General features: G+C 34.0%; 6 protein-coding genes and 1 non-coding gene across 11 annotated transcripts in view; 2 read left to right on the forward strand and 5 right to left on the reverse strand.

Annotated features, from left to right (window-relative positions):
- Positions 1–20,301: 20,301 nt before the first annotated feature.
- LOC131619342 (uncharacterized) lies at positions 20,302–22,837 on the reverse strand. Its single transcript, XM_058890450.1, has 2 exons — positions 21,217–22,837; positions 20,302–21,134 (listed from the first exon to the last, which is right to left on the reverse strand). The coding sequence occupies exons 1-2, from the start codon at positions 22,835–22,837 to the stop codon at positions 20,302–20,304; spliced, it is 2,454 nt and encodes an 817-aa protein (XP_058746433.1).
- Positions 22,838–26,210: 3,373 nt separating this feature from the next.
- Positions 26,211–28,268, forward strand: LOC131620824 (protein GRAVITROPIC IN THE LIGHT 1). Its single transcript, XM_058891998.1, has 2 exons — positions 26,211–26,484; positions 26,752–28,268. The coding sequence occupies exon 2, from the start codon at positions 26,807–26,809 to the stop codon at positions 28,091–28,093; it is 1,287 nt and encodes a 428-aa protein (XP_058747981.1). The 5' UTR covers positions 26,211–26,484; positions 26,752–26,806; the 3' UTR covers positions 28,094–28,268.
- A 12-nt stretch (positions 28,269–28,280) lies between these two features.
- Positions 28,281–29,460, reverse strand: LOC131620825 (transcription repressor OFP17). Its single transcript, XM_058891999.1, has one exon. The coding sequence runs from the start codon at positions 28,965–28,967 to the stop codon at positions 28,410–28,412; it is 558 nt and encodes a 185-aa protein (XP_058747982.1). The 5' UTR covers positions 28,968–29,460; the 3' UTR covers positions 28,281–28,409.
- A 12,819-nt stretch (positions 29,461–42,279) lies between these two features.
- LOC131617458 (transcription repressor OFP2-like) lies at positions 42,280–43,661 on the forward strand. The gene has a single exon (XM_058888744.1). It carries the CDS (start codon positions 42,431–42,433, stop codon positions 43,541–43,543), a length of 1,113 nt encoding a protein of 370 aa, XP_058744727.1. The 5' UTR covers positions 42,280–42,430; the 3' UTR covers positions 43,544–43,661.
- A 3,682-nt stretch (positions 43,662–47,343) lies between these two features.
- LOC131620826 (probable serine/threonine-protein kinase WNK4) lies at positions 47,344–50,816 on the reverse strand. Its single transcript, XM_058892000.1, has 7 exons — positions 50,431–50,816; positions 49,947–50,212; positions 49,490–49,713; positions 49,229–49,386; positions 48,846–49,149; positions 48,434–48,763; positions 47,344–48,111 (listed from the first exon to the last, which is right to left on the reverse strand). Exons 1-7 carry the CDS (start codon positions 50,515–50,517, stop codon positions 47,708–47,710), a joined length of 1,773 nt encoding a protein of 590 aa, XP_058747983.1. The 5' UTR covers positions 50,518–50,816; the 3' UTR covers positions 47,344–47,707.
- Positions 50,817–61,546: 10,730 nt separating this feature from the next.
- On the reverse strand, positions 61,547–61,617 carry TRNAG-GCC (transfer RNA glycine (anticodon GCC)). The gene has a single exon. It is a non-coding gene; the product is annotated as a tRNA-Gly (tRNA).
- A 5,297-nt stretch (positions 61,618–66,914) lies between these two features.
- The window catches only part of LOC131620827 (uncharacterized), a 13,428-nt gene continuing 8,253 nt past the window's right edge, over positions 66,915–72,089 (reverse strand). The window contains exons 7-10 of one of the 5 annotated variants that reach the window (XR_009289303.1): positions 68,965–69,908; positions 68,425–68,861; positions 68,080–68,266; positions 66,918–67,420 (exon numbers count right to left, since the gene is read on the reverse strand). Coding sequence is in view for 3 of the 5 variants with exons in the window: in XM_058892001.1 (XP_058747984.1) it covers positions 68,206–68,266; positions 68,425–68,861; positions 68,965–69,908 (1,442 nt within the window). In the remaining 2 variants the exon portion in view is untranslated. Of the gene's footprint in view, positions 67,424–67,676; positions 68,267–68,424; positions 68,862–68,964; positions 69,909–72,089 lie in introns of those variants that run through there. The other 4 variants (XR_009289304.1, XM_058892002.1, XM_058892003.1 and 1 more) reach the window with 4 other exon arrangements.

Below are 72,089 nucleotides of genomic sequence, written 5' to 3' on the forward strand. Positions count from 1 at the left end.
TGTATTTTTTTAAAATTTAATTAGACATATGTGTAAATGTATTTTAATATGCATACAAATTAAAATTAATATGACTTGGCTTATCATATAGACAAAAGGCCCTTGGACTCAATTTTCAAACTTTTCTTTTTATATGAGATCAATTTGTATGAAACTTCCGACAATGCATTAACTATCCTTCTTAATTTGCCTTTCTTTTCTTCTTTAGGAAACATAATTTTGTAACTCTTATTTGAACTATAGATTTAACTTGATAAACTTGAACTGAATTTTTATGCTTATAACATCATTTCTAATTTTAGGACAATAACACGTGAGTGTTAAGAAATAAAATAGGTGAAGACAGGTTTGAAAATAACAAGTGTCCACATCAAAATAGTGAGGCCAATTGGTCCACAAGTGTGAAATCTCATAATGTTATATCTTTGTTCTCATGTTAAATAATATTTGGTCTTGGTCGGGTTAGAGGTTACTATATACCATAACTTATGACACAGCTATGCTTTTATCACATGTAGCTATGCTCCATTCTATTTATTTGGTGGAGGTTTGAATTTTGAATTTGAGAGTGGTGGTTTTTACCTTCCACTAGAAATATTCATCTCCAGTTATATCCCATATGTGTCATGTGTCACAAAATTCAAAATTCACAATCCAAGTGGATTAAGTAGAAAATTCCTTATGGGCTTATTTCACACTTCTATAAAGAGATTTTTACCTTCCACCCCATGCTTAAATTTGACACACCTCAGTTTTTTGTATAATAGTTAAAATACTTTTGTAAAAATTTAATTAGAAAGAGCACACGAAAAAATTTGATAGTTTATTTTAAAAATTCAGTAAGTATTTTTATCGGTTTTTTTAAAAAAATTAATGGGTGAAAAAACTTACCGTTTTTTAAAAAATATATAGTAGTTCATCAGGGCCGATCCTGTGCATGTGCAGAAAGTGCTACAGCACAGGGCCTCAAATTTTAGGGGCCCAAAATTTTAAAAGGTCCAATTCTTTTTTCTATAAATATTAATTGAAATAAATAAAATGTTATGATAAAAATTCAATAAATCAAAAAATGCTATAATAAAAACTAAATACATAAAAAATTGAGATAAATCAAAATTCAAAATAATTTTAATTAAATATATTATTAATTAATACATAAATATAATTTTTATGTGTCTTTTTTAATTATTATACTTGTATTTATATTTTAAATTTGGAGCCCATTTTCAAAATTAGAACGGGGCCTCTACGTTGATTGGGTCGGCCCTGTAGTTCATATCGAGTAGACCTATAAAAAATAAAATGAACACTACACGATTTTTGATAAATTTGATATATTTTGTAATTTTTCTTTTTTTTTTAAAAAAAAATTCGGTAGTTCATTTTGGATAAGTAAAAAAACGAAATTAACATTATCAGATTTTTTTTGAAAAATCCGATAAAAACTCAGATATTTTGAAAAATCATATATACATTTGAAAAAACTCATAGATTTTTTGTAAAATTCGATACAAACTCATAGATTCTTTGAAAAAATCGACAAAAACTCATATTTTTTGAAAATTTTGATAAAAACTCATAGATTTTTTAAAATTCCGATAGTGTATTTGAAATATCCAGTAGAAACTCATAAATTTTTAAAATTTTGATCGTTCAAATTCAATTTTTTTTTGAAAAATCCAATAAAATCTCATGAGATTTTCAAAATTCGGTGAAAACTTAGAACTTTTCCAAAATCCAGGAAACACACACCTTATTTTTTATAAAAAACGTAAAAATCACAAATGGGGGTGTCATGTATAAGTGTGAGAGTGGTGGATAAAAATCTCCTCAATAAGTGTATCTTCACTCCTATAAAACTTAAAAATATAAAATTTATCTTTTTAAATTTAGAGTTTTTCATTTTTACAGAGCTCTTTCGATTTGTTTAAGTGGTCCGATGATAATAACTTATCGAAACATTTTATTGCAACTAATTTGTGGGTTGTTAATCAATCGCCGCAAAGATGAATGGTACAAATGGCATTCCGAATTTTCTTCTGATAATTGACGGTAAAAATTGGAACCGATGGAGGAATCAAATGAAGTGCATGTTCGATTTTCTTGAAACCCCTAAAGTGGTCAACAATGGCGTCCCTGAGCTTGCTGACAATGTAAATGATGCTTAGAGAGTCAGTCACAAGGATGCGAAGGAGAAAGATTGCAAGGCTGCGTATTTCATTTAATTGGCAGTAGATTCAGAGAATTTCGACAAAATTTCTCATGATGAATCGACGAATGAGAAATGGGATAATCTTATCAAGTACTATGAAGGAGGTGAGAAAGTAAAATTCGTCAAATTACATACTTTGTGACGACAATGTGAGTTCCTGCACATGGGATAAGATGGAAAGATTGTAGGCTATGCGTCGAAGGATCAGAATCTCGTCCATCTCATGAAGGTTTATGGTGAAACACTAACGGATAAGATGATAGTTAAGAAATTAATGTGTACGTTGACCTCTCATTTTGGTCATGTTATCGTAGCTATTCAAGAATCTAACAATATTGAAACCCTAAAACTGGAAGATTTGGTTGGTTTGTTGGAGGCGCATGAGATTAGGATTGTCGAAAGGAAAGGGGTTCAAGATATGCATTCTTGGTGGAGGATGATGAGTTAGTCACATTTAAACAAACTATCAAAGAGATAATAGAGAGAGTTATTTGACTTATATGGAGGAAGAGATACAATCTCTCCATAAAAACAAGACATGATAGGTGGTCTCATTGCATGTGGGAAAGATTGTTATTGGTTATAAATGGATATATATAATAGAAAAGAGGATCCTATTAGGTCTTATGATATAGTATAAATCTAGGATAATGGTCAAGGGTTTTTCACAAAAAGTGGGTGTTTATTAAAATAAGATATTCTCTCTGGTGGTATAACATACTGCTATTCGAGTACTATTAAGTTTGTTGCTCATGGTGACCTTAAGTTAGAACAACTTAGTGTGATTATACAATGATTAACATGAGGAAATCAATATGTATCAGTTGAGGGATACAAGGTTAAGGGAAAAAAGAGTTAGGTATGTCACTTGAATAAATCACTTTAAGGATTGAAGCAATCTCATCGCTTGTGGTACATGTGATTTGAATCATTTATGTTAAAGCAAGGGTTTTTCTGAAATGCTTATGTATGTTGTGATGAAGGTGATTATATTTATCTCTTATTGTATGTGGATGGAATGCTTATTACTTTAAAGAGTAAGATGGAGATATATAGGATAAAAAATTAATTTAGTAAAGATTTTGAAACAAAAGACATGGGTGTTACCAAGAAAATATTGAGTATGGATATAAGAAGAGAAAAATCAAACCAAAAATTGTTATTGAGGTAGAATGGCTACATTAAATGGGTTACTGAATTTTTTTGTACGAAAGGTGCTAATTCACTAGTAAATCCATTGGCTCCACATTTTTGTCTCTCTGGTAAACAATCTCTCACTACAGCAAAAGAAAATGCATATATGAAATGTGTTCCTTATGCTAGTACAGTTGATATTTGAATGTAAATCATGGTGTCTACACGTTCAGATATTTCATAAGTGGTTAGTGTTGTTAGTAGATTCATGGTGCATCCAATAAAGACACATTAGAAAATTGTGAAATGGGTTTTGAGGTACCTAAAAGGTACAATCGATACAAGGTTTGCTTTGATGGAGATACATGTCAATTAAATGGTATTGTTGAGTCTGTGTATGTTGGTGATCTAGATAGACAAAAAGTTACTACTAGTTATGTGTTTAATATCTATGGTACTCCATTTAGTTGGAAATCAGTGTTACATGCTACAGTGACACTATCTACTACAAAGTCAAGTACATGGTCTTGTGAAGAGCTGAATGAGCATAATGGTCGTGGGGTCTTCTACATGATTTGGCCATCAAGCAAGAACGTGTGAATATGAGTTATGATAACCAAAGTGTGTGTTACTTGCCTAAGAATCAGGTTCACCATGCACGCACCAAACATATTGATGTCAAATATCATTTTATATAGGACCCCATAGAGGAAGGTAATATTTCTCTAATAAAGGTAGATACTAACGAGAATCATGTGAACATGTTAACAAAGGTTTTGTCCGAAAGCAAGTTCTGACATTTCTTGGAATTCCTAAATGTTATTCAATTTTAGGTATTACAGGGATAAATAAATGGAACTATGACTAGTTTGATCCTGATCACAAGGCACGTAGGCAATCACTATCATAATGGTGCGACTGGATAATCAAATGTGTTCTTCCAAAATTTAAACTCTTTCAAATTATGAACAAGGTGGAAATTTTTGAGTAATTCTTTATTATGTTTCTTATGTAGAGAAGGGAAAAAATAAAATGGAAATAGAGGAATACATTGATGCAAGAATGAACGAGAACTAGTATGAATCATTGGTTTTTGTTTAGGGGTAATATTTTGGCATTCTATTTTCTTTTTTTTTTTGAAGTTGTTGTTTTTAAAGGAATTCTATATTTAGTATATAATTAGAGTCTTAAAATGGGCTACTTTATATCGGCCAGTCCGTCAAGCCCGATAAAATATAGGGTTTGAACCTTTAGGGTGTGTTTGGTTCAAATGAGGGGAGGGGAGGGGAGGAATTTTAATGGAGGGGAGAGAAGGGGAGGGGAGGTGAGGGGATCTTTTTAATCAGATGGATGTTTGGTTCAAACGAGGGGAGGGAAGGGAGGGATTTTAATTAAAAATATGTTTGGTTCAGGAGGAGAGGGGAGGAGTTTTATTAATAATTTACATTTTTATCCTTATTATCTTATATAAAGTGATCCAATATGATATTCAAATGTGAAAAATCTATACATATTTTTTTGTTAGTAAAATGTCTAATATTGAGTGACTAAAAAGTTATAATTTATTCCATAACGTTAAAAAATTGAGTTCACTTAATTTGAATAAAATGTTCAAAAAAAAAACTATACGTTGATAACAATTTTGAAATCGTAATGAATTATTTAACACATCAAATACATAAAATAATTTATTATTAAATGTAAATGGTTTAAATATTTTAATAAAATAAATTAAAAAATTAAAATGAAAGATTTGAAATTTGATATAAAAGAAAATATGATAGGATATAGAAAAAAATTAGAAAAAACATAAATAAACATAAAAGAGTTATAAAAAAATCAAAAAAGTGAAATGATTATGATTTATATAAACGACAAAAATTTCAAAATAATTTGTAGATGGAGAATAATTATAATAAGTTGATAGAAGCAATCGAGAAAAATCACACAGAAGAGAGCAGTAATACAAGAGAAAATCAATAATTTTGAAATATTAAAATAAAACTGAGGATATTATAGTAATTATAATAATTTTAAAATATTAAAATTCAGATTACCTTCCCTCCTCTCCAAATCCCCCCGATTTGGAGGGACGCAAAAAAGTGTGTTTTGGAGGGGTTTTGCTCCCCTCTCCTTCCCTCTCATTCCCTCATAAAATTTGAACCAAACACATTTAATTAAAAATATTCTCTCACCTCCCCTCCCCTCCCCTCCATCTACCCCAAACCAAATACACCCTTAAATTTGAGTCTAAATTTTGTAAGGGGATTTCCACTATCCGTTAGAGCTAGTCTATTTAGCCTATGACTAGCCTATTTGAACCGTATAACAAAACTTTTTAAAAACTATGCTAATATTTTTGTAATATTTTTGTTGTTTCATTCAAAAATATTATTATATTGAGTTGTCCAACCTCATAAACTTATCTCTTCTATTATATTGAATATTTCTATATTAAATATTATACATAATATAATCAAATAAGTATTATATTATTCTACGTTTCACTCTACAACTTTGTTGTATTATATAAATTTGTGTTATGTGAAACATTTGTGTATTATTTTGAATAAATTTGAATTGATTTTAAATTTAAAATATGTTATAGTATTTTTAAAATAATATAATAATTAAAATATATTATATTTAAAATAATATAATTTATAAATTATTTTATTTTATAATAAAAAATAATAAATAAGTGCTCTGTTATGGAATGGATAGTCCGCAATCCGTCTATCCGAGTTTAAGATGGAATAAGACCCAGACGTAGAGTCCCGCCGGCCGGTAAGGGATTTTTTATATTTTTTTTTATTCCCTTCAGTCCTTACCTTTAAAAAAGGGATTCTTATCTTTCCCCACGAGGTCTTAAAGCCAGATGGAGTAGTGCATCTCTGTCTTGAACTCACATCCTATAATTCAAATCCATGTTATAACAAAGATATTTTGGCACTCGTTTATAAGTTATAAGCATTATAAAATGATCTAAATTAGGGGTGACAAAACGGACGGTGGCCTGTCGAACCGGCCCGTTCACCCGCTAAAAAATAACGAGTTGAGTTGGAATTTTGGGTCACCCGCTCACCAAAGCCTGTCCCGCTGAAATTCGTGGTCTGCCTAAGCTCGCCCGCCGCCGTATGCTAAAACTCGCCTCACCTATTCGTTAAGTTTGTGCCGCCTTAAGTCCGCTGTTTTTTAGTTTATTCTAGTAATTTAAATTTTTGATGGTTTTATTTTTATACATTTATATGTAAACATGTGCAATATTTTTTTAGGTAAAATTTGTTTAAAAGATGCTTTGTAAAAAATTGTTTTAAAAAATAAGTGAACAATTTAATTGAAAGTTAAAAAAAGTCTATTAATCTATTAAAAAAATAAAAGAAAAATAAATAAATAAATAAATAAATAAATAAATAGGCAAGTCTGCCGCCCGCCAACCCATCACATTGGCGGGATGAACATGATTTTTATACCCACTTTATTTGATGGACTTGTCTATCCCACTGACTTTTTGACGGGCTTAAGCAGGATTGGCGGCCCGTTTTACCACCCCTAATCTAGATACAGAATATTGTTTATAAATAGAAATATTATTAAATACTATTTATACTTTATATATTTAGACCGATTTATAGATTTAAAAGTAGGGATGTCAACTTGCCTCCGTTAGCGGGGATCCCCGTGGGAATTCTCCGTTTGGGGCCCCAAAGACGGGGAATTTTATCCCCATGGGGACGGGGATGGGGAGCAAAGTCTCCCCGAATGCACTTCGGGGATGAGAGTGGCGTAAATACCCCCGCCCAGTGGAGTCCCCGCCCCGCCTAAAATAGCATAATGTCATTAATTTATACATAATTTTAAATTATTATGTAAGTTTATTTGTCATTTCATATAATTAATCTTATACACAAATTTAAAATATATATATATATATATATTGTTAGTAAAAGAGTGAAAACTAAAAGATTATTTTAATTTTTTTTTGTTTGAAATTTTTGTAGTCATGACACTCAATATTTTAGTTTAAATATTACTAAAACAATATATTTATCACAAAGGAATAATTTTTAAATTTCTTGTGGTTAGTTTTTGAAGTTTTTACTATTAATTTGGTTCAAAATAAAAAATAAAAAATCATGTTTATGAATCTCCGCATGAACCTTGGGGATCCGTGGGGATCCTTGGGGATCCGTGGGGACCCGTGGGAATCCGCGGGGACGGGGATGGGGGACCAAATTTTTCCGTAGCGAGGATCCGAAGCGGGGATGGGGAATAGATTCGAGGGCGGGGATTGTGATGGGAATGTATCCCCCGGTCCCGCCCCGCCCCATTGACATCCCTATTTAAAAGGGTTAATTAGACTTTGAAAAGAATTATAAATCTTCTATATTAACAAAAGTATGGTTTGAGTTTGTTGTAAATTAGATGTTCGGCCCGTTTAATTTAATGCATGTTTGATTTGACTTTTGAAAAAATCAAAAGTAATCCTAAAAGTGTAGAATTGATTCTAGGTAATTTTAAGATGTTTAGTTAAATAAAAGTAGAATCAATTCAGTCTCCAGAATTGATTCTATTTGAATAGAATTTGTAGTTTCTACTTTTAGAATTGACTCGCGATGATTTTTACACTTAAATTTATTATTCAAATCACTTTTACATAAACATATTCAAACATAAATCAATTATACTAAACTCAATTCTGATAAAATAAATTATACCAAACTCAATTTTGTTAGAATCAATTTTGTCCACCGCAAATTCAAACACACTAACACTTTTAATCTATATCTAGAGATGCAAAATTAGTTTTAATATATTTAGTTGTCCTCGAATAAAACTAATTTTGATTTTAATCAAATATTCAGGAATATGAGATTGTGAGAATTTCTTGACTACCATGTGCTTATTGCAGCTTGTATATCTTCTCTTTAACCTGCTCGTGATCAATGAAACAAGTGACAGTCCGTTGACAACCATATTTGGATTCAAACTGAATTTACAGAAATTGCAATAAACTGTTTCATTTCATTTCGCAAAAGCACTGTGTAGGTTTCACAAAAATTACAGTGGCACGTACAAGATGTATATAGAGATAAAGAAAAAGCCACAAAACTTTTGTAACTTAGTTGTTCTTCTCATCCCTTTATTCACATGCAATTTAGGTCCTTCAATGCCTCTATGTACCTTTCTCTATCTTTTTAAGGCATGCTTGTTATAAGAGCAAAGATATCATTGTCTCACAAACTTTCCCTGGATTTGTATACTTTTAAAGTCCTTAAAATTGATCCTTTGTCCCACCATTATTAGAGCTTTGATAGTGATATAGGAAATGTTATGAGTGAATATGTGCAGGCAATTGTACTTTTTAGGTCCATATTTTCTCAATTATTCAACTATTTTTGAATAAAGCTGACACTTTCTTTTGAATCTCTTTTACTTGCTTTTTCTCCATCATGTGCTATTGATTTATTTGTGTTCAAATTAGATAATGTTCATATTGCTCATGAATTTTTTACTAGGTTCACGGGTAGATAAAGATTTGTTATATGCATAATTTTAGCTTTTTTTTTGTCACTAAATCTCAACATGTTTAATCAAATTTAAGGAATTATTTTCTAGAAGTTATTGTCTATTTATCCAACATAGCTTGTCTGCATATGTAAATTTAGGGGTGATTTTTTTGTCTCTTTTTTTTAAGGGCGATTGACCCATTTAGTGTTTCCTTTAGTGGGTTGGTTTTTTGTGCCATTTACTAGTTTCCTACCCCCACTTCCTTTCTACACACTTCTTTGTTTATTTAATTAATTTTTTTAATTTAGTCTTGATCTCTTTTTTATTTTAATACCTAATTTAAGTTTTTAAAAAATATAAATACAAAAACATATTTGTTTTATTATTAAGCTACTTAATTAATCAAAAAATATGTCTTTATTTCATTTAATTAAAAATAAATAAAGCTTGTGTATACTCATTAGGGTTCATTTTCGATTAAATCAAAATATTTGTGTCGCTTGTAAATAAATGTAGTGTTTTTGCATCATTCACTTGTAAATAATTTTAACATAGGTAATTAGTAATTAACACAAAGTCACTTCAAATAAAAAAATATTTTCTCAATCAAATTATCTCAACCTTTTGCAAATAACTAGATGGGGTGGATGAACATCCACACTTTTCTCGAGTAACCAATTAGTTGGAGTACACCGTATTGTTCGATCATTCAAACTTAAAACACTTAAAATCAATCTCAACACACTCAAATAATCTTTTTGTGCTCCCATACGTCGAAACTTTTTTCAAATAAATCTTTTTTCTGCCCTCGTGCATCGAAACATTTTCCTAAATTAAAAACAATCAACAGATACTCATTTTCTACCCCGACCTACGAGGCTCTGAATTTCTCATTACTGATCGCGACTTTACGTGTCTATAAATCTGATAACTGCAAGTGCACAGTCGTGTCGTGTAGTTTTAAAAGATATTGAATCCACATGGACTATGAATCGATCTACCGTTATCTAAGGTTACTATGTAAAGCTAAGACTACTAATATTTTGGTTGTATCTAAGGGAAAATTAAATTGTGAAGTCTAAGAAATATAATAATAAACGGATATCAGTATGTATTTCGTCTAACTTAGGTGATCCGAAGGTCCATTGGCTATGGTTCTTATTTAATTAAAAATCTTTATTAATTCTGTCGTTTAAAAGTCCTCCTCTCAAACTCTCGCTCTGTAGATTTAGACTACTATCCTAACTCGTAATGTACGCTATCGCCATCCCATTAGATTTAGAAAAGCTTTTTGAAAATAACATAGTTAATAAAATGCTCGCTTTATGAAGACGTTATCTACTTAAATCTCCTAGTCTCAAACTCTCGCTCTATTGACTCGGGTCGTGCTAGTATTCCCTAACGTATGCTTTCGCCATCTCGCGTCGGGTTTAAAAACACTTTTTGAAAGTAAATAAATTCTAATCAGTTTTAATACGCTTTCGCCATCCTTAAAACTAATGTCCTATGTCTACTATCCAGTTAAGAATCTCAAACTCTCTCTCTATTGATTTTAACCTTTATCGGCCCTAAAATCTCAAACTCTCGCTCTATTGATTTTAGAACTTTAGCAAATTAAATTAGACATAAAACCAAAAACAAGTGATAGTTAATAAAACATAATTAAGCCAATTTATTTCGGATCCCACGGTTAACTTACTCTACATACCGATATCTTAATTAATTAGCCAGACATATTGATACGGTTAAACATGCATAAATCGGTTCGGTTCATAATAAAAGGCATATTAAATAGCATACGATATATCATGCAAATAAATATAATAAAGGCGGTAAATTAGAAACATGAATAAAATTAATCTGAAATAAACTTGAATCTTGAAGTACTCGAACTTCCACCACAGGTTGGTTGGATCGTTCTTCAAATATTATTCGGCGTAAAAATTAAAACAAGGAAATAAAAATTAAATCTAACGTAAGGTTAGATCTATGAAAAATTCACAACAATTTTCGGTGTAGAAATTGCTGTGAGAAAAGAATGCAGAGAATAAAAATGCGAAGGAAAAATAATGCTTGGAAAGTAATTTCGGCAAAACTTCGTTATCAAAATTCGGACCCTTGATAATGAGATATCAGTGTCCTTTTATAGCTGAGTATTGGCTGCTTTCTTTCGTGAATGTAGTACCCTATTGACTCAGAAGTGGGGGATGTGCGTCTCCATTTTTTCAGCGTGACTTGGTGAACGAACTTGAGACGTGCGTCTCAAGTGGAGATTTTTAAGGGAAGGTGGGAGACGGACGTCTCCACCTGTGACGTGGCGAGGGGCCCTTGGAGACGGGCGTCTCCTGTGCTGAGGTGGCTGCTTCCAGCTCCTTCATGGGCTGCGCTTCTACCTTTGTGCGCTTTGGGTCTTCTTTGCACCCCTCATTCACTTCAGCACCTTTTCTTTTATTTTCTTTGAATAAACATGAATAATTTTGCTCTATTTCTTCTTCTTTTCACGAATAGTCTCAATACGAACATAATACCTGAAACATCGCAAATACCCGCATAATACCATAATAAAACAATATAATTAAATGAAAATGCTAATAATATATATGGATTCTAAGCTAAATATATGGTATAAATTCGTGTTATCAATTACACCCGAGAATACGTAGGCACAAGGTTTTAAAATCTTGGCGAGCACAATAATAAAAAACAAAAATTTCCCCTCTTTTATCCCTTTTATAAATATCCAATAAGTAAAATAAATAAATAAAAGCAAGCACTAGAAAGAAACAAACATTTAGGCACACATTTAAATCTAGTTAACTAAACGGTTTCCGTTAAGTACAATAGATGTGTGGGGTGGTAATCTCTTCCTCTCACATAACCAATCCACGAACCCATATTTGGTTGCGATGACCATCTTATCCTCATTTCTTATAGTCTTATCATTATTTTCATTTTTCTTAGGAATAAATAAAATTCAGGGGCGACTCTGTGTCTATTTCGAGCGTTTAGATACTCGAATATTTTTCACGTAGCGACAGGTTGAAGAGAAGAGAAATATGAATTTTGGGTAAGAAAATCAGGCTGAGAAGTTTGAGGATGAAAAGTTTGACCATAGAAGAGAGACTTCTTCACAAGATGAACTCTACTCTTCTGTAGAGCAACATCATACATAATTTTGGCATTTGACAACCCAGGCCCAAACAAATCTGTTTCCTGACACTTTTTAGCATCCTTAAACATTCAATCCCATCAAAGACTTGATGATATTCACTTTCTAAATACGGGCTTTACAAGGATTAAGCCAACAAGACCACTTCATTGCTGACTAGAAGTGGATATGGTCATGTGCCTACCTTGGAGGACTATCCCATTACTATTGAAATTGGAGGGGGCCACGAATGAATTGACCTCGTTCGTCACCTTTTTAACTTCCTTGGTTCCACGTATTGAGGACTAGGAATCTTCATCGAATCAACTGCTAGAACTTCCTCCAAAGAAGGAGAAATGGATTTGGGGGAACACACACCAATAGTTGGCACTTCTATATTGGTGATAAAATCTGCTACACGCTTTTCCCCCCTGCTCTGATCTTACCACCACAGAAGAAGAAGAATCCCTTCTATCGGTCCCATCACCATCACCAACCTCCACATTCTCCAACATATTGATTTTTGCCACAAAGGGAGAAAATTCCAACTTACTATCATCCACGTCACCGTCTTCCTCTTTGAATCAGAATCCAATGAAACCTCCATGGAATACGGCATCGGGACAATTATCCTTAGAAGCCCATAAGAATCCTCCACCAATTTCACAATAAACAAAACACCATTGATCTTGACATTAAAAACCTTGCTCAAAAAAGAAGCACACTTCGTTCTAACTAATAACCGAGCAACGACCATTTTGGATTCAGAGCGAGTTCCCTCATCAGAAACAAATGAACTTCCCCACGAGCTTAGTGATGAACTCAAAAAATTTTGAATTCTGATCATGGTAAGGAATTCCAAAAACACCACGACACTCTTTCTACCTCCACCATATCTAGACTCCTCCTCTTCGCCTCCATGAACCAACCCTTCAGCTATTCATCCTTATTGCTAACCAAAACCTCCATTTCCCCTAGAACCCTATCTTCCAACAAACAAAGACTAGCCCCTAAAGGAGTGATCTTTATAGCAAAATGGTCTTCCTTATCGAATACATATTGCATATTATACAAAGACCATGCATGCACCACCACACCTACATAAGCTTTGGAGAATCTTGATCGAATGTCATCTTCCTCAACCTCAAACTCCAATCGAGGAAAAACACATCCAAACTCCCCTTTAGGAACACCTACTACATGTGCATAAGTTTTCCCCATGTCAATACCTCTATCCAAAGACTCCTACTAACTCCATCACCTCCATCCTTTCCAAACTTCACACCCCTATCCAAACCTAGACCCTACAAGAACTTCTTCTTCTCAACTTTAATGCCTCCATTGAATTTCCGAGATGACCTCTGAAGCCTTAGGATGTTAACAAAAAAATTATGTCCAATAAAAATATTATCAAGTTTTATGGCTAGCTACTCGACGTTTTTCACATGAAGAAACCTAGAAAAATCTAACATTCTTCCTTTCTTATCCTTTCTAGCAAGAATCACCACCTCCTTAACCTTGCCATACTCTCTGAAAATGTACAACAACTCTTTAGTTCTGAGATGCTCGAGTAAAGTAGTGAAGAAGAATGAGTATAACTCAAAAGGCTTAAATCGAGAGTGAACACTAACCAACGATGTCCCTAGCTGGGAACTTTCTCCTCCTGTGAAAAATATGATATCATCCACCACCGTTTACATTTTGGGTTTGAGAAAGACGGTTATCTCTTTCCTCTCTCTCCACAACTTCCTCAACAAAACCTCACTCTCTCCTCTCATTAAGCTTTTTCTTCTAATCTATTGATTTAAATAGTTCTAAAACACATCATGGTTTTAGATGCTTTTGTTAAAAATTACATAAGATCGAAAGGGTAGACAACTTTCATGATAGGAAGATAATAAAGAATTCTTGTGTATCTATGGAAGCAACGTGTTAGTTAAGAAAATATGGAAGAATAATTTTAAAAAAATGGTAAAAAGTTAGCAAGTTACGTAGCATCATGGTGTATATATATATATATATATATATATATATATATATATATATATATATATATATATATATATATATATATATATATATATCAAATGTTGTTCCAAACATTATGAATCTTTAAAAATGAACTAAAGCAACACTTTTATTTTTGAGTTAGACACAAATTCATAAATTAATATTAGATTACAGAATATCAGTCAAGTAATCCTTTTAACAATTATATTCTCATACATACAATTTAGTTATTATTTTCAGTCAAATATATGTGCACGTGCGTAAATAGACCATCTTAATAAGAGAAAACAAATAGAGAGAATCTAGACACATATTTATATAAATATAAAACAAATGCACATGATCTCTAGAAAAAGTGCCCAAGAAAACAAAAACCTTGCAATGGAATCCAAGAGAAACGCAGTCATAATGTTGGTACTAAGATCTAGCTCTCTATTATTATTATTATTTTTTATTTACGGATGCATACAATTATCATTTTTAAGTTTTAACAACACTAAATTTGTATTGTTTTTAATGTACTCTACTTATTTGATAGAAGTGAAAAATAAAAGGAAAAAATTAAGAGGATCTAAACAATTACAAATTTCAAACGGTCTAGATGTTCACAAATTTGTTTGGTAACTAAATTATTCGCGGTTTAATTCTCACGGTTAACATATAATGTTTAATCTTGTATATAATGTGTTGTTAGGTGGTTAGTTATACCCTATAGTCTTGTAATTAGGTGGTTAGTTATATCCTAAAGTCTCTTAAAGTATATATTTCTAGAAGTTGTTACACATTTGAATTGGAATAGTTTAGTGGGTCTAAAAGAAAAATGATAAGGGAGGGATCCAACCTTAACTGAACTCGTGGGTCTCTCTATATATACCTCGGGCCTCTAAGGTTAAAGGACATACACAACTTTTGGAGAGAAAATACAAGATCTCTCACACCTGATAAAACTAACTTGTGTCATACCTAGCTTAAGATCACAAGCCTCCTAAGTCATTTCTCAAGCATAGTAACAGGGGAAGGCATTGTGACACCCACTGAAGTGGTCATGTTCATGCATACCATAGTAGGGGGATTTGCTGGAGGCGAAGAATCAAACTCCCCTCATAGGAGATACACTCGACACGTCCTGCCATTGAATGACACACATGCAAGCCCCGCACCAAGTGCGAAAACTAAGTCAGAACCTGAAATCATTTCTTTTGAAAAGGATGCCACAAGTAAACACCTTCATGATCGTCACGGTGCAGTGTGATGATTGGGATATAAAGTAGGTAGTGATTGACCTAGGGAGCTCATCAAATATTCATTTTTGGGATGCATTTAAAATTATCTAGTTGAATTCGAATGTTATCCAGGCATTTTAAGCCTCGTTGATTGGGCTTTCAGGCAAGCTCGTGCAGGTAAAGGGCCAAATAACCCTTGAGACCATATTCGAGGTGCCTTTCCCTCGATTTTTTGGGTGCCGATTTGTCAACTTTATAACTAAGTATGAAGTATGCGCTCCCTGATGGCAGGGTCGGGTAATCCAAGGTTATTAAGAGATCGCCCAAGAGTGCTAACAATGTATCCTTAAGATAAGGAGGCTAAATTAGTCGTAGCTGTCGATCTACAACTAGATGCACAAGAAGCGAATTTTGTAAACCTGAATCCCATGATAGACCCAGAGAAAGAAAGACTGACACCCACGGAAGGTCTAAAGGAGGTCTAGATCGGGCCCCAAGATTTCCATATCACCAAGCTAGGTACTTCTTTGAGTGAAATTGAAGAGGAAGAGTTGATCGATGTGCTTAGAAGGAACACTGTTTTTTCGTATGGGGACCTTCATACATGCATGGGATAGATGCTAAGGTAGTATGCCATCGTCTCGCTATAGATTCCACTGTGAAGCCTATTGCATAGAGAAAACACCAAGTTAGCAAGGAGAAGATTGCGTTAACAATGACCCAGGTTGCTTGCCACTATACAGCTTGAACAGCCTCCCAGGTGGGCTTTATGCCAAATTCAATGACCCACTTCATGTAAAGAGTGTAAAGAGCATATCAAATATAAGAATTCCCAGAGGTCAGTGCATAGTAACATGTTAGGAACCTTTCTTTCAATATATATGGAAATAATTCTAAAATTGGAAAAAAATTGAAAAAACAAGAGAACTACTATAGTAAAGATTTATCAACAATATTGAGAAATGAATAATTCTTTGAATATGAGGGCTTAAGGCTACCCGAGAGGAGCATTCTCCTTACACACCAGAGCACTCACTGGTCACTAGATTTAATTATTCAAAGCTAATTTTTCCTTTAACAATTAAGAGTTATTTAAAGCCTTTATAAGAATAAACAAAATAACAACTCTTAAAAAGCACTTAACAAAATTGTTATCGTACTAGCTTTTAATTAACTCAACTCCAATCCTAACAAATTGTCCTTTATTCCGAGTCCTAAGATATCATCAACTTTTAACTTAAGGATAAATATAGCATGCATGCATGGGCACTATCACAATGACTATTTCTCTAATTGGCAACAATTTGGTTCATTAGTAGAGTCAACCTGAAATGTTTGAAAATACATGGCAGATTGACTCCTTGTTCATGAATATCTGCCATGACCTTAAGTATGCAGGTAACGCAAGATCTTCTTCATAATTTAAAAGCCAACCATATTTCACAACTAATTGACCCTAAAACCACAAATGAGACCAAGAAAGATCAATGCTACAATACTTACTCGGTACATTCAAACTTATTTGTAACTTTTGAACTTCTTATACTAAGGAATCACATGTCATAAACAAATAGCTCCCTATAACAAGCAACATTTTAAAATACACTAGAAAATTTATCATGCCTCTAAATTGAATTTATCTTTTCTACATTGGTTTGTTTATGTGAGAATAAAATGAATAACTTTGGACTATTAAACAAAAACAAAGAAACATGTAAGCATATTAGCTTGGTGATTCAAAATATGACAAATGAAATCCTAATGTCTCTTTTCCTGAGCATAAGTATGGGGATGGATTAGAGAAATGTAGGTGTTGAGTATAAGTCCATCGATGTTGCGGAAAAAATATGCATAATGATTTTGAAAATGAGACATAAACGAGCTCAGAGGTAAATGGAAGACAAGATGGATACTGCGAGCTTGATGGTGACAGCGAGACGAGACAAAAAATTGTGATCATGACAATGGCAGCGAAATGAGACGATGACAACAAGAGGAAACAACTGCGAGATTAAGCGACTACATTATGAGGAAATTGTAGCAAGTCAAGGCAATCGAGAAATGGGTTTTTTATTTGATACAAAAAAATATTTCATTTATCATTTTGTTTAAAGAAAAAGAAAAGACACATGACAATATATGAGACGTTTGATTGATCATACGGTGGTGGTTGGGTGAAAGGCATGGTGACTTTTTTAGGTTAAAGCTTCTAAATCATGACCCATTCGAACCTATTGGATAGTCCACATCATAATAAAAAATGGAAAAAAAAAACATATGTTTGAACCACATCAAAGTCTGCTGATTAAATTTGCTTAGAGCTCAAAATACGAGAAACTTAAAATTCCCAATAGAGAATTTGTTAGAACAAGATTTGGTTCGGCATTCAATCTTTAAGTTTTGATGATAATAATAAATATATTTTTTATGTAACAATTTTGTACTCTAATAGTTTCTTGAGTGTGCAGATTCACTATTTTGATTGATTAAGGATTGTTGTCCAGAAGATCATCAAAATCAGCGTTCACACGTTAGAAGAACTATTCATCCATCTCTAAAGTGACATCACCAGTTCTGAATAATGTTGAATGCTCATCAGAAAAGAAATTTGAAAGTGTTTCTTAAGATAAGCTACTACCAAATCAGAAGTTAAGATTTAAAGGCTCAGATAAGCTTTTGCTTCCAACTCAGAAATCAAGATGGGCCAGTCATATAAGCTGTCGCGTTCAACTCTGAAGACTTCATACTAACTATGAAAACTTAACTCTTTTGGAACGTCTACGTTTCTTGATCTCTTCCATGCTCTAATTACTTCAGATCAGAAGTACATCTCAAAGAAGAATGATCAGAAACGTGTGCTAGAAGCTAAATAGTACAACAGTACACTATCTTCTCCACTACTGCAAGGACGTATCGTATGAACTCGATTTTGGTGTGATCTTTATCCCCCACAATTTTTTTAGAGTCGTTACATCAGCTGTAAGGAAATCTAGACCGGTCCTTCTCAACGGTCATCTTTATGAGACTATATATATATGAGACACTCTCCATTGAAGAATGTTGTCGATTCCCGACTGAAGTTACTCAAGGGTTTCATATATATTCAAACTCAGCATACATATCTTGAAACAGAAAAGAGAAAGAAATAATATTATAGAGATTGTTCTATCCACTCCTTTGTGAGAAATCTATTTCTAAAAATATATAGAACACAAAAGTTGTTGCTTATTAGTTGTGTTATTATTTGTTCTTAAGTTTCATTTCAATCTGCTTATTTAGAAGCAATATTTTGGAAACACTTTCATTTGTAAATCTGTTGAGATTTGTATTCCTCAAGTGACTAGGTTGTCAGTCTGTATACTGGAGAGGGCTAAAGTGTCTCTCCAGACTCTTAGAGATTGTTTGTAATCTTTCAAGATTAGCGGATTAAGTTATTTTCTAAGGCGAAATCACCTTTGCGGATGGACAAAATTAACCTTTTTAACGTGAACTTGTATAATCGAACGCGTTCTTATTCTTCACCTTCTTATCTATCTCATTGTTTGTGGGAAATAATTTTTCTAAAAAAAACATTTTTAAAAAATTCAATTCAAATCTCTCTTTATTATGTTTTTCTCTATCTCCATACTCTATATTTTTATATGGAGGCATTTTTACAATTTGCAATTTTGCGATTTTTTTACTGTACTGCCACAAAAACGAAAAAAATATACCATAATGCCCCAAAGTGAAAAAAAATGACCAATATGCCACCTTCCTTGTTTGGGTCCGGCCACCCCTTGGACGGACAGATGAAGGATTTTTTGCATAGTTTGGGTCCGGCCAGGGGTGGGCCGGACGCTAACTGGGCCATTTTTTTTTATTTTTTTTTTGTTTTTTTTATTTAAATGATTATTAAAGTTATAATTGATATTTTATTTTAATTAAAGATTAAAAAACAATAAAATTAAATAAAAAACATTAAAATTTAAATTAAATACATTAAATAAAAAATTTGATATAAGTGAAGAGATTAATTATAAAAAAATGTTTTTTTATTATAATATAATTAAATATAATTATATTCAATTAAATATAATAAAAAATATTATAATATAATTAAAATTAATTATTTGTCAATTGATTTATTATTATAAATAATTATTAAAATATAATAAAATGTAATAAAAAACATTATAATATATTTAAAAAAACATACATTTGCCAATATTTATTTTATTATTATAAATAATAATTAAAATATAATAAATAATAATTAAAATATATGTGTGGGTTCGGCCAATAGATGGACGAACATTTGTGGGTTCGGCCAATAGATGGACGAACATGTGTGGGTTCGGCCAATAGATGGACGAGGGCATATATTTTATTATTATTTTTTTGCCTATAAATAAGACTGTACAACCACATTTCCAATCACATCAGTTGCAATTGAAGGTATAGTGTTACTATTGGAGATGTCTGAGGAACCCCTTCCAACGTTTCCACCTATGAAGAGAGATGCAACATTATTTTTTTCAGCAACAAAGCCTCCGTTGAAGATCAAACTATGGAACACTCAAACTTTCGAGCATCTACAGAGGCACTTGATAGGATGGTTAGACGAAAACATTCTTGAGGGTGAAAAGATAAGGAAAATTGAAAGGCAGGTCACAGAGAAAGGCCCAAATGGAGTAGTAACTCGTTCTTGGAGAGCCATAAAAAATGACGCTGGTGTCCTTATGATGATGCTAGGACCACACGATATTGTGTTGATGGTTGTAATCTCTTAGAATATGTTTGTGTTGATGGTCGTTTTAAGTGTTTCATGTGTGGTTGTTTTATTTGTAGCGGTCTTTATTTCGATGTCATTGAATGTTGTATTGGTAATGTGAAATGTTGTTTTAGTTATGTTTAATGTGAAATGTTGTTTTAGTTATGTTTAATGTGAAATGTTGTTTTAGTCATTGATGGTTGCAAACTCAATTAAAAAAACATTATATTACATTCATAAAGCTAGTTTTAGTAAACATTAAATATAGCTAGTTGAAGTAAACATTAAATAAAGCCAGTTGAAGTAAACATTAAGGAGGCCTATTGGACGGGCCTGATACATTTGGACATTTACTTCGGATATGGCCAACTTCACGGCATATCCCACACATTCTCTTTTCCTTTTCCACGTCGTCCATTTCGGTTCGAATCCGAGTACTGTTAGGGCGGCCTCTTTTTTTCCTACGCATAGTTTCGTCATGACAAAGAGTAGGCCCTCTATATTGAGGCCAATTGTCTTGATGTGGGAGGATCTGGAAGCTTTGTTGGTAGACTTTAAAAACATGTTGTATCTTGAACACGTCGGGTATGTGAATGGTGTAGTCTTGGCGTATACTTTCACATGCTGCAATCACATGTGAGCAAGGCAAATGGAACGCTTGAAATTTTCCACAATCACATGTTCGCTTTCGTAGATCAACACCGTAAGTACCAGTTGGACGACCATCGTTGCGGTTTATTCTTTCGGCCACCATAAAATAGAACCTCTCCCGGTCAAACTGGTAAACATTATGACTGCTTGCTTTGTTGACCTCTTCAGTCATCCCCTTGATACACTTGTCTGTAAAAGTCTGGCCTGATGTCAACCTCTTTGTCCATTCATGTCCGTGTTGACCAAATAATGCTCCCATCCGAAAATATGTGGCCGAAAACAAAGACGCTATTGGAAGATTTCTGGTAGCCTTTAGCACAGAGTTCATTGCTTCTGCAAGGTTAGTCGTCATGTGTCCCCATCGTTGCCCTCTATCAAACGCCCTTGCCCACTTCTCCCTGGGGATATTTTCAATCCACTCCATAGCATCTCTATTTGTCTGACGAATTTCGGTTCTATAGTAATTGTACGTTGACTCCGTCAATGCATATCCTGTCACAAATAATAAACATGTCAAGAAACCGACAAAGTGAATTTGAAAAATTTACTTCATAAATATCAACCAGACTATTACCCATGTTGACGAGTTTTTTACGTAGTTCTTTGTCTCTAATCGCACGCATAAAATTTTGCGCGATATGCCTTATGCAATAGACATGTGATGACGGAGGATTTTGCCATCCATTTGCAGGATCATCGTAGGCACCTTTAGTCGATGGATGTCTGTCTGATATTAGGCATAGATTGGGTTGGGGTGTCACATGGATTCTTAGATTACGAAGGAAAAAACTCCAAGCATCCTTGGTTTCACCCTCGACAATAGCGAAAGCAATTGGAAAAATGTTACCATTCCCATCCTGCGCCACAGCCATCAACAATGTCCCTTTGTACCTTCCATACAACCATGTTCCGTCGACTTGAACAATTGGCTTGCAATAGGCAAAACCATGGATGCAAGGTTGAAAAGCCCAAAATAGACGATGGAATATCATCTTATCACCCAACTGACTTCCTTCGTTTGAAAATGCAGGTAAAGTTTCCAAGTCTATTATCATTCCAGGCAGATATGTTTTCATTACCAATAACCATTGTGGAAGGTCATTGTAAGATGTCTCCCAGTTTCCATACAAGGATTCTATGGCCTTTACCTTTGCAATCCACGCTTTCCTGTAAGATATATTATAACCATACTTTCCTGTTATATGAGAAATTATGAGCTTTACCTTAATCGAGGGGTCGGTGTTAACCAAATCTCTGATGCAGTGAGAGACAATATCTGATGTAAGTTGTCTATGATCTTGCGACATTGAAGTGGTTGTGCAGACATGTGGTCCACTCAACTTACCTATCATCCACTTAGAATTCTTCTTGCGAACGGATGCTCTACATTTGAATTTGCAAGTTGGATTTTTGCATTTGATGACATATCTTTTCGTGTCAGATTTGTATACCCAATAATCAAGATTATTGGTGATATGCCAATGATGAATAGCAGCAACGCACTCCTCCTTGTCTTCAAACTCCATTCCCTCATATAAATCAACATCACTATAGTTTGTTATGTGGGAACCAAAAATTGATTCAGACGGTGCCTCTTCTAAACAAATATTTCGCATGTGATCCGGTGGGGCGTACATGCTAATCGGTCGTGCAAGTGTAGGCTGCGACGGCTCAACATCATCAGGTTCATTGTCATCACCAAAAAGATCTTCATATTGCACTTCTTGTATTTCATCCTCACTGTACTCGTCCACCTGTTCGTCGGGTATAAATGGTTCGTTGTTTTGGGTTGGCTCTTCATCAGTGGGTTGGCTCAAACCGTATTGATGCGAATGAGACTCTTGCGATTGGTTAATGGGAGGACTAACAATATGAACATATAGCTCCATATCGTCAAGAGGAGCAAACGAATTGTGACATTCGAACATCACTTTAACGCCATCGTCGTCCTCTATTGGTTTCATGACGTAAAAAATGATACCGCTTTCTCCATTAAACAACGGAAGTCGATAAATAATTTCACTTACAGGAAGTTGCAATTTTGTTTCGATCCGTTCCTTCAAATGCATAAAATCGGCTCTACAATGCACTTTGAAACGTTTTGTTTCGGTATTACTAAACGAAAAACCGTTGGTTAGATCGTTACTGATAACACCATTGTAATGCACTGAACAAATAATGTTTCTCTGAGCCATTGAAATGAATCTATATTTGTTTTCTGAACAAAGAAATTTTGAATGTGTGTTTGAATCTGTGTTTGAATGTGTGTTGCTATACATTTATCAGTCAAAGTGGTATTAATACTGTGCCAACCAAAGACGGACACGTAGGGAATCCACCAGGCAAAGGACGAATCATGTTTCAGTCCAACCAGGGGTGGGACGGACGACAACTAGGCACGAGGGAGTCCGTCCAAGGGTGGGACGGACGACAACTAGGTTAGTTGGAGTTCGTCCAAGGGTGGGACGGACGACAACTAGGCTCAATTTTCGCTGCATGCATGCATGGATTTGTCCCATCAGCCATTGTGTAATCAAATCAAATAGTAAAAGCATGCAATAGAGTCTAATATATGTTGGATAATAGCATGCTTCATATATTGCATGCATTACACTTGTCTGTCCAATGGATTCTACAATGCATTTGCTTTTACTATAAATTTAACATATCATTATCACTCCAAACTCATAACATCTTCCAAATTTCATACATTGCATATTCATCTGAAATACATAATTATCACTACCACAATCACACAACATGTCTGGTTTGCTTGCTTTGGGAAATAATCATCGAGGAACGAGAGAGAACGTGGCTGCATTCGTACGTATTGTAAATTTGTTACTAGTATTCTTGTACGTATTTTTCACAGTTTATTGTTTTTATATACTAACCAAATTATATATTTTTTGTATAGGATGAGTCTAAAAGGTTTAGACTACATAATCATATGTTTGACAGGGAGCCAAGTGAGGCTATCAAGCCTTACTTAGAAAGAGCCGGGTTTGGGATTGTCTCTAAAATCAACTTTAGAAGTGTTGATTCTAAACTTGTAATTGCGATGCTTGAGAGGTGGAGGCCTGAAACACACACGTTTCATTTGCCGACCGGTGAATGTACAATCACATTAGAGGATATAAATATGTTGTTTGGCCTCCGCGTAGATGGGAGAGCTGTAGTAGGTGAGACCGAAGGTCCCGATTATGCTTGTATCGATGCTTTAGGCATACAACCTTTTAATGATAGGGTGAAGGGTTCGGTAAAATTAACATGGATACACGACGAGTTGAATGAATTAGAAACCCATTCTCAACAAACCGAGGAGGAAAATATACTGCATGCAAAATTATATATCTTAAGTATGATTGCTGTTTTATTTCCTGATAAATCTCATAGTGTATTGCATTCTTCTTGGTTCAAATTTGTCAAAGATTTTGATGAATGTGGCAAATATAGTTGGGGCTCCGCGTGTTTGGCTTACCTTTACAGGGAGATGTGCAAAGCATGTCGTGTAGGATGCATGAGTGTTGGAGGATGCTCACTCATTCTCGCTGTGTGGACATACTATCGTATTCCACAACTTGCTCCAAGGAGTGAAATTGCTCCATCCTATCCATACGCCACTAGGTAAATTCTTTACTCTATATATTTATTTTTCCAATAAGTTAACGCATAGTCCTAATTGAACTTTTTTAAATATGCAAGATTTGCACAACGAGGTATGGAGTATTACTCATCTCCAAATGCTTTTCTTGATGGATATCGTTTCATTTTGGATCACATGGTCCAAGGAGATGTAAGTTATTTTCCAAGCCATATACTAAATCTTTCATTTACTTGAATACGACTCTTATATTTATTTATGTCTTACAGTTTTTGTGGAGGCCTTACGAAGAATATCCTCATCGCACTCAACGAGAAGCTCGAGCGTGGAGTGCAACTACATATATTATCTGTTTTCATATTGTGGAAATGCATCACGCCGACAGGGTTAGGCTTCAATTTGGTTTTACGCAAAACATCCCTCAACCCCCGAGGTGTCTTGGAGATCATCACTTGGTGACGAAGAATGATGTAAAGGATTGTAATTATCGACATGTGAACATTCACGAGAACAATGAGTGGAAAGGTAGAAGAAACTTAATAATGACAGGTGAGTTGAGTACTACTTTACGACACACCGATGATTATATGCAATGGTTAAGAAATATTCCATTGTTATATTTGTCGAAAGAAACGTATTTGGCAGACCCTCGTTATTATCCTTCCTCTACATCAACCCCACAAACAACCTTTCATCAACAAATCCCACAATTCCAACAAACACCACAATTCCAACCACCACCACAATTCCAACAAACACCACAATTCCAACCACCACCACAATTTCAAACAACACCACAATTCCAACCAACAACACAATTCCAACAAACACAATTCCAACAACAAACTTCTTCCTTTCCACAAACATACCAACACACTCAAACCACACAACAACACACATTTTTTGCCACACCATCTCAAATTCCAACCCCTTACACCTCAACCCCCCAAACAAACTACTACTATCACCAAGAACAATATCAACAATCAACACTTCGACCACCGCTACATAACACCCCAATCCCTCAACCCGACTTCGACCAATCATACTCCCAATCTCAACCGCTTTCACTCTCCCAACCACAACATACCTTTGACACCACAAATGTCTACTATCCAGACATGTCATCAAATGTGCCACAAACCTTTGTAGCTTCTACTCAACCATTCATTGACATTAGTGATGATCAAGTACTCGAAAATTTACCGACAATATCTCCACAACAACTGGCGATGTTTATGAATGATGGTCCGTCGCATCAAAACGATGAACTTTCAAGCGACGATTCTCCACAAAGGCAACCTCCACCAGACATTGAGCAACCGTTAGGTAAGGGTAAGAGAGCAAAGAAACCCAAAAAATGTCTCACTGGGGGCCATATGGTCCAACCAAAGCCCAAAAAAAAATAGGCTTTTTTTTCTTGTACGTGTTTATGTATTGAATAAAATAAATATTGGAAATATATTATATTGTTTTTTATTAAATTTTATTATATTTTAATTATTATTTATAATAATAAATCAATTGGCAAATAATTAATTTTAATTATATTATAATATTTTTTATTATATTTAATTGAATATAATTATATTATAATAAAAAAACAATTTTTTATAATTAATCTCTTCACTTATATCAAATTAAAAAAAAAAATAAAAAGAAAAACAAAAAAAAAAGGGTGTAGTTAGCGTCCGGCCCACCCCTGGCCGGACCCAAACTACGTGAAATTTGCCTTCATCCGTCCGTCCCACCCCTGGCCGAACCACAAGTAAAAGTGTGGCATATTGGTTATTTAATTTCAGTTTGTGGCATTATGGTATATTTATTCCATTTTTGTGGCATAAAGGTAAAAAAATCCAATTTTGCATAGTATGATTTATTTTATTATTATTTCATTGATTTTTCCCCCACTCTTTGCACTTTTTTCCTGCCCCAGCAGCATCTACTATCCCACTCTCTTGTCTCTGTTAGTAAAAGTAAAACTTTTCAGATTTTGAAACAACACACACATTGAGATTCCCGATTCAACTCTTTTTCCCAAAAGTCCAAACACAACACCAACGTCAACAATAATAAATTAATACTAATTCTCACATCTCACGGAGTTACTGTTCCACAACCCAACACTCTTTTGCCACACTCTCATACTAGTATGTCACAAACACACATCATCATCATCATCCCCAACACCAACATTGTCCTGCTTCATCTTCTTCATCTCTTCACTTTCACTCCCCGGTGAGATTTTCACAACACACTGTTCTTCTCTTACTCTAAACCTTACTTTTGGTGTTTTTCAGGTTTTTTAATGTTCCTATGTTTTAATGCAACAATGGGTTGTTTCATTGAGTGTTGAAATGTAACATAGTTCTCTCATTATTGATAAAAATCTAACCTTTACATCTTTTTTTACATAAAGGTGACTTTTTTAAGAAAACCCATTTTATCAAATGTACTATTGTCCATGAATTTGCAATTTATTTTACTTTTTTTGATGAAGTGAAGATGAAGGGTCACTATTAGGTTGATGTGTAAAGGTTAAAAATTTGAACTTTATATCATGGAGCTGTCAACAAACACTAAACCTGTGAAACCCAGCTCAAATATATCAGAAATGGTTTACAAATTTGCCAAAGTTTGTAAGTTGAAGTCTATTGGGGTTTTCACTTCTGAAACCCCTAATCTTCAACATTTGCATAGACCTATTGAAGTTCAACCTCACTCTATTGTTGAAGTGAAAACCAAAGAGGATTCTTGTGGTGATTTGGGGATCTTGAATAAGATATTTGATTCTGTTTTGGATTTGAAGTTTGCATATCTTGAGCTGCAACAAGCTCATATTCCGTATGATCCGAAAAAGATTGTGGCTGCTGATGATGCTGTTGTGGCTGAGATTGGGAAGCTTTGTAAGATTAAGAGGGAGTATAAGGAGAAGCAATCGAAGAAGGCGATTATCAATGCGGAACTTTATGAACTTTTTATGAAGGAAATTATGGCAAAAGAGGCCTTTTTAGGGAAGCTTAAGTCTCGAAAAAGTGCGAAAGATTCTAAGCTTATTCGGTTGCGGCAACTACGTGATGATTTGGAAATAGGGAACAAGAATCTGAGTGAGAAAATCAAGCAGATTAGGTTAGAGGAAAGAAAAAATTCGAGCGTTTTGAGTGTTGCTAAGTTTCAAGATGTCTTTAAGGCTGCTTCGAAATCTATTCATGATTTTGCGAAACCGTTGATTAGTTTGATGAAAGCTTCGGGTTGGGATCTTGATATAGCCACAAAGTCGATCGAGAACAATGCTGTGTATTCGAAAAAATGCGACAAGAAATATGCTTTCGAGGCCTACATTGCTCGGAGGATGTTTCATGGGATTGCATTAACTTCCTATGATGTGAGTGATGTTATGAAGTTTGATGACCCATACGACGCACTAATGGAGAATCCCGAGTCAAATTTCGCAAGCTTTTGCCGAGCAAAATATCTTCTAGTTGTTCATCCTGAAATGGAGGAGGCGTTCTTTGGCAATTCGGAGTACCGCGAATTCATAGCAAGCGGCAAGCATCCAAGAACAGAATTCTATCAGTTATTTGCAAGAATGGCAAAATGGATTTGGGTTTTGCTAGGATCTGCAGTCACAATAGACCCTAATGCTACCATGTTTTCTGTGAGCAAAGGAAGCATCTTCTCAACCGCATACATGGAATCTATCGGGAAAGAAAACGAATTCGCAAGTCCTTCCGACGAAGAACAACTAGTAACCTACAAAGTTCAGTTTATGATCATGCCAGGGTTTAAAATTGGACCGACTATCGTGAAGTCTCGAGTCTATGCTTCGCAACACCGTTCAAGCTAAATGATCGCCACTTTAACCGGTAATTCGGCTTCTCGAACAGCCTAATTTTGTGCTTGAATACTTTTGATGGTAACTTAGATAGTCAAGATAACAATGACTTCTAGGATATGCTAGAACTTTGAATCATCATCACTATATGTGTAATCTTAAGACATGAATACTTTATATATCTTTCTATGTTGATTTCATTTTAATGTATATTTCAGAACATCATGACTAAACTCTTGATTTATAAAATGTTTCTTACAACAACATTAAATTGAAAACTTTTGTAAAAATTAAAGAATGATTAATATCTATTTATGTTGTTGAGTCCTTACTCTATAAGCTTGTAACTTTCTTCATTATCTGAAGAAAACAAGTCCTTGCAAAGCTCACCATAGAATCTACAAACTAAATCAATGAAGACAGGACACTTGAGATTCTTCCAGCAATATAGAAGTTCTTCAACATCCATCAAGTCCTTAGTCTTCCCTTCTTCAACAATCATCTCTGCCAAATAGTTCTCGAAACTCCTGCACGCGTCTTCCACTTCTTCGCTCGAAGCTTCACTTTTGGAACCTTCTATTTTGTTTGTCCTTACGCAAGCTGGTGTAAGCGGTGAAGGAAAGATCGGTGTTTCTTGTTGCATGGTAGAAGGAGACTTGAAGCTTTGCAACTTGTCGAAATCTTTGGATTTCTTCGGGGAGGAACGGAACACTGATGATAACAAAGAAGACATTGGTTTTGATGGGGAAGAAGGTTTTTGGGGTTTAGATTTTTTTAGAGCTCTTATAAATACAAGTTTCTTGGGTTTAAGTTTGAAGAAAAGTATTAGTTTTTTGCATGGTTTGAGAAACTTGGATTTAAAGATACTCAATGCTTTCACTTTCATCTCTAATAAGTAAAGGAGTGTTGTTAAATAAAGTTTAGTACTTTTGTAGGATGGTGGTGGTTTTGTTGCTTGTACTAGAGTGGAGGATGTTTGTTGTGATCAAAGTTGTTGTATAGAGGAAGAGAAAGCGGAAAATGGATACGTTTGATCAAGGTCAAACGACTCAAATCAAGTTACGTTTTAAAGGATTCGTTAGAGTTTAAATACAGATCGTTTGATGAAGATCGAATAAGTGAAATCGGGCGGCTCAGGATTTTCCTTATAGCGTGGAATTTAGTCGCGTGAGAGGGAAGGAAGGAGGGAGGGAGGGAGAGAGAGATAGTGATGTTAGTTAGAGAGAGGGAAGTATGATGGTATGTTAGTTAGAGAGGAAGTGAGGTATTTAATAAGTTGTGTAGGAATATAAGTTGGTGAGTGAGTGTGGGTTTCACGTTTATGAGTGATGGAATTGGAATGGAAATGGCATGGCAATAAAATGGATACATTTCAACACATTGCACGCGTTATGAGAAACAGGCCTGTCTTTAGCTGTTATGTCACCATTTTTAATTTCAACTATCATTTCAAGAAATGGTGAGAGCATTGTAAGTTCTAACTTTAATGCACTGATTTTATCATCAGAACGGTTCAGTTAAACATGTTTGGACGACAGATAATATTACGATGAGTTACTTTGTGAGAAATTTCTGTGTTAAATTAGATATGTTATACACAACTGTAAAAACTGATATCTCTGAGAATTTTATGTTTAACTTTTATATCAAGAATTGATCATTTAGGTGAGACATTATTGAAAGTGCAGTTGGTGAATAAAAGGAACTTCGGTTTTGTTTTAAGTATTGTCTTTTCTGATTATTTTTTTCCATGGCATATAGCTGAATGCTGATGAACACAAAAAAAATAAAATTAATATGTCATATCATATATGAGACAAATAAAACTATTTGTTTTAACAACCAGAACTATTGTATTTAATCTAATATATTATTAAATACAAAGGTCGCTTTATAGTGCAACTGGGAAAAAGAATAATTGGTTTTTTATTGTTAGGAACAACAAAAATAATTAGCTATAAAATTGTATGAATGGAAATTTTTTCATACTAGCTTAAATTTTTAAATATGTGTTCCTTTCTTTTGTAGATATTGTGTCTATTAGTTAGAAGAAACTGTACTGGTGATGTAAATAATGAGGCACCAAACTCGATTTAATGGTTGTTAGAACAAACATATAAATTGATCTAAGCACAATACTTGTATAGTATATGCCAATATGAATAAAGGATATAATCTAAGAAAATTTCTTCACCCACCTCCTAACCTTCTTGCCCACCCCTGGTGAATTTACCACAATACCCCTTATTTCAGAAATTCATTTCCGAAACTGTACTTTTTTTTTTAAAAAAGGTGTTTTCGGAAATGTATCTCCGAAAACGTGTTTTTTTTAATATAAAATATTGATTTCGGAGATGCATCTCCGAAATAAAGTTACTTTTCAGAAAATGCGGTGTTTCGGAAGTTCATCTCCGAACGCACCCCCCTTGGAGAATTCGGAAATGAACCTCCGAAAATATGTCTGGACAGAATAAAATGAAAAACAACAACAATTCGCTTTATTTAATCGGGTGAAGATTACAACGATAATATTACATAAAATTAAAGTTACATATTGTTGAACACGGGTAGGTGGGGATGAGAGAGTGGTGGGGAGAAAAAAAGGCTTCCAAATTTCAAAAGGTTTTTTATTCTTTTAATAAAAATACGTACTACTGTAAGTAACAAATGACGGAGGAGGTGTAACCGGGGCCGGAACATATGACGGAGGAGGTGGATGTCCGGAGGAAGAAGAACCGGAGGTACGTCCACCGCGAGACAAAGGAGCCAATCAATGTAAGCTATAGTTTATCATTATCATCAGGGGACGTCATTACAAAAAATTGGGAAAAAAATCTTATTATTTTTAATCTTGATTTTTTAGAAATGACGTCCCCAGATGATAATGATAAACTATAGCTTACATTGATTGGCTCCTTTGTCTCGCGGTGGACGTACCTCCGGTTCTTCTTCCTCCGAACATCCACCTCCTCCGTCATATGTTCCGACCCCGGTTACCACTTCCAAAAACTAACATGATAAATCCAATACAAAAACACTGTGCGATACAATCCGAAATCAGAACAAAACAAAACAAAACACGTCAAACAAAACAAAAACATGTTATTCTGCCCGACAAGCATTACAAAATACACATCAAACAAAATAAAAACACGTTATTCTTCCCGACGAGCGAACTCCTCCGAATGAAGATAATTATACCAATCTTCATCCCACTCAGTATCAGAACCATCAGCGTTGATCACGCCTGAAGGCTGAGCCTGCACGTCCGAGCCATGGACCCCAGGGGACGAGAAGCAGAACCAGTCAAAAGCTTATTCTTCTCCTTCACCTCCTTCACCTCCTTCACCTCCTTCACCTCCTTCACCTCTTTCACCTCCTTCTTTGAAGAACCCTTTCTTCCCTTAGCGCCCTCTTTAGAAGACGCAGTCCTGCGTGATGGTTGGTTGCCTGACATGTTCCTGTAAACAATTGAAAACGATTAATATGCATAGACAAAATAAAAAACAAAAAAATTTGAACTTTTGATACATTTCGGAAGTTCATTTCCGAAAACTAGGATGGAGGTGTTTTCGAAAATGAACTTCCGAAACACCCCTGCAATGGAGTTTTCTGCAACTTCCATGACAGACCCCTAAACCAAACTTCAAACCAAATCAAAATGCTTCTAAACAACCTAAATACTACTAACAACCTAACCATATATCATTTATGCAATTAAAACCCTAAATAACATGCATTTCAATAATAGATCTAAAAATTTCAAAACTTACAAAGTGTTAGGATTGAGGGCTTTTGAATGTTGTTTAGCAGTGTGATTGGAGCCTTGATGCAGCTTTGGAATTCTGTTTGCACAAATTTTCGCCTTTGCCACTTTTTGTTTTGATTTAGGGTAAATGATTGGGGGAGGGGGAGTGTTTTGATAAATCTGCAGAAATCGCAGTACTTCGGAAGTGCACTTCCGAAGTATGTAAATTTTTTCAAAAAAAGACGCTTTCGGAAATGAACTTCCGAAGCAGGGGTATTTTGGAATTTTCGCTGGGAGTGACCCCCATAGGGAGGTGGCCAAAGAAATTTTCTAATCTAATTACCTAACTAACAATTAGTTAGTCTAACAAATAATACAATTGAATTACCAACTAATTTAATATAAGATCCCCTCAAGTTGAACTATGCTTAATTTATATCAAGTTACTTCAAATACAAGGGGTGAAGTGTGATTTAATTTTTTTTTTCAAAAGCTTTAATATTAAATTAGATTTTTAAGTTCAATTTTAAAAAGAGAGTAGAAAAGAAGATGATAGATGAACAATAAAGTAAATAAAAAAAATTTACTCTAAAACCACAAACCCTTTTTTCAATTACTAAGGTAACATCTTGAAAATTTTCACTATCAATTAAATTTTTAAAGCATGTTTAACTTATTATCTTTCACCAAGTTTTTATCACTGGTCGAACATCCAACCTTTATGAAGATTGCAAACTGAACATGTGATAAAAACGTGATATATAAGGTTATAAGTTGAACTCATGGTAAAATCTTAACATAAAAGTTGAGAGTTGAATATGTGTTAAAAACTTGATTAACAGTGGAAAATTTTTAATGTACTATCATGGGGTAGACATAGACTATGTTTGGTAAAAATAACTGTTGACAGATAAGTTAGCTGATAACTTATAACTTATGACCGATGACTGATATAGTTGATATGTTAATTGAAGTATTTGGTAAACTTAACGATTCAATTAACTGATAATCTAAAATGACATAAAAAAATATTTAATATTTAATTGTTTTATTTTAAATTAAAATAAATTCTAAAGTGTAGTATTGAGCTTTAGTTAGAGTAATAAGGGAAAAAGTGGAAGAAAAAAAAGAACAAGCTATAAGCTAAAACATTATTTGAAATAACGTCTAAAAAATAAGCTATAAGTTAGTCAATTAAACTATAAGCTTGTGATGAAAAGACTATTTTCAAACAAGTCTTTTATTATCATATGAACTTATAAACTATAAGCTATAGGTTATAAACTTAAAAAAAAAACTAGCCAAACAAAGCCTTAAGCTTTGTGGTTTTGCGCCAAACAAAAATATATTTAGTGTGCTTTCCTTTATTTCTAAACTCTTTAATTTACTCTATTATTCATGTGTTATCTTTTTCTTCTTCTTTTATCCTTTTTTTTTTAAAATTAAACTTAAAAATCTATTTTAGTTTTTACACTTCAAAAAAAAAAAATTAAATCGCAATCCACACCCTCACTCGTCTTGTGTTTGAAGTCATTTGGTTAACAAGTGGTATCAAAGCTTAATTCTTGTATATAGACTAATCGTCTCAAGAGGAAGGATGACTTCAAATAATTCATTAAACAAACTCTCATCTTTCAATGACGAAGTATCATATAATCAAACTTTAATCACAAGTTCAACTTGCAAACCTTCATATCTTGCAATATTCAAGAGAATAATTCACTTATAATTTTACAACAATATCATTATAACAACAACGATTACAAAGTGTTCCTGCAAAGAACATTATTTGGATAATCTCCTTGAAGCGAGTCAGGTGATACCACAAACACAATGAAAATTGGACATTTTTTGAGTGCTTGGAGGAGATGGATGAGGGATATGAGTGCTTGTAGGAGATGGATGAAGGGTATGAGTGCTTGTAGGAGATGGATGAAGGGCCGCCATTGTTGGTGGTCCCAAGGTGTTTACGCATCAGTAGTTGTTCCTTTATGTGTTATTCCTTCATCCCATTTTTTGGGTTCCTCGAGTCTTCTTTTATAGCGTGCGTTATGCTTAATGGCCCTTTAAGAAGTGTAACTGACTCCTTAAACCAGTTGTAAGTGATATATTAAACCATTGCTAATGGTTTTATGACCGTTGTCCTTTTGAAACCGACTCAGTCATCTGTTTGTCCATAACGGCTTTGTTCTGGACAATCCTTCAGGAACCTAGAAAATTGAGTCCGGGATGTGCCCATAAGTCACTGTCTGACTCATAAAAATCCAGAATGTACATACGCCACTAAAGCACGAGGCCTGTAAGGGTGAAATGTTTTGAATCTATCTCGGATCTTGTAAGCTTCATCATAAGTTATATTTTAACCGAGTTAACTCTATGTTAGTTCGTAGTCTTGATGATGGATCAATTCTTGAAGGATTCATCCTAGCATTTCTATGGTATAGATAAATCATAGATCCTAGGTAAGATATCTATCTATTGAAGTCTTATATCCTGATATGTTCTCAACACAAAATTCAGAGAACCCGGGTAGGGTGTTGACCCTTTATCATCGTAGAACCCGACATGTTCTATAAATGGAGAAGTCGGAGAGCCCTAATGGCATCTAGATTTGTTTTCATCATAGAACCCGATAGGTTTCAAACATGGAGAAGTCGAAAATCCCTAGTGGGTTTCAAATCTTTATTGTTTATAAAACCCGATGCATTCCGAACATAAAAAAGCCGGAGAGCTCCAGTGGGATCTCGACCTATTGAAACTCTATTTTAACTTCTCCAATGCTCGACGTTATTCTTAGATTAGTAATACCCATGTAGTCAAATTTTGAAAGATTTAGACACTCACATGTTAACACATCCTGAGTAGATCTTGCTTCATTCTTTACATAACCCAGGTGACCCAGGGTCCAATGCTAGAGAATCTTTGGTGTGTTTAAAATCAGAGGTCGTTCTTGCGGGAGCATTTATTCGCAATTGCTTTGTCAATATGCATCCTATAAGGATGCATTTTGTAATAGTATGAGTATTTACCTTTCCCTGCTAAGTACAATATTAAAAACCCTATTGAGGTTTTTGATCACCCTATTCTCACGATAGTGTCATATTCATGATGAATTTTGTTTTATTTACTCAATTTGTTTTCTTTACTCCAATATCACCAATGATGTCTTCTAGATTATCAGTCATACATTCATACTCTTCAACTGTTTGTGACAAAGGTCTCTTTTTTCTCCCTTCATCATGCCATACCCATTTCGTGTAATTTTAAACAATTCCATCACAACCACAGTGATTGAATATAACTTCCCTTGGATGTTTTTTCGTATTATAGCAATTCATACAAGGACACCAAAAAACCCATTGTTGTTAGGAAGGCTTTTTCCACGAAATCAAGAAATTTTAACAATTCTTTCTCATACTCGCTACTTAATTTATTGACTTTCACCCAACTACGATCCATAATCAAATAAAGCTTCTGAAAATAAAATAAAAAGAGCACAAAAATATAGCTTCTCAACAACAACAACAATAAAACAATATGCGGAGAACAAAAGAACAATAGTAATGGAGAACAACAAGAACAACAGTATTGGAGAACAACAAAAACATATGCAGAGCTCCTTGGAGAAGAAGTGTTCTTTTGTTGGCTAAGCTCCTTGGAGAAGAAGTTTTCTTTCGTTGGCTAAGCTCCAGAAGAAGTGTTCTTTCGTTAGGGCTCAAAAATTAAATTAGATGGACATGGGAGTAAAAATTAAAAGAAACTTTATCCCGGTTAAACTTAAAAACCGAGGTAGATTAGCCGACATAAAATATATAAAAATTGCGCCTTTTTGGTCGTCAAAAGAATAAAAAATTAGGGAGTGTTTATCTCGGTTTTCAAAACAACCGAGGTAACATATCCGACATAAAATCTAGAAAACATAATGGTGCCTTTTTGGTTCCATATATAACATTAAATATCAGGAGTTGGGAATCAAACCTCAAACCCTTAGCATATATGTGTGTTAGATTTATAAATATTCGAGGTAACAGTTTTATTAGTATATTTTTTTATATAAAAAAATTCGCTCTGTTGACATGTACCCGCGGTTTTGTTTTGTACGTTATGAAAGTATCATCATGAAAAGTGTTATTTGTTATAGTGATACTGAACTTCCACACTCTCTATGTTAGGAAAACAATTACCATTTAAATGCTCACCTCCACAAAAATCACATTTTAGAGTTTGGATCTAGCTCACATTAGCCTAAGTCAACTGAGAAGCATCCAACTAATTGGTGAAAGCCTCCAATTGGGCTAGTAAAGAAGTTTGTGTGTCAACAACTAACACACCTTTTCCCTTCACAACTCGCTCACACGGGCGATACTCGTTTTGACGCATATTTTCAATGAGATTCATGACATCTTCATTAGTATTTGCTCTCAATGTACCCCCATATGAGGCATCAATAAGCATTCGGGTGGGTGTTTTCAACCTGCTTATAAAGTGCTTCATTTTTTTCATCGAACTCATGTTGTGGTTCGAACACTTGCGGAGCAACAACTTAAATATTTTCCACGCATCTGACAAAGAATCACTCTCCTCTTGGCTAAAATTTGAAATTGCACCTTTTCATTCAGGAAACTCCGAATAATATCTCTCCAGGAACTTACCTTCTAACTCCTTCTATGTTTGGATCGTCCCATTGGGAATACACTGCAACCAATATTTTGCTCTACCGGTTAATAAAAATCCAAACAGACACAATTTCTCTTGATCATCGGTTATATCTGGCACTAATGGTTTGCACATGGAGAAATTCTTATAAAACTTAGCAAGATGCTCTTACGGGTCTCGAATTTCATTCCCTTTAAAGGTGTTGTCTCGCAAGCTTTATACACGGAATTCTTAATATCAAAACACAATAGATTCTCCATTTGGAATCGTAGTGATATTTGACCAGCATTTGTCTGTCGACAGTAATCTCCCAACGTCTGTCACCGTGGGATTGCCATTTCAGGTTTTTTGTTGTTCAGCAGTTAACAATGCTCCGATCTTCTCTTTAGAAAATGCTCACATGGTTCTCTCTATCTCCAAATCCAACGGTAAAAGCGTCAGATTCAAACCACACATAAACACATAAAACAATACCTTAGTAGCACTTTTCAATGCATAACAAAGTGAAAATATAAAACAAAATTATATAACAGGAAAATTAAAAATAAAATACCAAAAATTAAAATAAACAAACTAAAACAAAACAAGTCGCACATTATGTCTTATTGAAAATATGAACAATCCCCGACGACAACAACACCAAAAACATGATGGACAATTTACTAGAAAGTGTCTCCATTGTGATTGCAAATTTAGAACAAGGCACATTGTGTGATGTAAGTAGGTAAACGGGGGGATTTCAAGTTGTTTGGTTGAAGACACAAGAGATAAGGTTTTATAACAATGATGATAAAGGCACTCAGTTCCTATTATCAAAATCCCTCGTTTCTACATGATTGATGAAACACATGTTAACAGACATGCAATGACTATAAAATTGCATGATAGACTAACACTACCACTACACCCAATCCCTCATTGTTCAGCTCACTAGTCTAAGCGTCAATTCCCCGATCTCTCGGGCCAATTGTACTTCCAAACTAGGAAACAAGGTGCATTAGTCCCTAAGTCATAATTCCTAATTATATTATCCCTAGTCAATTAACGAATTCAACAGCTAAAGTAGTTCAAATAAATAGCCATAGGGTCAGTAGTCACTACTTATCAAAATCAAACTAAATGTTGTACCAAACAATAGGCAATGAGCATATTCAATAACTAAATAATAACAAAGAGTCAAGACAATTACATTAACGTCATCCGATCATATGTCCCAATCAAATACAAACATGTTTATCATTAATAAGACCTAACCTAAGAGGAATCTATCAAAACACAATAGATTCTCCATTTGGAATCGTAGTGATATTTGACCAGCATTTGTCTGTCGACAGTAATCTCCCAACGTCTGTCGCGGTGGAATTGCCATTTCAGGTTTTTTGTTGTTCAGCAGTTAACAATGCTCCGATCTTCTCTTTACAAAATGCTCACATGGTTCTCTCTATCTCCAAATCCAACGGTAAAAGCGTCAGATTCAAACCACACATAAACACATAAAACAATACCTTAGTAGCACTTTTCAATGCATAACAAAGTGAAAATATAAATAAAAATTATATAACAGGAAAATTAAAAATAAAATACCAAAAATTAAAATAAACAAACTAAAACAAAACAAGTCGCACATTATGTCTTATTAAAAATATGAACAATCCCCGACGACAACAACGCCAAAAACATGATGGACAATTTACTAGCAAGTGTCTCCATTGTGATTGCAAATTTAGAACAAGGCACGTTGTGTGATGTAAGTAGGTAAACGGGGGGATTTCAAGTTGTTTGGTTGAAGACAAAAGAGATAAGGTTTTATAACAATGATTATAAAGGCACTCAGTTCCTATTATCAAAATCCCTCGTTTCTACATGATTGATGAAACACATGTTAACAGACATGCAATGACTATAAAATTGCATGATAGACTAACACTACCACTACACCCAATCCCTCAGTGTTCAGCTCACTAGTCTAAGCGTCAATTCCCCGATCTCTCGGGCCAATTGTACTTCCAAACTAGGAAACAAGGTGCATTAGTCCCTCAGTCATAATTCCTAATTATATTATCCCTAGTCATTAACGAATTCAACAGCTAAAGTAGTTCAAATAATTAGCCATAGGGTCAGTACTCACTACTTATCAAAATCAAACTAAATGTTGTACCAAACAATAGGCAATGAGCATATTCAATAACTAAATAATAACAAAGAGTCAAGACAATTACATTAACGTCATCCGATCATATGTCCCAATCAAATACAAACATGTTTATCATTAATAAGACCTAACCTAAGAGGAATCTAGCTACTCATGTTGAAATAAATCAATACCATAAGTGTAGATTCAAAGATCATGAAGAATCACCGAAGAGAAAGCTCTCCAATGGCCTCCAGAAGCTCCAAAATCTCCAAAATCGATCACTTTCTCTCTAGGGAATCAAACCCCTTTTTATTCTCCACTTTTTCCTTTTAAAGCCAGGAAAAACGTGTCAGGAAAACGCAGCAACGCGCGCGTGCAGGGTATCAACGCAGACGCATTGAATAACGATTAGCCCAATGCGGTCACGTTATGGAGTGGCAAAGCCGTGTAAAATCCAGTAGCCAGCAAGATGCTGTTGTTCCTTTTTTCACCAATTTTTACAATAAGTGTTTTTCTTCACCAAAAAGCATTTTCCCACTCTTTTGCTTCTAATTTGCTCATTTTAAGTCTGAGTGGTCTGATTTTTATCGCTAAATGACGTGCAATGACACATGTCATCATTCAATCAACAAAATTTATTCAAACACACAACCACAACTTAGACAACAAAGTAGAAAAAATAGGCATTCATAAGACAATTATGAACTACTTTGCACAAGAAGTAAGTGAATCAATTTGGATTGAATATTTTCTCTAATCATATGAAATTCCAACTCTACTTGCTCTTTTCACATAAGGTTGTGTTATGTTCAGGAAAATTCCAGACTTGTTGTCATTGAATGTAAGTGTATATGCAAGAAAAATAATGTTGAGGTCTTGAAATAAGTACTGCAACTGTTGGATCTCTCACACATAAGAAGCTAAGAATTTGTATTCAACTTCAGTTGAGGGCCTAAAACAATGATTTACTTCTTATATTTACAAAAAATCAAGGATTAACCAAGGAATACATAGCAAATTGTAATGGATTTCCTTGTTTTTGGACATCTTGCCCAGTTTGAATCATCGAAACCTGAATATTTTAGAGAGTTGTAAGTAGGAAAGAAAATCCCGCTGATAGTTTCTTTTATCATTTTTCTACTCTTCTTATTTCTACACTTCTAGTTGTTTGACTACTTTTCATCTGATATATTCTCCTTACAATAGAATCTACAGAGTATCTCTCTATACGCCTGAAACACATAAGCCTATTTGCACCTTTTTTTTCTACTAGATGTGTTACCCTATTTACTCTCTAATATTATCATTTCTAATCTTGTCTCATCTAGTCTTACCAAACATCAATCACAACATCCTCATCTCTGTTACGTTAACTTTATTCTTGTATTGATTTTTATCCGCACAATATTTTGTCCCATACAACATCGCATGTTTTAGCGCTATCGGCTAAAAATTTCCCTTCAGTTTAATCAGTAATTTTGTGTCAGATAAAACCCCTAAGGCTCTTCTCCATTTCAGCCACACAACTTGAATTCAATGGTTTACATGCTATTTTATTTATCCATCATTTTGTATTTCATACCCAAGATATTTAAATCATATGATTTATGGGATTATATGGTCTCCAACTTTCTCCTTTAGGTTAGTAACGTTTCTATTTTTGTTGAACTTACATTCTATAAACTCTATCTTTCTTATGCTTAAGTGAAAACCATGCGCTTTTAAGGCTCGTCTCCGAGTCTTCAACCTCTCATTTAAATCCCCTTTTGATTATCTAAGTATGACTATATCATCTGCAAAAAACATACATTTGAGTTCTAACACTTGAATGTGTTTCGTGAGTACATCCAAAATTAAAGTAAAAAGATAGGAGTTTATAGTTGAACATTGGTGCATTCCTATTGTATTGGAGAAATCATATGTCTCTCCACCTTAAGTTCGTACATTAGTAAATACCCATTCTATCTTGGATAGCTCGAATATAGGCAATTCTAACCCCTTTACTTCTCTAGGACTTTTCACATAATCTCTTTTGAAAAGCTATCATACACCTAGGACTATATCATCTTAAGATTCTAACGACTTGAAAAATATTTTGAAGATCTTTTTTTTTTTTTTTATTACTATTTTGAAGATCTTAAATACAATACATCTATTCTAGTTTTAATTTTAACATCATTTGAAGATCTTAAGTACAATTCTAGTTTTCATTATAACATCATTTAAAATAAATTAAGTCAAAACCTAAGATATTAACTTATGTTCACCAAACATTTGAATTTGAAGGTATATCTATGTCTACTACCACTATGAGAAATACAAAATGGGGAGAGGGGTAGATGTCAAAATGTATAGTATAGTTAACTATGTTTCATGATATACCCACCATGAGTGGATCCATAGTTAAGTTTCAAGCTAAAAAGAGGCCCAATAAGTTACACCGACACTTTAAAGTTTCATACATATATTTGACAATTAAGAAACCAAGGAAATAGACAAAAACATGATTCTGTAGTGTCATTTCAAAATAGACAAAACAATAGAAAAAAAGAAAAAGAAAAAACGAATCTAATAGTTTGAGAGAAGGTTAAGGAAGCACTAGGCATGTGGGGTGTATTAAGGATAAAAAGGCAAAGAATGTTATGATTCATAAAGCCAAGAATTGAGGAATAAATGGGACTGAATCAATGATTATTTGTTCAAGGTCAAATTTTATGCACCAAACACAGCGTGGTGAACCATATTATGAATTTCAATCCTTCATCTGACAGCAAAAATATTTGCAGTCCAGACAAAGCAGAGAAACAATACGTAAGCAAAGAATGAATGCAAAACATTTTTTGAAACATAGAACATGATACATGTATGATTTGATTTTGACCTTCTAGTTCAATAGTTGTACCACAGAATTATACTTTCATACTTGAGTCTCCTTAATTACAAATTCAAGTTATTCATTTACTCCAATACAAGTAATTTTGAGTTATGTAGCACTGATACTTTTGATTAAATGTGTGTCAGATCGGGTGTCCGACACATGTCATGTCCGACAATAATATATGTGATTATATTCGATTAATTAATTTTTTCAAATTTTTATTTATGTTAATGTCACTACTTTATAGATTTTGAGTGGGTCTAAACACGATAGTTGAAATTAAGAAAAACATTAATTTCATTTGGAGCTAGAGTCCTTTGTATAGATGTCGTGTAAGAGATTTTAGATTTTATAAAATTATGCAGTTGTGAAAATTTTGCGTTAATCACAGAATGTCCTCTGATTGTAGTTAGGGGGTCGTTGATTCGATCACGAGATTTAATCATATGTACTACCGAACACGGAGTATATGATTGAACACGAATCTGTCGTAAATTGGACCAAGTTTCTAAAACGGATTGGACCTTGGCCCACTAAAAATACAAGTATCAAATTTATCCTTTATATTTAGTTAAAAATCTTTACCATAAATATAATCCTCCAAATATTTTCATGGAATTTCCTTTTACATAATGATAATAATTAGCATATGTTAGGAAAATTTCATGCAAACTATATCACACTTATTACTATAAGATAATTATTTACATGAACCTTAATATAAAAAACTAATAATGTTATACTAATGTAAAACAGTTGTGCATGTTTGCTGGTAGCAATGATGAGATAAAGCAATTTGGTAGACAAACTTGGTCCCTTTACTTTCATTTTATGACTTTTCTAATAAACCACTTACTTTAACTTTCCATCTTATAAACCATTTTTGTTCTATCCTCATACATCTTTCATAGAAATTTAGATCAATTATCTCTTATGGGAAATAACAAGTTCAAATTTTCAGATATGATACCAAATGCTTGGTTTTACAAGCTAAAAGATATGAGCAAATCATCAAGGAAAAGAAATGGTTCATCACAATATATGAAGAACAAAGTAATAACTTCACCAACATCAACATCTCAAAGGTCACAAAATTCAAGGTATTCTTCACATTATTTCTCAAATGAACCAATGAGGGTTGGTAAGTTATTTAACAAACCAAATCATGTCAAAGATTTGAACTTTCCATCCAATGATTCACCAAGAATGTCTTCAAAGAGAAGGGTTGGAAGAAAAACTATTTACAAGCCTTCTCAATCTTGTCAACCATTTGAACAAGTTCAAGTTCAAGTTCAATCACAAGAACATGATTTGTCTTCAATTGAAAATTCTTCTTGTGAGTCTTATCATAATCAATGTGTTTCTTCTGAATCCGAATTTTGTGATAGCTTTTCGGTTCCGGATTTGCTTAATTGTAGTTGTAGAGTTAGCTCTTCAACTAATGATATCATCATAGACATGAACAATGAATCTTTTCAAGGAAATTCTAAACACTTAGATGGTTTTGAATCTTTTGATGCATTTTCGCAACTCGGTTTAGCTCCAATATTGACAAAGCAAGTGAAGTTTGACGATGATAAAATCGTCGAGGAGATCGAATCTCGATGCTCGATCGAATCGGACGAGCGATTTTCGGACGAGCGAAAAATCGGCCATTCTTTCTCCTCTATCAAAGTTAATCAAAGAAGGAGGAAAAAAAGTCAAATAGGTAAAAGAGCTTCTCCTAATTCTTCTCAAGGTATAAGGCTTAGAATGAATTCTCCAAAACTTGGTAATAGAAAAATTCAAGGTTGTGGAAGAAAGAGTGTTACAAGGAATGAGGGAGGGTTTGTAGATGGATTTGCTGTTGTTAAGTCATCAATTGATCCAATAAGTGATTTCAAGGAATCAATGGTGGAGATGATTGTTGAGAATAATATAAGAGGGTCAAAGGATTTGGAGAATTTACTTGCTTGCTATCTTTCACTTAATTCAAGTGAATATCATGATCTTATTGTTAAAGCTTTTGAGCAAATTTGGTATGATATGGCTCAACTTAGAATGTAAAAATTTTAATAATGTTCAATGCATAATTATAAGTCTTGTAATTATTTAAAATCACTATATTGATCAAACTCATTTTCCTATTCTTCAGATGTTGAAACTCATTAATCATTAACATAATTTTATTAACTGTGCATTTGAACGAGGTTAATCATAGTTTTCAGATGATCAACTACATGTAAATTTGAATACTTAGAAATTGTGGTTAATCGCATTTGAATTTGTGGCCAATCATCTCAAATCCGCACCACTGTGGCTACAACTATGTCCTTTTAAAAAATTGTGTCTCTTTGGATTGAAGTGACCACTGCGGCTACAACTATGTCCTTTTAAAAAATTGTGTCTCTTTGGATTGAAGTGTGTAAGTGATGTATATAAAATACACTTAGATTCAATTTATAAGCAGTTACCCTTAGTTTAGGCTAAGGGGTACCGTACAAACTTCGAGTTCACACAAATGACATCAATGTTATGGTTGAACTCAAGTCAACGCTATTGTGGCTGCAACTTTCTCCTTTATAAAAAAACGTCTAAATGGGCTAAAGTGTATGAGTGTTGTATATAAACTACCATTAGCCTCGATTTCTTAATAGTTGCCCCTCAGTCGAAACTAAGGGGCACGGTGCAAAGTAGGCGGCGCCAATGTTCCAATAGAACTCAAGTCCTTACCACAGCGGCAAGAAGATATTGTCTGTTTTAGGTGTGAGAACTGTCATGACTTTGTCCTTTAGAAAATGTGTATCGTTAGGTTGATGTATGTGTAGGTTGTATATAAACTATCATTAATCTCAATTCTTAAATAATGTGAGACTATTTTAGCCGACCAAAACAATATCTAATAATTATCTTTTAAACACATGATTAATCATCTATTTAAATTATATTATTCATTTAAAACATTGTTGGAAAAGTTATATAAATTGATTGTTGAAAATAATGCCAACAACTGGATGCTAATTAAAGGGTTTGCAAATTGAGCCAATTAGCATGGTAAAGTTGTGTTAACAACTTCAGTATAAAGAGTAATTGACATGTCATGAATTAGGGCTATAGCCGATTCCTAGAAATAAAAATGACACCCACATTGTGAATCAAAACGTTGGACATAGTGAATGAACTATAAACTGTGCGATGATGTTTGAAAATTCGCATTTGGTGTCATATGAAAGCAACTTAAATCAAATGTCTTCCTAATGTAGATCTCATTCATATGTTTAGCTAGGAAGTATGGGTACTAGTATTGCATCACCATTCAACTGTAAAAAGGAGAAAAAAAATGTTTAAATTTGTTGAACATTTAATAAAAAAAAACCACGATCACACGAATTTAGAGTTATTCGCATATCTTTTAGTTGAATGAAAGATAATCATATAGAAGGTATGCGGATTTTTGTTAAGTCCTTGGTCAAAATTAAGTGGAATCAGACAATTTAATGTTTCATATTTACACCGACAATAATCGAAGTGGTTGTCAATCCACGATTCATTTATTTTTTTTGGCAAAATGTTGGTCAATCTCAAAGTATTTTATATTATTATGCTGAACAAAATTTTGTGTAATATTGATGGTTGATTTAGTAAAAAAAACAACTTACTATGGGTGAAAAAATCCGAACTCAACGGATGTGGGCGTGGATGTTATTTTTTCATCCAAATAGCATTTGAGTTTGAGTTGGAGTGCCGATTTCGAGTGTGAGTTGGATAGTGTAAAACTCACACCCGACCCAACCCGTTATCATCTTTATGAACAATGTAGGTTGAAAGAACCCATAAGAAAAAAAATTGAGCTAGAAGTTTTAGCAGTCGTCATAAGACAATCACAATTCAAAGCGCAAAACAGGCTGGTAGAAACTTGAAATATTCAAAGGGAGAACCACATTAGAATTGAAGAAAATAGTTCATTAGTCCAACTATACATTATGTTTTTAGTTGCACAGTTAATAAGTCACTTTACAGTTTACATACAGAAAAAAAGTCATATTAATTAAGTCAAGTTCCTTTCAAAAATCTACTATAGACACGCAATCGACTCTAGCTAGCTCCAATTCAATCCACCTCAATTTATAAATTTGTGTTTCACAATCAAAGTTGCATACAAAATTTTGCTTGTCACTACCACCTTATAAAATGTTTTTTTAATATAGCTTACTAAGACTATAAAGCATCATGATTCTACTAAGATCCAATATTACTATGCTTCAAAGTCAAGGGATAAGCAGTATGATTTTTAATTATTCAAATCCTCGTATCTATTAATTAAAGCCTAAAAGTTTAAGGCCATGCATCTCTCAAAAGAGACAGATTTAGACTTGGTGATTCTGCTCCACACATTTTATAGTAAGGATTTAATAGGCATTAATGGGGTATATTATTAAAAGTCTTCTTTGACCAAATTCATTAGTTTCAAAGACTTAGAGAGAGTAAACGCTAAAGCGTTGCAGTGTCAATCCATGCTAGTGTACCTTTTATATTGACAAACACCGCGTGATCAACATCATATGACATATTAGAAAAGAAAGATATATTCTATGAGTTGTTCGCAAGACTCAAGATGAAAGGTCTAGAGGTAAAAGTGAAAAGTGAAGGAAGCGAATGTAAGAAATGAGGTTTGTGTGTCGTTGTTATCATCCAAAACATATAATTCCATCCTATGATGTGTAACCCACCGTCCAGATTAATCGGACGGGTGTCCGCATAATGCATTCCGTTCCTCGCATATCCTTTTATAATTGTCTCCAATATATAAAGTGAAAAGCGCGTTATTTACAGATATTCAAATTCATTCTCACACTTATATTATTTTTCATTTTCCCATTGACTTTGACGTTTGAGTGCTAACCTTGCAGGTCAGTCTCCTTCTCTGCCGCAACAGATGCTCAAATCCTCTGTAGCGAAGCATTACTTTATAGTTCATCGAACAACTCTGAATCCATCGCAAAACAATTGTGCCGCCTGTGAGATTCGATATCTGATTCATGCGTATTTCCGCATTCAGATCTATTCCAATCTAGAGGTACATATCTCGTCCCTAGAAGGATCACATCTCTTTCTTGATCTTCTTCCTTAAAGTTTTAGCTTCCTCTTCCAACAAATTCATTCTTAAATTCATCAACCATAGTGACATCCAAAGCCTCTCGATTCGACGTTCAACAATAAGTCGTTGTTGCATTTGTTGAAGTTGTTAAAGCTCTACCTCTTTCTCCTCAAACAGACAATGATCTAGTCCCAATCTCAGTGGTATCTCTTTCCAATCCTATAGAACAATCTTTCTTGAGAGGTCAAAGACTTAAACGTTAGAGTGCTAACCTTGTAGGTCACCGGAAACTCAAATTCGTTGTAGTAAAGCACTATTTCATCGTTTACAAAACAACTCTGATTCCACCGCAGAAGAGTGTACACTCAATTGAGTTTATAAACCCCACCCTAGGTCTATTCAATCTAATATTAGTTTGAATATAATAATAGAGTGTTTGTATGTATATCACCTCTTCTTTCTTGGAGTTCAAATGTCACCCTCCACCCTAGATCTACTTAGACAAATATGAGACTAGTCTTCACCTGAAAACCATTCTCATCAATTAGCAATGATCAAAATGGTCAAACAAAAAATGCCCTTGGATCCAAAACTTGATGATTTGTCGATTTTTTATTTTCCTTTAGGTGCTATAAGGTCTAGCTTGAAATAGTTCAAATGGAAAGTCTATGAACTCTACTTGTGAAGTTAACTAAGCACATGTACACCTTGAATTGTTGTTTGGATGCTTAGCCAGATTTAGAAACTATCAAATCCAATGCATCAATAATTGATTGCTATAAAGAAAACTCATATCACCATAACAATGCACAAAATTCAATTATACATAATAGTACAAGACTTCTGTTGACCTTGAGAAGTTTAGCCAGATGGTTCTTAAATCTTTATAATTCAGAATTCTCATATAAACATATTCAAAGTATGTTCCAAAACTAAGTATGATAACACATCACAAATGAACTTAAAAATTTTCTCAAGTTCATACATAACACACACACACACAAGACTATGCATTTCATCTATTTAATTCAATATTCAAGAGACACTCAAATCTAAATGTTACTATGACTCTTCAATTTTTTTATACCATGCCACACTCTTATTAAAGCAAGATATACAAACTTTGAGTATTATTATATAGAATCATCATAAGGTGACTGAAATCCAATATTCTCCACAGCACCAACAGTCTTGAATTGTCTTCTTTTGTTCAATTCATCAACCAATGATCTGTGTAACAATTGGCTCCGCGTATCGATCAATGACCTGTTCCGTGTCAGTTTTCGATTTTCCATCATCATCTTATTTTTACTAGGTGAGGGATTTTGTGATCCTCCTAAAATTTTACCATGGTTGCAATTGCTCAACTCTTCACCAGGTGAAAATCTTGTGCCCTTGTGACTCTTTATGATGGGAAGGTTATAATCTTTTCGGATCGAAGGTACATTGTGTTCATGATCATCCATAGAATAGTAGTTCCAGTTTGAATATGTCCCTTGTGAAGAGCATCTTGAACTGTTATCATCATGCAAATCATCTGCAATAAAAGATTCTCATGTTACTATAGAGACTTTTTGTTTATCGGTAGGAATCGAACTCAGTATCAAAACCTTCTTATAGGCAGGACCGTCTTTGAGGGTGTGTAAGACAGACTACTGCGCAAGACCCAAAATTTGTCACTGTTAAACCGTGGCTAATAGGATCTCATAAATTATTTGTCACAGGTAAACTCTGGTTAAATAGCGTATTTGTTTTGTTATGGTTAAACTGCGACTAATTTACAGGACCTCTAAAAACTTGAGATGGCCTTGCCTAAAGGCCTATTAGAAAAAAAATGGGATTGGAGAAAGAAAACATACCATGAAGCAAATAATAACCACGCGATATTTCCTCAGCTTTACAGGCTGAATCCGGTATTGAATCTTGTAACGACGAACAAGAAGAGATTGAGCGGAAATGAAGACGATGTTCCTCGACATCGTCGTTTTGGTAACTGAATGTTTGGAAGGAATCTGAATTTTCATTTTTCCATCTATATGGCAGAAGAGCAGATATCTCTCTATTGATCATATTTGCAATATCATAAGGATCCCAATCAGAAATCTCCAATTCTTTTACCATCTCCATTGCAACATCAATTGGTGTGTCAGTGTGAATATCAAATGGAAAATATACATTTCTAACAGAACCTGCAATAACAGAAAGCAGAAAATTATTATTCCTTTAATTAAAGATTAAAATTCATTTCGAAGACATAAGAAAGATACATACAATTCTTATCAGAAATTTGCACTTTGAGAAAGATAGTTTCGTCTTCGGGATTCAACTTTCCGATTACTTTCATTTCAGTTCTAGGAAACTCATCACTCAGTCGAAGTTTCTCCATCTCACTGTCATTCAAAAATGGTTTCTGAATTGCCAACTTCTTAGCCGATGACAAATCATCGGCCAAAAGAAAGGGCTCAAGCAACAGCTCTTTCGCAGACGGTCTCTTTGCTGCAGGTTCTAAACATTTTCCAATGAATCTTCGTGCTTCCGTGTCTTCAATGCAGAAAAACGACATTGGCAGCTTCCCCTAAAACATAAAATGTTCCTTAATAAATCATCAAACTTCTTACTAATATCGCAAAATCTATATCGAAACCAGAATTTACCGATGTCACTTTCTTGTAAATCTGCGCTGGATTAGTACATTCGCTATACGGATAATCAGAAGTGAGCATTTCCAACACACACATGCCAAATGAGTAAACATCAGCAAGTTCATTGTATTCTTCCTCGTACATTTCCGGTGCCATGAACTCCGGTGTACCTAAAGAGTTAAAGACTCGGAGTTCAAAGTCTAACGAACGAAAAAATACTAACATAACAACTAATATACTAACGGTGAAAATTATTGGCGAAAAGTAGTTTACCTATAACACTATGAGCTGATTGAGAGCCTTGGAGAATTGCAGCTAGTCCAAGATCACCAATTTTCACTTGTCCAAGATGGCCATTCACAAATATGTTATCACATTTCAGGTCCCTATGGATAACAGGTGGATCATGTTCATGTAGAAAAACTAGTCCATGTAAGATTTGCCGCGCCCAACTCTTTATTGCTTGTACGCTTACTCGCTTATACTTCTTCCGGTATCTGCACATGTTCAAAAACAATCAATTACAAAGCCGTCTTAGAGAATGTGCAAGATGAACTACAGCACAAGACCTCAAATTTGCCAGAGTTAAATTGTGGCATAATAGGCCTCATAATTCATCAGAGTTAAATCATAACTATACAGAACCTTCAAAAACTTAAGACGAACCTGATCAATTATTTCAACCAAAAGATAACAAAATTGAAAGCCTAATATATAAAAAGGAAGTTACTCTCTTAGTGATCCTGATGTGAACATTTCTGTAATGAAATTGAAAGCCTTGTTATCAATATCAATCCAAGACGTGTAGAATCGCATAATCGACCGATGCTTGAGCGTGCTCAGGAGATGAACCTCCGAGTAAAGCCGCTGCAAATCGTCCGGCGTATTAAGTACCTCATTGAGCCTAACTTGGTTCCATGCTACCTCTATTCCAAGCACCTCATCAATTGCTTTGTACACTGTCTTCATTGCCCCTTTCCCAAGTACATCTCCAAACTAATCAATCACAAAGACCACAATTAGTATCGCAACACCTTACAGACCGAAATTGCGAAAGCATTTACGCCACAGATATCTAAAACCTTGGTCCCTTCTAAAACAACATACTTATGAAACATACATAACAACCTTAAACTTGCATGATATAACACATGACACAAAAAACAAAACACAAAACAGGCAACAAAAAAAAAACATAGTAGTTTAGAACTTACCCTGCCATAACGACCAGTTGGATCAGTTTCAACATAACATTTCTCTTCCTTAAAATCCTCCATGTTCTTCTCTCTCTTACAAAACATGTCTAATTCTATCTAAACATTCACAAACTCAACAAACACCTTCTATATTATCTCAGCTAATTCTTAAAAAAACAGAAACAGTTCAATTTTATATCAAAATATTAAAATGGTTGGTTAAAGAGATTATAAGAATAGTCAATACTAGTTTTGATTCTTTTACACATGTTAATAAAAACCAACCAAGTTAAGTGCTTATAATCAGTTACAACCATATGAAGTTTTATCTTTTTTTTTTGTTTGTTTTAGTAATTTTCTTGTTCTATTTAGAAACGAAAGGTACATATGAAAGGTTGCATTACACTAGCACAGAGTTTGATATGACAGGGAATAATGAATATAAACCTATTGATAGATACTATTTGACTTGGAAAATTATGAATTTCCTTTAATACCCTTTATTTTGTATGGATTAATAAGGAAAAGGGCAAGGCTAGTTTGGTGATTTAGAAAGAATGAATAGTGGGAAGAACAATAATGCACGGAACTTGAAAGAATCTGTGGACATGCTTTGGTGGGTGTAGTTGAAATAGTAATCATTTGGGTGTTGAATAGAGAAAATCTATTACAAAAAAGAAAAAAAAAACACAAGAAGAACGTGTAGATGTAAGTAGAGAATAAGAAAATTTAGAATATGCTAGGAGTATTAAAAAGATAATTATTTTACTATATATTTTTTAGTTGTATTTAAAAGGGGTTTTTTACAATTTTGAAAATCTATAACTCTATTGCGAAAGAATCTGATTAGACTACTATCACTAGTTAAATATTGGACATGCATGTAGCTATAAAATTAATGGAGTTGAAAAGTGATTATATTATGAGATTATGAGTTTGTGTCAACATTGTGGGGGTTGATGGTGGAACCCATTGTGACTTCATATTTGGGAGTAAACATTGGTAATAAAGAGTTTGTGGTTGTGGCATTCATGTTATGTTGCATAAATCCAAAATATATACATATTCATAAGAGAAAGAAAGCACAAATTTATTATTCGATAATGTTTTGGTGACATTGAAATGGGACACGGACAACATATTTTATAAGGTTTCAGTTTTGTTTCGGGCTGGAATGGGCATGGCCAACCATTCAAAGAGAGTTATACTTCGTCTAGAGTACTCACAACGCATGAGAACTATCATATGAAATAGTTCAGTTAATTAATCCGGATCTAAGATACATTCAACAGATCTCCGCATCACATGCTTAGAAAATAGTGGATTGTTATAACTGTCATACTAACTAAAGGGTACACGCAAGAAATTCAGGTACACAATTTCAAATTTAAATTTCATTCACTCTTCTTTTTTGTGTACTAATTTGGACGTTGGAGTGTTAACCTTGCAGGTCAGATCTTCCTCCACCTCGGAAGCTCAAATATGATGTTGTCCTCTACAATTACTGACTTTTCAACCAATTCTGATTCCAAAACGAAATGGTGTAAATCAACTTCTAATTTCGTATTTTCCACAATCGCATGTTCTCTTTACAATCTGTCAAATTTCGAAAATACCTCCATTTATTAGATTAGAGTTCTCGAAATCGAACATTTGATACATTGCATTCAACCTAGTCCAATAGCGAATCAACATTGATTCTTTGATTTTCTAAATTCTTGACTTCCAAACCTTTCAATAGTGGTCGGAGCTAAAGCTATTTGCTTTGTCGCCCTGCACAATGTTTTAAAAATTGAACCTAACCAGCCGATTCAACGGATTGAACCGTGAATCGGAGATGAATCTGGTTGAGTCAACCTTTCAAAACCAGATTAGAACCAGAAAAACAAGATTGAATCGTCCAAAACGATTCGAACCACAGAACCGGAGTCGGTTTTATAAAATCATTCGATTAAAAAAATGCATCAAATTGACCTTTTATTTATTTTTAAAAATAGTTTAATATGTAAAAATCAAAACTTAACATACATTCTCCAATCAAAAAAAAAATTGTGTTTTTATTAGAAACATATAAATTTTTATATTTTGTCACTCTGTTATAATTTTTCTTTCGACCACATTTCATCATATGTTTGTCGTAGTTCAACTTGAATTTATTTTTTATTGTTTAATTAAGTGTATTATATTATTTATTTTTTGTTGTTTAGTTAAGTGTATTGGATTGTTTATGTTTTATATTTTATCTTTTATCTTTTATTTTATGTATTCTTAATTATTTGAACTTTATTTTAGTTTAACTTATTTTATTGTAATTCTTTAATTTATTCAAATTATTCTTAAATGAAGGTTGAAATAAAGTGTACAAGTATGTTGTGTTATTATATGTACTAACGATATTGTTGTATTAAATTTGTAATTAATTTTTAAAAGATCTATTTTATTAAGTTGTGAATATATATATATATATATATATATATATATATATATATATATATATATATATATATATATGATTATGTGTGACATATCTATCAAAAATTAGTTTCATATTTTTAGTTTATTTAATAACGGTTCGACCATAGGTTTAACCGGTTTAACCAATTAAACCTTAAACCGGAAGCTTCACCGGTTCGATCTTCGGTCTGGTTTTAAAAGCATTGGTCATACGCGAAGATCAGCTGATCTATAAAGTTCATGAATCAAATGAATTGAATATGAGATAAAAACTAAATTCGTTAACTAAATGAGTTGAACTTGAATTATATATAATTTGACTCGTTAGGTTCATGAGTCAACTTGATCATATATGAGATGAATTATATTATTTTTAAGAGTAGATTTAAAGATTTGTTCTAAATCTTAGCTCTATATTTTCTCTTAATCTAATAGTTTTAATTGATAATTTATATTCTCAAATGAGCAAAATATTTTCAAAAATAGTTATACAAATAAAATAAACATCTTATAAATTCTAATCTTATAATTTTATTTTATATTTATATTTTAAATTCTAAAAAATATTAATTTAAATGTCAAATATATAAAAAATTAGACTTTAAAAAATGACTTTAAGTCTATGAAGCACGCGAATAAAATCTAACGAGTTGAACCGAGTTGTTCGTGAACTTTTAATAAGTCGAATTTTAGTTTAAAAAATTATGATGAATTCGAACCAATATTTGAATTAAATCAATTCTTAACGAATTGAACTGAATTGAGACGAGTTCGACTCTACGATCATTTTCAACTCTATTGATGCAATACCTATAACAAGATACCATAATAAAACCATATTCTTAATATAAGTAGATAAAACATTATGCAAAAAGAAAATTATAAATTATAAATATTTTAAAACAAATAAAATATAAATGTGAAACATCTATGAAAACTAAACAGAATAATTAATTGACATTGTAAACCTTTGCGCATAAGCATTTTATTTAAACTCATATTTTAATAGAAGAATCACATCATTTCAATTTATTTAACCATCCAACAAATTGATTAGAATTATAATTAGCAGCATGGACCTGTATATTTAATTATCTAATAAAATAGCATACAGATGTTTTAACATAATAAAAAGTTTAATAACAATAAATTACTATTTATATTTATTTAAATAATTTAAAATTTTTGCCACACTTAAATAATTTAATTTGTGAGACTATAACGTTTTTTTATAACTATAGTATTGTAAGACTCTCTTTATTAAGGCATAATTTTGAGCTTATATCTTATAACTTATAGCTTATAAGCGCATATGACAATTTAAACCTGTTTAGTAACGGTTTTTTCATCACTAGTTTATATCTTATTTTAATAGTTTATAGCTTATTCTAATAGTTTATAACTTATTTTCTACTCGCTATTTCAAATAGCATTTTAACTTATAGCTTATTTTTTAGACGTTATTTCAAATAGCAATTTAGCTTATAGCTTATATTTTTTCTTCCTTTTTTATCTTTATCATTTTAGCATAAACTCATTTTTATCCTTTACAATTTATTTTAATTTCAAATTAAATAATTATGTATTAAATATTTTTTATGTCATTTTATATTTATAAGTTATTTGAACCGTTAATTTTACCAAACACTTCAATTAACTTATTAGTTATCAGTCTTAACCATCAGACATAAACTATAAGCTATAAGTTAGCTTATCAGTCAACCGCTATTTTTACCAAATTAACTGATCCTAACTTTAACTAAAATTTATAAATTTTAAATAATGATCATATCAATTTTAATTAAAATCACTAGGCCAAAGACCTTGAGCGGCATGAGCTATTACCACTCTGGATTAAAAATAACTGGTTTTCAAAATTATTTATAATCAGAATAATATTAAAATATTCATGAAAGAGGTCACGAAAAGTTTGAAAACATATTTTGATTTTGATAAAACTTTGAAAATAATAGTAGTATTCCTTTTCTTTTTTTTACAAAAGAAAATAATATTCCTTTGAATGTCCTTTTCCCTTATCCATAAAATGATATTATTATTGACTCTCTTTTTTCCAATGTTTTTCGGCACGCGTCTTATGCAAGGAGGTCTGTATACTGCTGGAATCTTATTATAATGTCTTTGTCATTTTGTCTAAGAACTTGCTAAGCACTAAAATAAATCAAACCTCCTTTCAAAAAATTATTATTATCAAAGTCTATCAGATAGATAAATGCAAAATATTTCAAATTTTAATTATTAGACTTATGATGATAAATTGCGAGTCTATTGCAATTCCTGAATGTTTTAGCAAAAGTCGCAAGTGACAAAAATTTGAACAATAGGAAGGTTGAGAGAATAATTTGTTATTAGTAAATGAGTTTTATTAGTATTTGATGTGATATGAATTATTTTATCAACTTCCTTTCATAATAAATAATAATACATTATGTTTAATATGGTTATTACAAACAAAATTGGATTCAATTGAAGTATTCATCAAGATCTCAAACCATTATAGAGAATTTTATGAAAATTTCTTTATCCACCTCCCTACGGGGGTCACCCCAGCGAAATTCCCAACTTACCCCTGCTTCGGAGATTCATCTCCGAAGTTTTTTTTTTTAGATTTTTATAGATTTCGGAGATGCATTTCCGAAATGCATCAAAATTCATTTATTTTTCACAATCAGGTAAGAAAACCATTACAGGACTCAGACGGTTACCTTCTAAGAAATGTGGTAACACTTTCCTACTTAAAAGCCTACGTAACAAAAATTGGGAAGCTCCACAGCCACGCGCTAATTCCATTTTGTTACTTACAGTACGTAGTACGTATTTTTATTAAAAGAATAAAAAAACCTTTTGAAATTTCGAAGTTCCCTTTTCCTTCTCCCCACCACTCTCAGACGGTTAACTTCTAAACACTTTCCTATTTAAAAGCTTCTCACCCATTTTTCTTTCAAAATATCCCAAATCATTTTCGATCCTAAGTCTTCTTCTTTGCTTTAACGTTTTCTATCTCTTGTTACTGCTTTCATCACAATGTCTCGCCGCGGTGGAGGAAATCATCCCGAAAATCGCCGGAGTCAACCATCTCCTGCACATTCTCAACAATCATCCGTCAATGCTGCAGGATCAGGCCGTGGTGGTGGTGGTGGTCGTGGCTCTTGCGGTGGATGTACCTCCGGTTCTTCTTCCTCCGGACATCCACATCCTCCGTCATATGCTCCGGCCCCGGTTACCTCTCCTCCGTCTGTTGTTGCAGCTCAGGTTGTTCGTCCATCTGTTTCAGCGCCGTTTGTTCCATCTGTCGAAGCGCCGGTTGCTTCCTTGAGTTCGGCTCTGATCTCCATCGAGAGCCTGACTGCCGAAGTTAAACAGAAGGCTACTCTAGAGTCGGCTCCGTCGTCTCAGAAGGCGGTTAGGTTCCCTAACCGACCTGGTTACGGTCAATTGGGAAGGAGAGTCGGCTTCGTCGTCTCAGAAGGCGGTTAGGTTCCATAACCGACCTGGTTACGGTCAATTGGAAAGGAAAATTCAAGTTCGTGCTAATCATTTTCAGTTGCGAGTGGCTGATAAGGATCTACACCATTATGATGTAAGTATAGTTTGCTCATAAGTTTTTTGTTGTTGTTTATTATGTTGGTAAGTTACAATGTGGTATGGATTTCTAGAGGATCAGGACTTTCTAACCTGTTGCAGCGTCTCCTCCATCGTCTTCATCCGATTAAATAAAGCGAATCGTTCTTGTTTGTTATTTTTCTTCTGTCCAGACCTTATTTCGGAAGTGCATTTCCGAATTTCTCCAAGGGGGGTGAATTCGGAGATGAACTTCCGAGAACACCACATTTTCTAAAAAAATAACTTTATTTCGGAGATGCATCTCCGAAATCAATATTTTATATTAAAAAAAACACTTTTTCGGAGATACATTTCCGAAAACACCTTTTTTTTCAAAAAAAAATACATTTTCGGAAATGAACTTCCGAAAATAGGGGTATTGTGGTAAATTCACCAGAGGTGGCCAAGAAGGTTAGGAGGTGGGTGAAGAAATTTTCAATTTTATATGAACAATAAAGTTGATTTCAATTGTGTTAAATACGGTTATTACAAACAAAATTGGATTCAATTGAAGTATTCATCGACATCTCAAACCATTATAGAGAATTTTATTGAATAATCAAAATATAAACAACTACATAAACTAAAATGCTACAGATTACATAGATCACATGAGTTAATACATTTAATAGGGTTGAAATTTTATGTATTATTTTAATCACATCGTTCTTCTAGACCTCTTATTTGAGAGACTATGAACTATTATGTCTTATCTTAATCGTATAGTCTTTCTAATCCCCGTGCTTGGAGGATTGTGAACTAGAATAACTTTAAATTAATTAATAAATCATCTAGCCCAAGAAAAATGTGTAAAGAACTTGAGCACAAAAGGGAGGTGGTGAGTGTGTGATCTTGCCTGGTCCAACCCAATATGTCTCAATCATGGATCGCTTGACTCATCCCAATACTTTTCAATCATGGATTGTGGGAGAACATGGCAAGCCATATATTGGAAAAGTAATTGAAGTCATCATAATTCTTGTAGGCTAATTGCATTCCCTATTAAGGGGATGATGGGTTCCAGCCACTCCCACTATCCGATCAAGGTCATGGGACACATGGTCGGACATATAAGCCCTTGAACCAATCTTCACAATAACCAATTAGTAAAAAAACGAATCTATAAATATTACATTCACACATCACTACGCCAATTTTGTCTTTTAGCAGCGCAGCTACTAAAGCGCTTTTAGCAAAAGCGCTCTCGTAGGGTTCTCTAAAAACAAAATTAATAAACAAGGGAAAATGATGCAAAAAAAGCGTTCTGGTAAGGGGGGTATGAGAGCGCTTTCAAAAAGCGCTCTGGTAGGGGGGTATGAGAGCGCTTTTAAAAAGCGCTCTGGTAGGCGGGTTATGAAAGCGCTTTTAAAAGCGCTCTTATAGGGTGGGTGCTACGAAAGCGCTTTTGGGATAAAAGCGCTCTGGTAGGGGGTGTTATTAAAGCGCTTTTGAAAAGCGCTCTGGTAGCCCATTTAAAAAATTATATATTTTACTAACACACGCGTTTTGTTTCAGATCCAGAACACGCGAACTTTCTTCTTTCTTTCGTTGCTCCGTCTTCAAACTCCCTCCCCAGCAACCGTCTCCTCTCCGTCGTGACTCCCTCACTGCCTCCGTCCTCACTCCCTCTCCAGCCTTCAACCGACTCCGCCGCCGCCTTCCTCACTCCATCGCCAGCCTTCAACCAGTAAGCGCTTCTCTCTCTCTCACTCTCTCTAGATTTTCTTTCTCTCTCCGAAACCCTAGCAACCTCCGCCATGACTGTAGGCAGGTTTCTTCTCCTTTTTCATCAAATCTTCCATTTTTTTCCTCCAGAATCAACAATTTATGGTTGGGTACATGAAATTTAGGTTTTTTATGCCAAAAATGTAGCATCTGTTATATTAGTCCATGTTATTATACATGAATTTAGGGTTTTTCATGGTACAATAGTGTTGATGATTGGAGTGAGGTTTGAAGGTATGATCTCATGTAAACAAGTCATGGACTTTGCCAATTATCGCCAACTAATTCTAGTGGCTTAAAACTTTGCTACCAGAATATGCATTCTACAGATTGATTTTGACCTAAAGAGAGTTATATGTAAATAATTAATTTGGTGTTTGATTAATTCAGGTTAATGGTGATAGTGATGATGTGCGGAGGGCAGTTTGGTAGAAGATAAGGATGTCGGCGCATTTCAAATAGATCAATCAGCTTAGCATTGCTTGTGGTTGATCTTGTGGTGGTCAACAGCAGATGTTGGATAAGGTTTGGTTTTGCTATTAATGTTCTATATAGTACTAAGGTTTTAGTAATTTGTATTTTGGTATTGTCATTTCTACAAACAAGTTTTTCAGGCTTGTTTTGTGTAGATTCCAGATTCCACTATTTTAATAAAGTTTAGCATAATGTGTTGGTGGTTCTTGTATTGTAACTAAATTTGATTCCCTACGCTTTGTTCTTTTATGTAAGATAGTCCGATTTGCCTATTATAAATCATCAATTTTTTTCTTCAATTAAAATAATTCAATTGTGTTTTTTGTGCCGGAAATTTTCCTTTTTTTCATTGTTTGCTTTCAAAAATACAAAATTTTATTTAGGGTTATAGTTAATATTATTGGGGCTTTTTTAATTTATCAGTGATTTAGGTTTTATCAGTGTGATTTAGAGTATTGAAGACAAAGTTTGTTAGGTTTTTATCAGTGATTTAGAGTATTGAAGACATGTATCAAGTAAGTAGAAGATGTTATTGATAATGAAGATTTTGTGTGATGTTGATGTAGGAGTTATATTCTTCTCCAGCACTGTAAAACTCTATGAGGTTTCAGGAATCCAGTTGGTCCAAAGATGCAAGTTAATGGTAGAGGGCATGCGAGAATGATAGACCTACAAGGGATATCTGTTTCATCAACTTTTACATGATTCAAGATTTTCTATATGTAGTTAGTAATAATCACGTTTTTCTATTGTAGGTTGAGCTTCAAACAGTGGATGGACTGGTAAAGGATAGAACACAATGTGCCCATGCCGATTATGTTCCATAGAATATGAATCAAGTAATTGTACTCCGAAGTCTTCTGTGGAAGGATCCTTCGGGGTACAGTTACTTGATTCATATTCTGTGACACAATACAACATAGCTCAGGTGACTACTGGTTCTCCACTAAAGCATCAATACAACATAGCTCCAGATAATACAGGAAGCGTACATTGGTTGCAAAAGAACTCGGAAGTTGTTTCCCATTTAGTTGTTTTGGTTTAGAAATATGTGAATTGGTTTAGTTGTTTTGGTTTAGAAATATGTATATATATATATATATATATATATATATATATATATATATATATATATATATATATATATATATATATATATATATATATATATATATATATATATATATATATATATATATATATATATATATATATATATATATATGTATTTTGATTTACATTAATGGTATATAATATAATACTTTTTTTGTATATAATCGATATCGATTATAATGGTATATATCGATTAGAAATGATAAATTATAGGTTCATGAAAAAATACTGCCAAAAAATAGTAAATTACAGGTTCTGAAATATTGCTGCCAAAAGTGCAGGTTTAGAAATAATAAAAAAATTATAAAAATAATAGACACCTACAAAAGCGCTTTTCCATAAAAAGCGCTCTCCTAGGCCACCCTACGAGAGCGCTTTTTTCAGGAAAGCGCTCTTATAGGGGGGTCTACCAGAGCGCTTTTTCAGAAAAGCGCTCTTATAGGGGGGTCTACCAGAGCGCTTTCAGAAGCGCTTTTGTTACCTACGCCAGCGCTGGCTTTCACAGCGCTTTTAAGCGCTTTTAAAGCCCAAAAAAAGCGCTTTTAAAGCCCCAGCGTGTTGCAGTGCATCTTGGCATTCATTCACACTTTCATATATCAGAGCACAAAGAATCCTTTTTGCACATCTCATCACAAGAAAGGTATCCTCTATTGCACAAAGTCTTTATTCTCGAGATGACTCTGGTTAAAAAGATGGGTGCATCCAATCTCAGACCTCGAAGTGATTCTCAGTTGGTCGCCAACTTGATGCAATGCAATATTTTCAGTAGCTCAAAATTATTATTAACTTCTTAAAACTTAAAAAAAAAATAGTTAATTTCTTCAACAAAAAAAAAATTAATTTGATTAGTTTCTTGCATTTCTTGTTTTTTCTTTTACAAAGTGGGTTTAAGTCTAGAAAACAACAACAAAACTACACACAAATAATTCTAGTGGAACTAATTCCTCTAACGTCATCATCAAGAATACTCAACACATTATAAGACGCCATATCGAAATAGACAATATCAAATATGATATTACACCCAGCATTAGCTAAAACATTCGCACATCTATTTTCTTCTTTGTAAATGTGGCAAATACTAACTTCTTCTAGTTTCTCCCTTCAACCTTCAGATTTCAACAATAATCGACAAACTCTTCCGATTAATAGAGTTACCTTTCTCGATAGCTTGAACCACTATTGCTATCTTACTTTTCACCATAAAAATACTATAATTTTTATATTACTTTTATAATATTAATATAAAATGAAAAAAAAAGTATTTTGTATTTAAAAAAACTATCTAATTTAAAAAATATTAAAGTTAACTAAATAAATCAAAGCTTCTTAAATTACTAATCATAAATCAAATTAAATTTGACTTAACTTTAGATTGAATAAAACTTTATTTCAAAAGGATTCAAACCGTTTAACAAATACTCCAAGAGCCTCCTCCCATTATGAGAAAATCAAAATGGCCATTGGAAAATAAAAAATTGATGTGATGTATAAATGTAATAGTTGGAAGCATATATTTGGGTGTCAAGCACTGAAGAAGCCAGCTATGAATGCACATAATATCTCCCATAGCCACTTAATTTTATTTAGTGGAGGACCCAGAATAGAAACCAAAATATGTGGAAAAAATTACATACCTATCATTCAAAACACTCTTCACGATAACTATATTCAGACAATCATTTGCTAAAGAATAAAAATTTGAAAACACAAAGAATAGCAAAAGTATAAAAAACAAAATATAACATGCACCAGCCGGGAATCGAACCCGGGTCTGTACCGTGGCAGGGTACTATTCTACCACTAGACCACTGGTGCTTTGATATTTGAAGTCTAATATTTTTATTTTTACTTATTGAAAATAATTGTAGCTCTTGAAACCATCCTTATCAATGTTTATATCATTAATCACATATGTTATCCTAACCTTATCTTCAATATTAATGATCTTTGGTTTTATTCATATTACAAATAAAGTCTTCTAGTAAAGGTCATATGCTAGCTCTTTTTTTTTCTTCATTCAACTTCAATTATAAGAAAAGACAATTATGTTGGATAATGATGATTCATCAATAATATGTATTTTTAAAGTTAGTTTTTAGGAATTTTAGTTTAAAGTTTTTGGTTAAAATAGTAGGAGAAACTGTGATTTAATTCAATAATTTTAATTTGTAATCTTCTCTAGTCACATAAACTTTTGTAGCTTTGTTATTTCTTGAAGTTTATCTTACAATCGTTTTTTATAAATTAGAAGATTAAATTTAATATTCAATAGCATAGATACACATCATTCAATATTAAAACTTAATCAAAGTTATATTTTAAAAATAATTTTTATAACAGTTATTTAAAATAATTTTAAATTTATGTGCATTTTTTAAATTTTTAATATAAAAAATCGTTAAAAATTAAAATACTTCCAAATACGTACTATTCGAAACATCTCCTTCACTTCGCTCTTTCCATATGGTTATTATCAAGTAGGTGGAATTTCTTATTTGTGGGACATCATGGTTACAATGATATAACAATGAAATGGATTTGTACTTATCATGGTTAAATTTGTACTTATCAGTCCAGAATCCCTCAAGCACAGGGTTTGTATGGGCGAAGTGTTTCTAAGACAAACTTTATGACAGTTCACAGTCCCTTAAGCATGAGGCATAGAAGGGCACAGTGTTTTAAAATAAAGACGTGATAATCTGTCGTTCCTTAATGGAAGAATTCATTGATTGGAAAGATATGATAATCTAAAGTCCCTCAAGAATGAAGTGATTAAGGATGAAATGTTTTAAAAACGGTGTTGCCTCTAGTGAGTATAAGATTGAGTTTGATAGCAGTCGTCCAAATAAATTTAATGGTTGATTTCCTTATCACTGGTCTACTTATAAAACTAAATATGTGATTAATGAAGAAAATGATCAAAAATATCTTTGCAAGAGAGCCTTTGGTCTATCATCAAATTTTTTAATTAAATATACTTATAAAGTAAACTTAAATCTTTTCTACTAAAAAATCTGGCATTGCATAGACATGCGTATGTTAGGTTGTAGATCTCAGTAAGTTGGTTTGGCTAGTAATGCAATTGTAAAACTTGCCTTCAAGAATAAGATATAATTATTCCTAATGTTTTATGTGTACCACAAGTCAAACGCATAGTAAAAATTTAAGGGAATTTCTTACCTCATTCCTTAGGGTTCTTAGGCAACATGTGTGCTTCCAAAAATATCTCTTGCTTCAGGAAGTGTATCTCTGGACGCATCTTTCTTCTACTCAATGTTGATTTGTTTTGTAGGTGCGTCTACGGAATATTTCCTGTTATGTATCTCCGGAACGTTTTTTCATACATTCGCGCCAGAGTCTCTTCTCCTCCCTCATTCTTCACTTTTCATCTTCCAACTCTCCAAACTCTCTTAAACCTCAAAAAATATTTTTCCACCAAACTTGATTTTTTCACTCGAGTTCGACAGAGAACATTAACTTCAACAATCAATACACTCCAAACCATTCAAAGCTCAATATAATCGGTAAATTTTCGAGTTTCTGAAGTATTTTTGAGTATTTCCCGTAAAAGAGTTAGAATATACTTTTAGGGTAGAAATCCTTATATAGTTTTAAAAACATAGTTTATAGATAATGTAGGTATTGTTTGTTGTCTTAAACGGATGATCAGGGCTTCAAAAAATGGATTTTCATGGGTTAGAGGCGCCATTATTGTGACTGTTGAAGTTGCATAAGGTTTCGGAGGTGCATCTACAAAACAAGTTAATGTTAGGATATTTTCGTGGATGCTGCTCCGGAATAATCCAGATTTTGTAAATGTTGGGTACTTTCGTTGGTGTATCCACGGAAGTTTTCCACATGTATATATTCGGAAGTAAAAAATGTTTATTTTTTTCTTTTTATAATTTATTTGTATCTAATTTTAACTTATTAGTTATACCTTGCATACTTTATGGATGACAGAGAGGACCGACTGATACGTGGACAGGTTGCACAGCATACACCCGTTTGACGTGCACGGAGCCAGACAATTTCAAAGGGAGCCGATGCATCTGTTCTTGTTGTTCCAACAAAGCCTACAGTTGCTGAGGTTGCGCCTAGTGCACAACCTAGTCCACAACCTAGTGCTTTCATCCACTTCTTCATCCTGGAGGTGTCGGGATGCTGATGAGGGTTCATCACAGGCCCCATCCTCCCGCCTGCCTTGTCGGGATAGTTTTGTTCCACTTCATATAGATGAGGTTGATCTGGTGCCACCTCTAGAGGGTGATGACCCACCACAAGAGAATGTTGATGAAGATGAGGATGCACCTGAGGGTTTCTCGGGGGGTCCACTCGATATGTCCCTGCTGACAGGGTACGCCGAACATACTGCCAGACATGTCTGGGATGGAGAGGTAACATTACTTAGATTATTTCACTATTTTTTCATTGGAAATTTATTATCTGTAACATTGTTTCTTATTAACATTGTTTTCATTTAAAATTTTCGGTGGTGTGAGGGCTCAGAAGTTCTATAACCATGGGCGGAAGATATTATCTTTGGAGCAACCATAGGAGGTGTGGTTCCAGGATGTCCTTACTGCCTATGGTCTGAAGGACCTTTGTGAGATCGGTTAAACCTGATCCACAACGGGATGCTGATGGCTTTTGTAGAGAGATGGCACTCTGAGACGTCATCATTCCATCTACAGCATGGTGAGATCAAAATTACACTGGACAACGTCTCCTGTCCATTGCATATGTGGATCAAGGGTATCCTTATCCGTCACGGTAGGATGACGAATGAAGAAATGAGAGAGCTTTTGGTTGAGGAGCTTGGGGCTGATCCACTGGATGCGCGTAAGGAGGTGGATAAGACATGCGGTGCTCATGTGAGGTTCTCCTTTTTGAAGCATAGATTTACTAAGGCGTTCGCTAATGCACGACAGGCTGATGGTGATCCAGTTGAGGTTGAGATACACAGGAAGCATGTGCTGAGGTGTTTCTTTCTATATTTGATCAACACTCAACTCTTTGTGAACACGAGCTCCACGTATACCGATGTAGCTTACCTCGGGTACTTTTTAGATCTCACATGGATCCATGAGTACAACTGGGGGCGTTTACGCTTGCGTACACGTATTCGAATCTGGGAGAGGAATTTCTATGGAAAACCAGGACTATTGCAGGCAGATGTTCAGTATATGTGGTAACAATCTTATATTCTTCTACTTCTTTTCATTTATTTTCATTTATTTTCATTATTTTCACTTTTGTTCACTATATGTTTTTTATTTTAATTTCAGGGGTGGATATTCCAACACTTTCCAATGATATTTGGCTAGGGGGTGTGTCAGATTACACCGAGGACTGGCCGCATGTTCGTGCCTTCATCCTCCTCAGAGGGAACCAAGCGATCGACCCTTACAGAGTCTATCGGGATCGCGTGGTTGTTGAGGACACCCGTTAAGACGTCTATGATGTTCACCGTGTGATGCATCCGTTTGATGACATCTCACTATTCTATGGATGGTTAGTATACAGTTCGATCATCATTGTTTCATATATGTCAGAGCGCGTCATGCAACAGTTTGGCTACACTCAGACGATATCCTGACACCTTATTTTCTCCGCTCCTCTCGGCTTGACCCGTAGGCAGATAAATGAGATTTTTGTTGACTATCTGAATCACATGGTACCGGATGAGGCTCTGGCGACCAGAGCCGAGAGAGACTAGAGTTGTGTTGATGGCTACATCATGTGGTTCTTCACCGTCTCACACCCCTACATGGTGCCCACCGCAGAAGGATCACCGTCCAGACCAGCTCATCAAGAGATATTACAGGAGCAGCAATCTATGTTGGACCACACTCAGGATGTGTTGCCTCGTTGTCATCAAATAGTAGAGATGAAGCGGACATGCATCGAAGTCGATTTCTTCCCTAAGGGATCTGGTGGCAGGCGTATAGTGGATGAAATGATTGCAGTGGCACATGGGATACTTTGTACAGCATATATCGCGGCATGACGGGTGGGAGACGAGGCGGTAGAGGCAGAGGAGGCGGCAAAGGGGGTGGTAGAGGCAGAGGAGCCGACAGAGGCAGAGGATGGAGATATTGCCTGGCAAACACAGTAATGACTGTGGTGATTATTTTGATGTATTATATTTTGATGACATTTATGTACTATTATTTGATGATGTTTATGACATATGACTATTTTGATGTATTATTTTGATATATTATATAAGATTGAGGAGACATATGACTATTTTGATGTACTATATTTTGATGTATTTTGTTGCATGAAAAAGCTGGAGTTTTGAAGTGAAATATATCAGGTTTAAAATATAGCAGAAACTTCCGAAGGTATATCTACGAAAAAGTCTGACTAAGTTCCATATGTATCTACGAAAATTTCTCTGAACTGAAATACTTTGAAGTTTTTCCCAACGTTTACCAGTTTAAATTACTTCCGTAGATGTAGCTCCAAAAAAATTAAATTTTAACCAAAAAAAAAGTGCTTTCTAATATGTTTCTCCGAAAGCAGTGGACATAAATGAAATTGCTTTAGGTGTTTAAAAATATTAAGAGATGGATTAAGAAATTGCCAAAGTTAAAACGAGGAGGGTTGTCTTGTCCTATTCTACATGCTTAGTTCTAAACCGAGTCATGTTCTCAAAATAAATAAAGAAATAAAAGGAGAACAAACAATCCAATAGAATAGCTGTCTCAATGTATTGACGCAATAAAACATAAGATTTTATTATTGTCTGGAGCTCGTGTATTAAATAACAAACGAGTCCTTGGGATAGCCAAGTTTCCTAAGTTTATCCATCAAATTATAATTTCCAACAAGTCATTTTTTTTCAACATCACTGACCTATAAAGTGATAAAGCGAGTCGAGTTCCAATCATAGTTGCATTTGATAAACACTAACAACAAAAAACACATTTTGATGGAATTTAAAATGAAGGTTTGATTACACTTGTATTCTCTTTCAATTTCCATTATGAAAATTAGACAGTTACTAGACAGAAGATCTAGATGTAACAATTGAGATTGAATTCGCACAGTTACTAGACAGAAGATCTAGATGTAACAATTGAGATTGAATTCTAACAATGGAGACATAGAAACTAAACCACACAATTGTGATACCAAAGCATAACTAACCCTTTTCTGTCAAAGACACAAAGGTAGAAGTGACTAACCCTAAAACTCTTACCAAAAAAGATAACTCTCAAATGAACAAAACTCTCTTTTTATGTGTAAATAAAAACATTTTTTAAAATAGTGAAACAGGAAAACAATAAAGAAAATCAACCCATTATTTTGTCTACCACTCTAACTCTAATCAGGGAAATAGTTCTATTGGTAAGTCCCTGTGTTTTTATGTACAATGACACAAGTTATTTATTAGTAATATATGATGATACAACTTCTAAGCTATCAAATAATTAAAGAATGGGCTTTTTTTTTTCATTTTCAATCCTGCTTTCACTACCATTAGGTTCAATCAAGCCAGGATCTACTAACAAAACAAAAAGTTACACATGATGAAAACTACCATACACGTTTCTCTCGGGGGCATCATCAAGGCAATTTTGAATAGACATGGACTCCACCAAAGATACTGCTGTCATTAAGAAAAATAGGTAAAATATCACATAAAAGGAACAAAGTTACCTAACTTTCAATTTAAATAAAAAGAGAAATCACTTTTCTTGACAAAAAACAGTCTCAAGCATGAAACATGAAACTGTTTTTCACTTCACACTTCAAACATCAGTATTTCAGACACAAAAATTAAAAACAAATCTTACACTATGATGACTTTTGAATCATGTAAAGCAAAATCATATAAATAGAATCATGGGAGTACACATTAATGTCACAAACTTATGGGTATCCATTCCAGTAACATATCTAAAATATTTCTATTTTACACTTCAAAGCTACAACAGAATAGAAGTATAAACTCAATTTCAGGAAATCACCTGATATATACATCCCTAAATATTGAAAAATAAAATCGCATGTAGGAGAGGAAAAAAGTTACCAGAATATACATGCACTTTGTACAAAATACCAACATGAGCAAGAAACACCGAAATAAGGATAACACAACACTCAACCTAGTTTTAATCTAGTTTGTTAGCATCTATGGCTACTAACTACCAATATTTTTCTACTTATTTGGTACTCTCATTTCTATCGTTCATCAATCTCTAGAAGAAACCCAGAGTTGATGGATGCTATCTTCATTTTGAGACAAATGCACATTGATCTTACTTCTTAATTCTTACAAAATCGCCATCCTTTGGTTGCACCAGCTGTAAGGGAGGCAAGTCATATTATTTTCCATGTATTGACCATTATTGTTAGTGCTATAACATAATCCCCATCCATCACTGGCTCTCAGTTGCAAAGTGGAGGAAAGTCATCTTCATTCTTCAAATGATATACTTGCACTTCAATCCTGAATCTCAAACCATAGACACCCCCTTAAAGCAAAGGAAAACTAGGAGTACAAACTATAATCGCAGTGGTTTAAGCTCTAAAGAAAGTTGCCAATGATTTGACATCATGAGGAATCTCTGCAGCAATGAATAAGCATCAAAGGAAAAATTATTTTACCTTTTGGGATCCGCTACAGGCAATGAATTAGAGCTCTCCTCTGTCACTATCCCTGTGTTAGGCACAGATACCCTGGAAGTAGAAATGCCTGGGTCTGGATGATTGCTCACTTCAGTTCTTGGGGATCCACGAAGCTGAGGGCTCTCAGAGCCAGACTCGTGTTTGTCAGACGGGAGAGGGAAACCATTAGCATTGCGTGCTCCCCAAGTGGGAGATTGAGAGAAATAGGTTTCTGAAGATCTGGTTCTACCATTACTAAGAGCAGGATATCCTTCAAGAGCAGGTTCAAAATTTCCTTCCAGAGACAAATTCAACTCATGTGGAGCTAGAGCGAACCCATTGTTATGAGTGTATCTCTGTAAATGCCCATGGGTACCCGGGGCTTGACCCCTTCCCCTACCCAGCATTGGCCTATTATCCCTAAATGGCCGAGAATTCTGCAAAATTATGAGATTAATAGTTAAGTGACGACTGCATTATCGGAAAGCTTGTGTGTGTGTGTGTGTATTTGCAGTGAATTTGAATAAACTATATAGATACCATATTAGGGAAGTATGCGCCTGTTCCTCGTGGCTTTCTCTTTTCTTCTGCGACAAAAGAGGTCATTGGTAGAGTAGGATGGTTTACGAGGTAAAGTTGTCCCACAACACAATTTGAGTTAGTCTGAGGATGAATGCCATGGTTCATCTGTAGACATTGACGAACAGTTTCCCACGGATTCCTATTATGAAACTTGGGAGACCTAGGAGGACTAGGGACCACAACGGGAGAAACAGGATAACCATTGCACATCTGGCCATATTGTAGGTTTGCAATGTGACTGTCATAATCCCCAGCAAGGTCCAACAATGATTTTGAAGCTTCAGATCCCCCAGAAACACTAGTATTGTATCTATCAGTATGAAAGAAATCATTTTCAAGAATATTAGCAGCATCTCTTAAAACTGTTGAACCATTAGATGCCATATTCTTTTCAACCGTATGTGATCTGGGAGAATTGCTTACCATACCCTGCTTCTCTTTCTCATCATCAAAAACAGAATTTACATCTGTTTTGCTACTAGTCCTATTTTCAGCTTTCCCATTTGAACAATTTGACAAACCATTAGTGTTTGAATTATCCAAGACTCCGGATGCTTCAACATCTTTAGAATCTTCACTAGGTTTGTAAGTTGCAACAGCACTTCCATCCCCAGAGGAGTCAAATGATGGCCGTACCAATGAAGGGGCGTCTTTTACTACATATCTTTCTCTTTCATTTCTAATTTCATAATTATGTGGATTTCCAGTTATCGTATCCTTGGATCCATTAGATAAACACAAAATTGAATTGTCTTCACTCCCTTGATTGCTTCCATGCCTATCCAAAGTGTTCGCAAAGAACCTATTAAGCTCATCTGCTATTCTATCTTCTGGTAACATAAGAATCCAGCCAAGTTTGCGGGCACCATACTTAAATGCACTGCGTATTCGATAGAAATTACCTGAAAGAAATAAATGAATACCACCAGTGTAATATAAAATTAGACGACATGAACGGATCATAGACAAAAGCAAGGCCCCTACAACTAATTGTTTTATGTCCCCTGGTTCATTTCATGGAAAGTGTATACAAGAACAAACAAATTATGTAAAACAGCAGCATTGCTAGAGTGGTGGTGTATGTAAAGCTAGTAGACAGACGTTTGTAGTTGTAGAAAGAGAAGACACAATTGTTTACTTAATTTATGTTTGTCCAATCATACAGGGAATGAATACTCCGGCCTTTTTACAAATAAATAAATGGCAGTTTAGTTATTATGTTCTTGATCTAAAAATAGCTTAGCAAATAGTTAAACACATTACAAGTTTAAAACAAACAAAAAAAATTAATAATGATTTCACTGATAACAGTTCATAGAAAACAAAAACAAAAAAAATGAAATAGAAATAGAAATAAAAATACAAACACCTACAAAAGACGCAATGTAGGTTCATCAAGATGAAGAATGATAATTTTAAGCTTCTTTGCTTTTATCAATTTCTAAGACAAATTCAAGTAATATCTTCAATGTACTAAACTTCACCAACCACCATTTCCTGTTAAGAACTACTATTAAAACCGTGATGGTGTGGGTTGTGAGGATGATTATTGTCTATAATTGTAGTTTTTTAAGGGAATACACAAGCAGAAAAAATACATCTAGGAAGCCACTCTTGATAGATAGCCCTCCACTGTGTAGCTGAAAACAGTTTTTACATATGCCTCTTGTATCCTCATATTTTATCTCTTTCAATAAAGTATGGAGAGTGTATTGAGAAGCAACCATACATTATACTTGCCTGTGGACTCGTTGTCTTTCGTGTTTCAACTCCGGTTTACCCCCTTCCTCTACTGTTGTCACCTAGTTGGGTACTCATTCCGATCGTTTTCCAGCCAAATCAACCTTTAGCTGATCATCCTACTAGGAACTCATCCACTCATTACATTATTGTGTTATCATCACCTTTCTCCTTTGCATTATATTTGCTTGTCTAATTAGTCTTCTATTTCTATTCATATTTTTATTCCTAAATCTCCATGTGATGCATTATCCCACCCTGTGTGGAGGCAACCAATGATTGACGAGATTTGTGCTCTCCAAAACAGTGGTACTTGGAACTTGGTTCCTCTACCCCTAGGAAGTCGTTAGTAATTTGCCGTTGACTATATACTTTGAAAGTTGGTTCTGATGCAGCCATTCGATATTGTCCATTGCACCCATTTGACATTGACCTCTCCATCAACTTGACATTAAAATGCCTTTTTGCATAGTGATCTTGAAAAGGAAAATGTATATAGAGCAACAACCATGATTTGTTACCCATTGCTCAAGGGAAGTCATCTACCTTGTCAGCTACACAAGTTCTTCTATGGTCTTCAACAGAGTCCTCAAGATTGGTTTGATAGATTCATCATAGTAGTACAACAATTTGGTATGATTCATATTGAAGTTGGACATTCTATTTTGTATCATTATTTAATCCAGAGATTCATTTATCTTATTATTTATGCATATGATATTGTCATAATTGGTGGTGATAAGCAGGGAACAACATCTTTCTAGCCGTTTTAGACTAAAGACCTTATTAAACTTCGCTACTTTTTAAATATTAAGTTAGCCCAATCCAAGGATTGTTTGGTAATTTCACAAAGGAAATATGTGATGGTTATTCATGAAGAAACAGGTCTCCTGAATGCTTAAATCAGTTGATACTCCTATGGATTCAAATGTCGCACTTCTACCTCACCAAGGGAGCCTTTAATAGATTTGGAGAGATATAGTTGATTAGTTAAAAAAATCGTACTATAACTTTGTCACTCGTCCAGATATTTTCTTTGCAGGGTAAGTCAGTTTTTAAATTCTCCTTGCCAAAAACAGATGGATGTTGTAATTTTGATTCTCAAATACATCAAAGATGCTCCAGAAAAAAATATCTCATTTACGAAAATAGAGGAAATACTAAAATAGTTGGTTAAGCAGATGTTGATCAAGCATGCTTACCCATTGATAAGAGATTCACTTCTGAGTATTGTGTAGTTGTTGGAAGAAACTTGATAGTTTGGAAGAGTAAAGGAACAAAATGTAGTTGCAATACATGCCCATGGCATTAGTAACAAGTGAACTCATTTGGTTGAAAAAGTT

This window comes from Vicia villosa, linkage group LG7 (genome assembly GCF_029867415.1).
Source record: "Vicia villosa cultivar HV-30 ecotype Madison, WI linkage group LG7, Vvil1.0, whole genome shotgun sequence".
Taxonomy (NCBI): Eukaryota; Viridiplantae; Streptophyta; class Magnoliopsida; order Fabales; family Fabaceae; genus Vicia; species Vicia villosa.

What these genes read in the sequence shown, in the direction of transcription:
- LOC131619342 (XM_058890450.1), bottom strand. Translation starts at nt 22,837, where the DNA reads ATGGCTCAGAGAAACATTATTTGTTCAGTGCATTACAATGGTGTTATC. An exon ending in TAAAAAACTCGTCAACATGG is followed by an intron (nt 21,135 to 21,216) that starts GTAATAGTCTGG and finishes TATTTGTGACAG; the next exon opens with GATATGCATTGACGGAGTCA.
- LOC131620824 (XM_058891998.1), top strand. Translation starts at nt 26,807, where the DNA reads ATGGAGCTGTCAACAAACACTAAACCTGTGAAACCCAGCTCAAATATA.
- LOC131620825 (XM_058891999.1), bottom strand. Translation starts at nt 28,967, where the DNA reads ATGAAAGTGAAAGCATTGAGTATCTTTAAATCCAAGTTTCTCAAACCA.
- LOC131617458 (XM_058888744.1), top strand. Translation starts at nt 42,431, where the DNA reads ATGGGAAATAACAAGTTCAAATTTTCAGATATGATACCAAATGCTTGG.
- LOC131620826 (XM_058892000.1), bottom strand. Translation starts at nt 50,517, where the DNA reads ATGTTTTGTAAGAGAGAGAAGAACATGGAGGATTTTAAGGAAGAGAAA. An exon ending in ACATCAGGATCACTAAGAGA is followed by an intron (nt 49,714 to 49,946) that starts GTAACTTCCTTT and finishes GAACATGTGCAG; the next exon opens with ATACCGGAAGAAGTATAAGC. An exon ending in TTTACAAGAAAGTGACATCG is followed by an intron (nt 49,150 to 49,228) that starts GTAAATTCTGGT and finishes TTTATGTTTTAG; the next exon opens with GGGAAGCTGCCAATGTCGTT.